General features: G+C 37.8%; 1 long non-coding RNA gene across 1 annotated transcript; it reads right to left on the bottom strand.

Annotated features, from left to right (window-relative positions):
* Positions 1-36649: 36649 nt before the first annotated feature.
* LOC108494143 lies at positions 36650-67169 on the bottom strand. Its single transcript, XR_001873756.1, has 3 exons — positions 66990-67169; positions 66790-66897; positions 36650-37569 (listed from the first exon to the last, which is right to left on the bottom strand). It is a non-coding gene; the product is annotated as an uncharacterized LOC108494143 (long non-coding RNA).
* Between the last annotated feature and the right edge of the window lie 4920 nt (positions 67170-72089).

The raw sequence follows: 72089 nt of genomic DNA, 5'->3' as shown, positions 1-72089 counted from the left end.
CATTTTAGGGTTTTTGGTTTCAGTTATCAAAGCATTTCATTGTACATTAAGAAATGTAGAGCCTAGTCAGCTTGATGGTTTTCGCAACCCTGGCTCCATTTCCTGGTGCTCTAAGGCAACACAGCTTTTCACTCTCCAGCCCCCTTATACACTCTGCATCTGCTATTCTAATGCCTGCATTCATCAGTAGACAGGCAATAATAAATTTTCTTCTTTCCTTTCTCTTTTCTTTCCAAAGGATTTGTGACCTCTGTAGCCATCTTATCTAGTCTACTATATTGTACACACGTTTGTCATTTCTTCACTATTGACTGCTGACTGGCCAAACCTCCATGAACAATAATTCCATTATAATGTAAGCCAGGGGCATGGCTGGCTTTATGGTTTGACTGGAGGCAGGTGAAAGGGTGGAAAGGAGATTATTTTAAACTCTTAATCATCACTCATTTTTTTTTCAATATTCATTGACAGCCTGTAGTGGAAACTATATTTTTTCTTATGAACCCAGGCACTCTTCCAGACTGTTATTCCTTGGTATTAGCCCAATGCTTTCCTTCTGAGGGTATTATGGCAGTCTTCTGAAATCAAATCTTTCCCACAGTGTTACTGACTATGTCCATAAAATCTGGAAAGGCCCAGCTCTCAAACTGGTGGGCTAATGTGCTTTATATCAAAATTTCATTTACATCACCAAGACCTAAGAGGCATGAAGAACAACAGCCGAGGGTCTGAACCACAAGCCTAGTTCCTGCACAGTGCAGATGAGTTTGTACTATGTGGATTGAAAGTCTCATACTTCAGCTATTCCTTGAGAAATGCTGCTGAGAAATGTTGAGTGATTCCATTTGATTCAGAAGGTAGATAGGTTACTTAAAAATAGAGATGGTGGTGTAAGGTAACGTCTGCCGTTCTCCCATTGTAGATGCACCTGTAATGAAGTAGAGGCAGTTGATGAAACTGTGGAGTGGTAAGGACCAGCTCAGATCTTAACATCTCCAATGCAGCATTGATGGGCATAATAGAGCTATCACAGAAGAACTGCATCACAAAATAATTTCACTGCAGGGATATGGTGCCAATCATGAATGAGTCTGGAGTCAAACTGTACAACTATATAAATATACCAGTGTTCACTTTAATGATATGTCCAGTTTATGGTATCTATACGAAATGCACACACTGTTTCAGCTTTCCTGGAAATGTGCAGTAGTCAGGATTTAGTCCATGAAGGGAATTGCTGTAGTCACTGCTATCTTTTGTAGTGGACTAAAGTGGCAGGCAGTGAATTAAGCTACATTTAGGAGACATTCTATTAGCATTGACTGATTTATATCATATATATGAAAAAAGGAAGTAATTAGAAATCCTAAATGTAGAGAAGACTTAAAGTGGGAGAAGAAAACACAAAAAATATATTGCCATTTTTGAGGTCAGATGATTAAAAGACTTCTCCTCTTGTCCTCTTCAGTCTGATTTTACTGATCTGCAACACTGTTTACAAGTATTTTGCTCATGGGTTTAGATTTTCAGGAGGGTTGGTCTTTAAATTATCCTCAAATCATTACATATTTTTCAAAGCAACAGAATGAGTTACTTGGAAGATGTAGGCAGAAATGGTGATTATCTAAGATAAAAAATACTGTGTAATATAAACATTTTTTGCTAAAGCTTCCTCCTCTCCAAAACATAATCGAGTTCTCATTGATTTCAAAAGCAGTTGGGTTTCATCTGATCACTAGTTATTAAACAGCTTCTAAAGCTATAAAAAACCCCAAAGTTTTGCTAGAAATAATCTTTGTTTCCTTGCCAGACTGTAACAATAATAACAATTATATATAAACATTCATATACACATATTTCCTTTCCATTTTTATATCTTCAATCATCTGGAGTTCTTCAAGCATTTTATGCAGGTGAGTAAAAAATAATTATCTTTGTTTTGCAGGTACAAAGGGGAGGTATGGTTGAAACTGGCAGAAAAAGGAATAATAATGTGAATTTTCCACCAAAATTAAAAAAGACCCCATTTATATGAAAACTGCTCTGGGTTTCTTTGACCAACCAGGCTGTGTTCAGCATTTTTTACCCTTTTCTTTACTTTCTCAGCCTCCCACATCTCCTCGAGACAAGGTTTGAACTCTCACAGCAGCCTCAGCAACACTCTTAATGTTAAATTGGACAGTTGGTAGAGCATATCTACCAAGTTTGTGTTCCTTCTGTTCAGATAGGATCATTGTTAGGTCTGCCATTTCTAGCAGTCTAATTCTCGTTCCCTTGCTCTCATTTGGTGTGCTCTTTCATACCGCATCAGGGGCGGGCTGGCACTGCTAGCAGGGGCCAATCCCTGGCTGCCTACGCCTATGCCAGTGCCCAGACTGTGTGAACAGGCAGCATTCCTAAGCAAGGGTAAGAACACTGGCACATGCCATGTCCAGGAGCTCTTTTTTTTTTGGCTCCAAGCAGTTCCCTATCTTTTGCCCACAGGGCACGTGTCCTTCTCCCCATGCTGCTGAGCAGAGACCACTCTTCAACTGCAAGGTGACCACAGTCCTTCTCTTCCCAAAGTCTGTCCTTACCCATGCGTAGGGGTATCTGCAAGGTTAATGGTAGATACCTAGTGGTATCTGTAGGGATAATGGTAGATGAAGAAACAAACAAGACTGAAGGCATTAGCTGTTTTACTAATGTGGCAGGATGCTAGTTAGTATGCATCAGATAGCACTGGAAACACCTGATTTTTCAATATGTATTAATGTTTTTCCTTGCTGAAGTGGTGGATCTTGCTATGTGCCATGTCCTCCTGACTGGTTTTAGAACATGTTCTTTCCCATAGGATGGTTCCCAAGTTTGTGGATGTTTGCACAGTAGGGAAACATGTTCAAAGCTGCTGTACTCTCATTTGAACTACGTAAAAACATATGGATATGATCTTGTGATTAAAAATAAAATTTCCTGTAAACAGGTTCCTGGGGAAGTATTCGACTGCTCTGCAAAGGGATGGCAGCTAATTCTAACTAAGGAGCACTTTAAAACTATTAGGAGAGAGTAATTCTAGCAGTTCTACAGATGATTAAAAAGTCATTTTCTCAAATATTCTCACTGGAGGTTTTTTTTCTTTTCTTAAGGAAAACATTTAATTGCTCCAATCAACCATAGCTACTTTCTGTTCATGATGTAATATGTATACTCCGAACACAAGGTATATGGTAATTTTTCATATTTGATTATGAATGCATTTCCCGTAGTTCCTATCAGACACCTTTAATTGACTGTAAGTCACTCCTCATTAAAGAAAGAAGGACTAAAGTAAGATGAGAGGGGGAGCACTCTGGTTTTGCAGTACCACTCCTGACACACTTGTTAATGTCTCTCTGATAGACAGAGATTCTATTATTTTTCTGCTCCTACAGCAAAAGCAGCAGAAGTCCCATGTGACAGGTAGGGGAGGACAACTTTGATTTTAGTTCTAGAATTTGCACTGGCATCACCCACCTATGTACTACAAAACCAGTCTCTCTAACAAGCAAAAGAAAATCTTGTTAGCAAATGTCATCAACACTTGTCAACACTTGTAATATTAAATAATTCAAGTGACCAAAGAGTGGGACTCCTCTTGCTGTCCCGGATGCTGAAGTTAATCTCCTCTAGCACGCAGCAAAAGCTGTTCCACACACACCGCTACTTGAAGATGTGGCGTGGTAAGTAACAAAAGTCCATGTATTGCTAACATCCTAAGTCCTCAGTTTTCCCTGGTAACTTATCTTCAGGTCTTGGATGAATAGTGACACAGGACAATCAGGTATCCAGTCAATGTGCAGCATGTTGGCAGTTTTACTTGTCTTTAGATTCTGCCTATGTAATAAATCCAGCACAATTTATGATTTTTTTTTAAAATTCCAGCATTGCACGGATAAATAGTATTCGTATTGCCATGTCATTTGAGATGCTATTGCAATCTTTTTACTCTGTAGCACTCAGAAGCAGGCAAACTGAACAATTTCACCTGGCAACTCAGATTTGGCAAATGATTTGACAGTAGCATTTGATGAGCAATGTACACAGAAGGGCAGCTAGGCTCCCACCTCACTGTACTCTTGGGACAAACAACTTCATTTCATTATGAAAAACAATCACAGCAAGCAAGTGTCACTATAGAGCTCTGAAGTTCATTCAGTATCAGGGGTCTGCATTACCTCATGTCTCATCCATGGGAGCCACCATTCAGCAGTGTCATCCATTACTTTTTCTTATAGATTTGTTTCTTCACTAGAATAGACCCAAACATATTTTCTGTGATATAACTCTGAATCATCTTCTTTTTTGGAGGGAATTTTTTCATCTTTAAGGACCACAGTAGCAACACTGAGCTGCTCATGGTGGAGCAGTTCCATAAATGAGCTTTTGGCATGGTGCCTGGCACTTCCATTGCTGTGAGATATAATATCTGTCAGTAATTTAATCACTAGGACCAATCCAAAGTAACTTGCTTTCGGGGACTCAGAACCTAACTTTCTCGCATCATTTTGAATTTTCAGACCTTGCACGAGAGCCCACTGAATCCCAAAACTTCTGTATGATTTCCCCAAGAGTTTTCATGGACGTTTTGAAAGATCTAACATTTTTATTTGGTTTAAAAGGGTTCCCAGGAGCACACCTCAAGGACTGAGTACTCTGGTGTCATAAAAACTTGAAACAACAGCACCTGTAAGCAAAAAGCAGCCACAGCTCAGAGCAGTAGAGTGCCGGTAGCGACTTGTTGGGCTCTCCCTGTTCACACTGGTGGTGCCCAAAATGCCTTGGTTAGGCCTTTGAAGTAGGAAAAAAAAGACCTGATGCTGCCCAGTTTATTCCACAACATGCCTGGCCTTGCCAAATGCGGACTGCAGCTTCCCCTTCACTTGTAACCTTGGGCTGGAAGCAGTCACAGTGTTCGTGCTGATGCTCCAAACTCCATCCACCTTCCCATATTCCTTGAACTCTTTCCCTACATGCAGCAACCTGTCTAGTCTCCGGGTGGTTTGCTAAGAGAAACAGTGTCTACACCTGTGGCTGTGACCATAGGTAAGCTTCTGCTGACACAAGCAACATCATCCTTTCGAGTCACCACAAAAATCTGACCTCACCCAGGATGACTTGTACATTTAACAGCTAGAGAACTCATTGCTAATGTGAGTTTTGGTCTTTATTTCACCTTCTGGCTTAGCACAACACAGTCTGATGGTCTACAGGAGAGAGCAGGGAGGGCTAATCAGGACATCCTACCAATTAGTCCTTTGCCCACTCTGTATGTTTCTATGCCCCTGAGCCACCCATGTCCAATGACACAGTAGCATTCAGCATGTTATAACAGAGAATACTACACTCTAATCTCTGCGTTAGGCTTGAACTTGAACGGCTGAATCTACACCATTCCCCAAACTTTCATCAAGTCATACTCCTTTGCTATAGTCCCTTCCTTCTGATCACACCAAACAATCATGCCTTGCCTTTGCCCCTAGACAACTGTCTTTTCTCACATCAGTTAATTTTGTCCTCACACCAGTTATGGACACATACCTGACTAACAGGATAAGATACATTTATGGAAAAGAAAGAGCAGAATTTGACAGGGTGATAGATAGTTGCCTCTAACACAGGTAGCTCTATGCTATCTGTGACCAAGGCTCTGCAAAGGTATCCTGAGATGGTAACTTTTCTGCCTCCATTTTCTCATCTCTGAAACCTCCTTTGCAGAGATACCTTGAGTCCTTTACCTGTTCCTGAAAGCTCAACACCGTAGTAATTAAAAACATCATCTCTGTATACCTTTAAGGTATGGAAGGCTGCCTGGTCCATGTGAAGTGAGTCCTGAGGAAGCATTGCAGAGGGGTGAGGAGAAAGGAAAGATGCCTCAGAGACCTGTGTTGTGTTGAAACCCACATAACAGATGGCCTTTGGTAGATGCAGCATAGAACCTCTGCTGACAACTGCATGATAAGTAAAAAAGCAAGGTCATATAAATGGATATTGGTAATTACTGTGTTCCCTTTTTGCCCTTCACACACGTAGTTGCTCTTGTAATTACTACCAAAAGATGGTTAAGGGTGAGAGTGAGAAAAACTATACAAATTATACCCATATAAAAGGGAGAACAGAAGTCAGTGTATAAGTATAATTCATATAGCCATTTATGAACAGGCCTCCAAATACTGTCATAAATGCACCAATTACTTTGTTATGCAGGATTTTACAATTGCTGAAACATTTAGAGTAACTCTTGCAATTAGGACACGCAGATTTTGCTTTATCAGAGATGTTAATAAATGCTTCAGGTACATTTACAGCTATCTGTTTTCTACACTCAAATCCAAACCACTCGTAAACTAATCTTGTAAAATCCATCCTACGGAAATGTGCTAAACCAAGCTTGCATTTAAAAAAAAGAAAAAAAAGCATTTGATCTTAAAATATTACATGTTATTTATATGCATTAACTCATTCTGTCCCGAGCTGGAGACAGGTGTTTGTTTGTTTAGTTACCTGAAAATCCATATTTGGCAGAGTTGTGCCAAGCCATCAACTTTTCATTTCTCTAATTCTAACACTCAGCAGCATGTCCAACAAAACACTGTGTGTAGTCAGAGACTGCTTTGACTTCGCAGGTGTTGGCTTTGGTTGTCTTTACAGTGGTTTAGGTGACTGCAGGCCTGGGGGCAATGACATTATGCCATCCGGACGCTCTACCTTTCCTAGAATGGCTGAGGGTTGATACAGGTTCTGGTATTAAACTATCTCAGATGATGACATCACTGAGAGATCCCAAAAAGCAGCTGTGTCCTGGCAATGACCCCCTGCCATGCCCTAAACCACTGCTGGAGTTCTATCTTGATTGAGGAAATGGAGTAGAAAGCTTTTGGCTATTTATCTGGGGATGCCTTTTCATACTAAGTCTCCCTGGGAATAGAGGTGCAACCCTCTGTGAATTATTACTATACTTTACAGAAAACATCAGGTTCAACCAAAAAACAAATTGTGTTATAACAAGGTGGAAAAAAGAGAATCAGGTAATGAAACAGTAATAAAATCGAAAACAATTTCAGTTTAAAAAGTTTAAGTGCTTCCACACTCAGCCTCACTGCATAAAGTTGACAGTCAAATGTTAAACAGTACTCCATCTCACTGAATTTTATGTCATTACAATAACAACATTATTAAACTTGATATGGTTTTCTTTTTAATTTCAATGAAACATATTTCCTGATCTTTTCATAAATATGACCTTTGGGAACCACAGTGATCTAGACATTTCTTTATTTATCCTGCTGCATCAGCTAATACTGCCAGTCAGAAACTATATTGGAAATTATATAAAAGCCCTCACAGGGTACAGTAATGTTGCAAGCTAAATGTTGTATTAGAACATTTTAAACTAACAAGCTGAAAGCTTTCTTCTATGAAATTACTTGATGTGTTTCTGTGGCCAACACAGTATCTGCAATCTCCTTCTGCAAATATTTCTCTACACTCTTTTCCTTCTTTTCTGGAATTTTATACCTACTTTTTCTGTCTTGTAAATTTTCTCTTTATAACACATCCTTTTCACAAAGTAAAAAAAAGGGCAAATAAGTATATGTATTATCTAAGCAAGGCATTATTCATCTTTAAGAAGAAGCAAACAAACAAAATATTTTAAATGGTTTTCCGTTATCTGGATGTCAATATTGCTAATGATTTCCACCGTTGGTTGAATTTTACAGATAGCCATCGTTTCTGAGAACTCTCCAATAGACAAGAAGTTCTGCATGAACCAGGAAAATTTGAAGTCTGAGCTTAATCTCATATTCCCATTGACTTTCTTCACAGGAATTCTGTGGAATTCATGGAAGGCAAGAGCTTTAAAAAAATAAGAGTTTTCCAAAATACATACGTTTGGAGTTAATGAAGAGAATAAGCCTAAAGGACCTAAAGAACATCAAAATTCTTGTTCATGCTTCAAAACACAGTGAATAATCTGGATACTTAAAAATCAAATAGTATTTGGAAATCCACACTGGACTCATAAAATGCCAAGTCTCCAAAAATCACAGGCAACTTTTGAGAATATGGACTTTTAAATGCAGGTCCTTAAATCCTTTTCAAATCACATTTCAAAAGAAACTCACCCTAGTATTCAGAAAGTTGGGAAAATAGAAAATTAGAAAAAAAATGTCTTTCTTTTGAACATTTGTAAAGTGAGAAGAAAAACTTTAGAAAACAGAAAATAAATTATCCCATTCATACAGCTTTCAAACAGGTCGGGAGTAAATAGGGGATTGCATTATGTATGAAGCATTCCAGTATGGATTGGAAATAAGAGTAAATAAATAATCCCAAAAATACATAAAAATTAATTTTTTTCAGAATTGATCTATTAATTTGGAATAAATATGCACTACTGAAGTTGTTTTCTAATTTACAAGTGACAAAACAACTAGGGACAGTACTGACTAAAATTAATGTATGACTCTTCTATTTCTTTACTGCATTTTAGAATTTAGTAGATTTCAGTATCAAGTCGAATCTAACACACATTTCTGATAGGATCAATGAAATAATTGACTTGTTGCTAGAATTTTTCTCTAGAGTTGCCTTGAATTGTATGGGTGACCAAAAATGGAATTTACTCTCTTGGAGTTCTGACTATAAAACTGAAATTTTTGGAAGAAGATAGAAAACGACTTTTTTTTCCTTCACTTATATTCTAACATTTCCTAGAAACCTGTTTCTGCATTTACAATCTCAGTGATGTCAGTGTAATAAAAGGAAGAGTTAGATATATAGTATTTTCCACAATATATTTTGACATCATTATATAATTTTTGGCCCGGATCTTTGTTAGCAAAAAAAAAGTTAATTCATTTCACTGATCACAGCATTCATGTTTTGATTATATCCCATTGAACAGCAAGTCATTATCTTGTTACTGATGTAAGATCACTGTGACAGTCAGGTCAAATGAGGATTTTGGAGATCTGAGGTACATAAACTATTGTAAATACTATTTTTCAGAGATACATATGAACATGTAAACCAAAATTCAATTTTCAAATAACACTAAACATGTATCACTGTATGTCACGTCTATCCAAAAGTGAGTCCATGGTTTAAATAGATTTGCACCTGCTTACCTTGGAATAAAGTTTAGCTCAGGACATCAATTACAGTAGACAGAGCTGATGTTCAGCTATCTTAATGATGAAATGAAATGCTGAGAATCACTCCATTTTTTAGCAGAATGAGCCAAGTACTGCTCTTGGTTACATTCCCAGGCCTCGGATAACACGAGTATAATTGAAAGCAGTTTTGGTTCAATATTTCTTGTATTTTAGAAGCTGTGGAGCAATCAAGCAATATGACCTTTTAGTGGTCCACCAAAGAATCAAGTTCTGCTCTGTATGGCATCCAGACTAATCAATATCCTATTACGATCACAGCCTGGTTTTTTTTCTTACAACTGAGACACAATGGGAATGGCTTGGACAAAACATTTCTCCCTGCAACAGCTGAGATTTGGCAGATTCACAAACTATTAGATTGTTAAATCTATGCTTTTCAATAAAATGGCATGGATATTTAGGCTCTATTGTACAATATGGTGCAAACATACCCAAGCTTAACTCATTCAAGAGTTCCTCATTAAGCCAAATCTCCAAATAACATCCACAAAGACTTTCCAAGAGTTTAGAATGCTACGTCAGTCAGTATATAAAAATAACAAGCTCAGATTAACTTGTTAGGTATAGTAGGGGTTTAGCAATCAGATGCATGGGATAAAGTTAATATTGGTACAAGGTCTAATTTTTCTCTTGGACGACAGAAGACAGAATTGACTAAAGGAAATTTGAACCCTGCAGGGAGCCAATGACTTTTCGGGATCCAGGATATCATCTGTTAGTTTCAAGCACAGGGATGACTGATAGCATCATTGACTTGCAGAAATATGTGGTAAAATCCTGCCATTGAAGTCAATGGCATCTCTCCAGCTCTCTTCAGCATGGTCAGACTTCCACTGGTGAGATTAGTGCAAAATATGGACATGAGCATACATGCTGACAAGCAGAAAGGACTAGGCCTGTTGCTATTTTTACAGGACATTGTTGGAGGAAGCAAAGCCAGTCTGTCTCCATGTTCCCTAAGTTATATTTTAAATTAGAAACAAGGAGGAAAAAGCACAAACCCTACTCAAGGTACATTTTCTCTTCATAATAGGGTTAGCCACAGCCCTGTATATTAAAATCATAAATGAGGTAAAGTCAGGTCATAGCTGTCCTTTTAAAATGAACATTTCTGAAGAATAAATTTAGTGAACTTGTAGGTCAGAATAACATAGCAGTTTGACTTGTTTGCATTTGTCTCCCAGTAAGGCTTGTGTTTATGCATATTACCACCTAAAAATATTACACTGGCCATCGTGTCAACAATGGAAAGAAGGATAAAAACATTGTACCCCTCAAGTGCAGATGTTTTTTTGCAGTGTGATGGGGATGTGAGTGGGAGTCCTTCACTGATGCATTCCTGTTGCATCATGGTGCCAGAGGGGGTTGGCCAGAAGGAGGCTCCAGCCTGTGGCAGCTACAACAAAGCCATTGCTGTCATGGGTAAACTGCATCTTCTCTTGGCAAGCGTGTTTCGTGTTTCCCTTGTTATCTATGCTCAGGGTAAGGAAAGAGACGGAAAAATCTGCTGCTCTGTCTGTGTAGATTTCAACTCTCTCCAGAGGCCAGGTTTTGGGAAGGGAATTCGGCATAACTAGAATAATTTAGGATGATACAGCTCTTCAGTGAGTCCATCCCTCTTGGACTTCAGTTTCTCTGCAGTGGCTATAGCAGGCCATGAAGAAAAAAGTGCTGGATGCAAAGACTTTTTATTTAAACTTCATACTGAACCATATTTAATGTGTCTTTCCCTGGATACTTGTTTGGAAGAAAGAAAGAACCCCTGGAGTCTCTCAAACTCCAATTTGAATTTGGTAATGTGCTGAAGCATCTGTATGAAACCGTATTTTTCTTGTTTATTTATTTTTATACATACACACAAGCAGGCTAGGAAATCTGTAGTATATCACTTTGTATTCTGCATCTACTTGATCACTCTTTGCTACGGTGATGAAAAACTAATGATATTTGACTTTCTTTTTTGAGGGAGGCAAGAGTACTTTTATAAGAGTGACCAGAATTTTTCAAGAATGTTTTAACCCCTCTTGCAGTCAAAACCATGTGTCCCTGAGGCCGTGCCTTGAGACCTTTTAAGCCATGAGTTAATACTGTATGCATCCTTAAAACTGAAATAATAGGAGGTCTATAACTGTTGTGGCATGGACACATTGTTTCTGAGTATCTAAATGAAGCTGACCTTTTCCATACTAATGTTCCACTGCTGTTAATAAAAAAAGAGCATTTTTTTCAGAGATGGGAGTAGAAAGAAATATTACTATTACTTTAGTAAGATCTATGTATTCTAGCTGCAATGAAATGAGAAAGGTCAAATTTTCTCTCTCATCTTTTTTTTCTTTGTATTCTCTTACTTCTCACCCATCTTTGTTGTACTAATGAAATTAAGATATCCTTCATGATATAACTGTGAGCTAGGGGGATCTAAATTACCTTCATCTGGCATCATTCCAGTATACTATAAATGAAGTAATTGTCCTTGACTATAAAATTTGCATTTTCAAGACTTAATTGCTATCATTACATCTTTTTGTAATTCTATTAATTTAACTGAATGGAGCATTTGGTTTTATGGTAAAAATTTGCATTAAAGCATTGTACATCTAAATAGAATTTTAATATTTGCGTCAAAACCTCAGTACAGTTGTCCCACAGGACCTAAATAATTTTGCAAGAAGAGAATAGGAAGCAGTTGCACTTTAGGTCAACAAACAGGTTTTCTTTTGGTGAATATTAATAGAACTTGCTGTAACAGGCTTCGTGTGCTGAAAATCACTCCTGCCTGAGCTCCGCGAAAGTGTTATTAATCTATGAATTCCATACCATAATTCTTAGCAGAAAATGTATTTGCCCAAATACAGTGTAGGTAGGATGTATGTTTGTTCTGTCAGGGAAGGATGTGTGCCAGTGAGCTCTGTTTTACTAAGGAATCACTCCTCCCCCCTTTGAGCCCTTCTACCAGTGTTAGGTTATATGTTTTACTACGGGCTGAGGAAGTACTGAATCTGCAAGCAGCACTTTCTCTACAGTCTTATATGTGCACGTAGTCATCTAGCCAGAACCCACTCTGCCATGAAATTAATTAAGTGGTCAGGATATGAGTATCTGTTGGGAAAATGTTTGTCTTTGCAGTGGACCTTCTTCAGCCATTACATAGTTAATACTGCATAACCATTTAGACCTTCTTTTTTATTTTTCTTCCTTTCTTCATTCTTTTCTGACAACACAAGGTACTTTGCTCATACAAAGACAGTGGAAAAATGTTTAAAGCGCTGTGAGGAATCTGAACTGGCTGAGCATGTTGCAATTGTGATGATGCCATGTGCACATGGGGCCCAGTGGTAAGGTAAGACTGTTACTGAGTGTACATAATTTGAAACCGAGTCCGTTTTTTTGCAGTGGACTTATGCGGTAGTCAGTGGACTGTGACCTCACATTAGGTCTTTGGAGGTATTTAGGCCACTAGATCCCTTGGGAATTAGATATCTTGTGTGTCCCTCTCTGGAAACATACAGGCAGTCCCACTCAGGCACGTCAGGTGACCACTGACACATGTATGAGTAAAGAGTGTTTCATGTTGGTCAGAAAAGTCTATGCTATTTTCCATTTTGTGTTAATAGATATCATCAAGTTGTATAACATATTATTTATGGAAGTAATCAATCCGGCTTTGATTTATATTGAATATGCATGTTTTTCTTTCAAAACCAATTTTTTTTTTTGCAACATCTAAGTAATATTTCACAAGAGATAGAGTCTGCTAGTGACAGAAATCTCATTAACTACTCTTAATATATGTTGTGTTTACTGGACTTCATAATCATTGTGTAATTAAGCTTCACAACTGGCTTGTGAAGCAGAAAAGATGAAAGATGTCTCCATTAAAGAGATTTATGGGATGGTGAAATTAAAGACAAATTTCTGAAAGTATATAGGTACCCCTTTTTATTGGTTTCAGTGCCTAAATACCTCGGAGGGCCCTATGCTCTTGCAAAACTGTGTAGTAAGGCTCTGGTGCCAGGTCAGGCCCAAATCTAGGAGCACAGGGTGAAGGCTCTATATGAGATCATGACTTTTGGCCAAGTGCCACAGCCCTTGCCTTCTGCCCTTGTCTCTTGAATGGGAATCACACTTACTCACTGTGGGGACTGTGTGATGATTCAGGGTAGGCTGGAAATGCAATATAAAAGTGATAAGAGCAGGTAACCTGTTTCTTCTATAACCATCTACATATGCAATATTTCTGTAGGGGTCTTGGTCTTTATTAGAAAAACTTCAACATCACAGATAGGGGGCAAAGGCTTGATAAGAGTTATAGCTCAGCCTTAAAAACATCAGCTCTACTATGCCACTGGAGTCTGCTGTGTTGTTCTAGGCATGTGCACAGAGTAAGAAGACTCACAGTGGATCTGCTCTACACAAAGACTGCATTTTTTCCACTTCAGGGAGGACCCTGTGTATGTTCTTTCTTAACGGGTAAATTTCATTTGATGTGAACATTATGCTAAGGCTGAATTTCTAGGCAGATTATATGATAGTGCATTAGAAGAAAGAAAAAAACCCACCCTACCACCAACAAAAAAAGCCCAAATCCAAACCAAAACACATATTCTTTTGAAAAATCCAGGTCTAGCTGTTAGTGTCAATTATTTCAAACACCTACTGACTTTTCTGGCACATCTATCTCATTGAATCTTGGAAGTGATTTTATGTATTTTAAGCATTTGATCACATAATCAGCTTCTGCATAGCTTCAGCAAAGGATCCTGAGCATTGTCCTGGCAGATAGTCAAGTCAAACCTGATACAGAAACAAACATAAGGGAACAATTGTTGTCAAAACACATTGCATCACTTTGCATGCTAAAGCATTTGCTCTGGTAATCCACCATGCTGACGTGTCCCTCTGCTGATGCCATCTGAGCAGGGACTGCATCCTTAAAGTTGACATGTGCATCACATTATAGCAGTGATTTTGTTATATATCATTGGCATAATGGATATTCAGAAGAGATTCATAATCTTGAAAGGTGGCTTGAATCCACAGATCTCATCCATGTTCTGGTGACTCAGAGCATTTTGGAAACTCATTTTATAATATCTCACGCTGGCTTGGGCAAAGGCAAAGTAAATAGTCGCCTAGGGCAGCAGACTTGGGAGAGATGCAGTCCAGGTCTCGTTTCCTACCCACTCTCTGCTAACCATGACAGGAGTACAATCCTTTAACCTGCTTCTCCACTGTCCCTCCCACTCCCTTTTCCAGTTTAATTCTTATGGAAATCTGAAGACATCTTTTTGCCTCCTCCCCGTCTCTTTTTCTTATTCACTCTCCCTCTAAAACTCTTGCTGATTTCTCCTAGCTTTTCTCCTCCAGGGAGATTCCACTGCTTGCTACTTGTGCTGTTCCAGGATTGTGCGAGTATTCCCTGTCTCCTCCCATCATTGCATTCCTTTCTGCAAACATCTATTTATTACTCATTATTTGCAGCCTTTGCTGAATAGCCTCAGCCATCCTTGGGTTTTTGGTAGCATGAGTTATGTGAGGAATACAATCCTGTGATAAAGTATACCAGATAATCTGCCTGCTGATAGGCATTGTTTCAAAAGAGTTTTTTCATACTGGGGAAAAATCCAGACAGATGTAGAAAACTTTGTTATATTGCTTATGACTCATGAGATTAAATGAGACAAAACTAAGATGGTGTCAGCATGTCACTGAATCCCTGGAAAGGTGTGGCTTGATCTGTTGGTAATGCTATTCATGGAACATAAAATTAGATTGCAGAATTCATTGTCATGGGATGTTATAGAAGCCAAAAGGCATAATCGGCTTCAAAAGGGAATTAGGCAAATTGTTCTATCAACGACCATCAAATGCATTTATCTAGATGTAGCATCATGCTCAGAAAACTCCTAAAACACTAGTTGCTGGAAGATATTTGGCTATAGTAGTGCTAGGATCACCCTCTTCATGGACGGAGAGTTCCTGTTCTGTGTTAAGGCTAAACTTTCAGTCTCTCTCAGTAGCACATGCCTTGCGGTTAAGGTGAACTGCTGTGGACTTAGTCATCTGAAAGTTAATGTCATTTGAAAGTGAAGTTAAAGGAAGCCTATTCCAAGTGGCAGTTACTCCTTTCTGTGTTGAAAACACTTTAGGATGAGATGAATTACCCAGATTAGGTGTCCTGTACTTATGACTTGTACTTTTTTCCATTGAGCTTGATGGCTTTTTCTGTAAAAATGAGCGGAGTTCAGAAAGGAGTTTGTTTTTCCAAGTGAGAAAGCAAGACCTCAGATAGTCTGTGTGGGTGTTGTTTGTATCTGAACTGTGTCCTTCCACACAGATATGTTTTTCCCCCATGCCAAAGGTTTGGATTGCCTTAACTTGCTCAACCTGGCCAATTCCATCTCCTTCTGGCACACATAACGTACACTCATTCCCTCAGACTACACTGAAAGAACCTGCGGGGTTGTACCAGTTTTCTACAATGACAAAACAGCACCCTTTCTTGGAGAGTAGTGCAAGTTTCTGAAATTGGTAGACTGGCAATTTGACAAGCTATGACAGAAGTCTCTAGAAGGCTTCTTGCACATTGGTGCATGCACAAATACCATACATAAGATAGCAGCAGATCCTTCACTCATTTGATTTGTTATTTTTTCCTAAGGAAGTGGAGCTTACACATGTAGGCATATATTTGTTTGGGGTTTTGCTGGACTCATTGTCTCATATCCCTACTGGCAGTGGTTGTTATCAAGACAATTTAGTGAAGGGAAGCAAGGAACTGTGAGTAATTTGCTAAATGTGAGGCCAAAGATGATGTCTTAGCCTACTGCTCTCAAAATCTTAATTAGTGCAATACTTCCACTAAGTGTTGGGATCTCTTCAGGAGTCAAAATGGTTGTGGTGGTGGCACCTTGGGAGAAGTTTGAGAAAAGATGGGGGAAAGTTTCCAAGGTGACAAATAATACACTAACAGTTGGCAATGACCAATGGCTCTATGTTCTTTTAATGCTCTTCAGGTAGATTTCAAGGAGGCTAAGCAAGCAAAACTGAGGATAAAATTGTGGCCTGGTGTTACTGGAGCTAATAGCAGCTTCACAGTGCCTTCTGAGTACAAGGAGGATTTGGGACCAAACATGCCATTGGGGTTCTAGCAGGACCTTTGCTTGTGGTTCAGGCAGATTCAACTGGGGTTCAGTAGACAGGGCTGCAGGGAACAAAAGTGGTAAAAGGAAGCATTACCTATTTTTGATATCCAGAAACTATGCTTGCCATTTTGGAATTAGGTGAGCAGCAGGACCTTAAGGCTCAGGCAGCATCATTTAACTTTTTTCTGTTCAACCTGAGGCTTCAGTGGGATTGGTATCTCAGATTCTTCTTTCTTATCCTTGTTCTCTATTCAATCAACTAGAAATTGGACTCCATATCTTTTCTTCCTTTAAGAAATAAGTATCTGTAGATACAGATCTTCAAAATAAACCTCCAAATATTTGGAGGCTTATCTTTTATTTATTGTATATATATGTCTATCTTTTCTCTGTTACTTTCTAATCTCTTAAAAATTTTTCTTTTAGTGATAGGATTCATAATTCTGCAGGTAATGAATTGGACTTTGACAGACACTCAGCAAAGAGCCTCTGGATGTAAAAATGATACTGCTGGTGTGAAAAAATTATCTGCACTAACCACTGGAAGCACACTGCAAAAATCCAGGTTGCTGAGCAATGTCAATGTCATAAAGTAAGGACACAGTCAAGTACAACAAACCCTGTGGTCCACTTGCCTTCACTCCCTACTGGAGCCTGTCAACTGCTGTAGCTGAGACTTAGATCAATTACACTACATATTGCTGAGATTGTGTGTTCTGATGACAGACAGGCTTGTATCCTACTCATTCTCATCCATCAGCCATGTTAGCAGCTTCAAAGGTATTAAAGAGTGAGCAAGCCTGACATTCTCAGCCCCAAATGACCTTGAGGAAATTTTATTTTTTTTTTTTTAATCTGTGTTTGTGTGTGGCAGGTGAGTCTATACGGGCACTATTCGTAAAGCTGGGTTGTTTTGAGTGCTATGCAAGAGTTGATATGTAGTCAACACTACAGTTGGCTCCACAAAAAGACATTCTGAATGAGGAAGTAGAATTTTTGAGAAGGTATTTTTAGATGCAGACTTTTCAGTCCTTGATATTGATCTGTAGAGTTTGGCTTCTCATGAGTAAATTTAAGATTTGTGGAAATGGTTAGGCTCAAACAGCATGAATGCATCCGTTAGTTATTTTCTTTTTAGCTGCTTGATCTGAAATTGTTTCTCAACAAAAAAATTTATATTAAATGTATTTTTCTTATTATTCTCTTCTCATACCATTCTGGTTTAACAGCCAAGGCAGAAAATTTACACCCTTTTTGAAGTATTTAATGTTGTTACTTTAGAAAAAAAATTACTTGACTTCTGGAAAGGTCTGTAAGTTTTCATATTGCAGAATCACCAAACAATTATTTGTCTATCCATTTATTACTTAGCCCCATTTCCTGAAGTTTTCCTCCTATGTATGTTGGGGTTTATTTCCATCTCTCACAGTGCTTTGTTTATTATTCTTACAGCTTAAATCTTTCCTCTTTCTTAGCCATTGGTTTGTCAGTTATGATCAAGTGTCAACATGAAAGCAAACACAAGCATCAATTATAAAAAAAATTACATAGTCTGTTTACATATTCATTTGCAGAAAGGATTTTTCTCTCAATGCATACCGGATGTGAACTGTAACTAGACATGTGAGTTGTCTTCATACTTATTCTCACATCTGAAATCTATCAGGTAGGTTTGGTAATCCTGCCAAGCATGGATTTCTTCCAGTATATGAGCAATACTTTTAAGTCTTTTAATAGTGGAGGTTATTCAAATATATTTTGAGTACCATCTTTTCCATAGGAAAAATTTTTTAGTTTCCTCCATAGGAAGACTGTTACATGATCTTCTACTTTAAATTAATTTGCTTTTTTTTCCCTTCCCCTCCATCACTTTATTTTTTCCTGAACAAAATTATAGGCATTATGCAAAATTAAGGTTAAAAAAAAAATAAAGGCTGGAGCATCACACTGAAGAAGGTCACTTTTAATTTTGCTACCATGAAACAAAATCTTTATTATGGGGAAAAAGTAATCAAGCCTTTGACATTTTAGAATTTCTTTTTAACTTAACAGTTAAGGGAATTTTTTTTTTTTTTTGCAATTCATCATTTTTTCTGTGTAAAATCAGATTTTATTTTTCAGTATAATTGAAATGAATTATAGACAAGTGTATTCTCTCTAATAGAAGAAGAAACAGTAAGTGGGGTAAACTGGCAGTTCTTCAGTTTTTTTAAGTCACTATAAATTTCAATTTGTCTGCCCCAGTAATTTGTCAGGCATATGCTGTAGACGCCTTTGTCACAAAGCATTCTTAACCCTCTCTAGAAAAGCAAAGTTTCCTTCATGTTAAAATGTGCCAGCCCCTTTGACGCCCACTGGGTCTGCCCAACATAGGTTGGTCTGCCCAGATGAGAGAAAAATCAAACAAAAGCGCATTTACAGGTACCCATGGGTTGTCCGTCTTCTCCTTGGCCTCTGAGACACTGAGACAATCTTAGCTGCTTAAGTAGGTCCCTGAGTTCACAAGATTACTTTGGAAAGTTCTTTGTGGCTGTTTCAGCATAAAAACGTGGATCTGATGGCAGGAATGTGACCTTAAAGTGGTTTGGGCAATGATGCTGTTATTCTTTCACTCAACAAATTGTGGTTGAAATCATAAATGAATGCTTTCCACATAGATGGTAGAGAGAACAGCCGCTGCCTTGAGAAAAAAATCAAAATATTTCACTTCCAAAATATATTTATAAATCCATATAAATGTTTTTTTCATTTTGTGTCCCTGGGAATAGTTCAGCCCAAGCAGAGTTAGGAGTAGAGTTGCTGAAATATTGCAGTGAGAGCTGTCATCAACCCCTTCTTAGTGTTTGGGTCACTTTGACACCTGCAGTCTTGAGATTCTGAAGCTTGCAAATTCAGCTCAGTCCAAATGCAGTCTGAGCTACTCCTTCAGAGATTTGCACCTCTGACAAGGAGTTCTGTTGAGACTGGCAGCAAGCCTGCTAATTTTTACCAGTTGTGGCAGATTGTTTCAATGTTTTTACCTTTAATATAAAGATGGTATGTTCGAATGCCTGGATTTTCATGTTCAAAGCCACTGAAACTTTCCTCACTAGTAAAATCATGTATTTGCTCTTTTGCTTAAATGCTTCCAGGTTGCCTGAACCCACAATTGCACTGCAGTTCTGTTTAGATTCCTAATTTCCTTCTGTCTGAAAGCTGTTGAGATATCCAGCCATGCTTTTCCCTGGCCCTGAAATATCTAGAACACTTGCTGTCATCAGTGGGCTGCACATGGAGCTGGGCTCCATTTCTTATTTTGTTGTTGGTGTAAAAGGCTTGCAGAAACTCCCAGGTGTGGACAAACATGACACCAGAATGATGGCAATCCCTGGCTGGCCAGTGGCCCCTCAGGATACTGTTACTATCCAGAAAAATACAAAGCAGCCTGTAAGAACTCCTATCTCTTTTGGGTATGAAGGCAGAAGAAAGGGAACATATGACTTTCTTCTACAACTTACTGCCCTGTAAAAGGATTTTAAAGAATATTTAGGGAAAAAATTTAGGCCTCAGATGCACACATGTGGATCTCATTGATTTCATAGGAGGCTATACGAGTGTGTACATTAACAGACAAAATATTCCTTTTGATCTTTAAAAGCAATTAATATAACACATGGAATTGCACTACTGTGTAATAAGATATTTTTTACTATTTCATTAAAAGTACTCCTCAAGCTCAAATACAAAACAATGTAGCATCCCAGGACATGGTCTTTTAATGGTATATCTTCACCAATGCTTATCACCTTTGGTGCTGTTTGTAAATGTGTTTGGTTGTTATGCTTTGAACTTCAGTAAAACATTTGTACTTAATAAATAACAAGACCAAGCACTTTCCTATCCTCACATGTGTCCATGCTTGAGAACGGCACTGTAATTGGAAGAGATGGAGAAATAATTGTCCTGACCATCTGCAGGGACTTCCCTGTGACCAGGTCTTTTCTGCTGCCGTACAAGACACAACTGTGATGGCTAAGCACTTATTCCATAAGCCTGCAAGCATAGAGCATTTCAGCACATGCTTACACTTATGAGTATGTGGGTTACCAAGTACCCCTTGTAGTTAATACCTTGAAGAGTGTGATGGTTTAAAAACCTCTACTGACATAGACTTTGCAGGGTTGTGCAAGACTGACAGCTTGAAGGTGGCTCCCCAGGGTCTATCTACACCTTGAAACTCCTGTAGCTTCATCTACCTACCTGTGAGTGGCTGGTAATGAAACACAATGAACCTGAATTGAGGGTGTCTTTGCTTTCTTTTTGCCTACCTGAAACTCCCAGTGTGTTAAACTGACAGATGTATTCACTGTGAAATTGGAAGCAGCTTCTGACTAGAAAGGTTCCCACAAATAGATTAACGAGTCCAGGAGTGAGCAAGTGGAATTGAACAGTCTGTCTGCAACAGGTTCTTGGGTGGAACAGCAAGTGCTTCTTCACCAGAGAAACAACACAATGTGCCTTTTGAAGAAGAAACTAACATAATGTCTTTTCAGGTCTCTATTGATCTGTCAAATTGCAAATAAAAGGGAAATAAACTGTAGGAGTCACTTTGTCAAGGAAACAGTCTTGTGTGAATAGAAGGATCGTTGTTTCATCTCAGAACAAGAATTTACATGTTTCCTTTTGAAGTGAGCTGTGGTCTTGTTCCCTGCTCCCCAGTCTGTCGGTTACACAAGAGACTTTTCTCCTGAAAGGTTTCCATAAGTCTTCCCAGCCATAAGACTGGTTTTGTTCCTGCTTTTGTACTTGAGCATCTCTATCTTTTTGACTGAAGCGCTCTGTATGTATTCACCTTCAGGCAGAAACTGAATCTAGAACCTTTCCATCTGGTGCTCTAGCTAAGATTTTATGAAGTTGTGAACAATGGAGAGGAGGATAATAACAGGCCTGTTATGATAATGCATGCAGCCCTGTATTGCATTTTAGCAATAATAAATAAGTGTCTTTGGCAGTATTTGTATGGTGCTGATTCTCTAAATCCAGTGGACTGAATATTTTTTGCTATTAAGCTTCATAGATTACAGCTGTAGTCATAGTATTCTATGAAAAGCCATTTTGCTCAATCAGTTTTGATTGTAGTTTTATTGCTTAGTTGATTGTATCAGATGCTATTTATTCTATCCAGATCCACTTCTATAAACATTTAATATTATTTTTGGTGACTCTAATTTGATGGGGAAAATGACTTTTTTGTCCCCCTCCCCATCTCTTCAAACAGTACTGCCTGTAAAATTTTGCTGAAAAACTGAAGCTGTAAAGAGCTTGGGAAAAAAACCCACAACAACAAACAAACCAGAAAACCCACAAAAAAACAGAAGTCCAAACCAAACAAAAAACCACACCCCAAAAAACCACCACAAACACCAAAACTCTGTTTTTTCATGCTATCTTAGACTATTAGAAAATATTTATTTTGCAGAAGATTGCTACTGATGTTGAAGTGAGGAACAGAATACTATTGCTAATAGAAAAGTATTGACATAGCTGGAGATCAGGTACTCCCGAGCACCCATCCACTGTCCTCTTTGTAGTAGGGAGATATGCCTACAGTGCTTTGGAGAGGAGAGCAGCTGAAGCTAAAACACTCTCCATATAATGCTGTATTACAATGAACCTTTTCAGTGTGTTAATGCAGTAAAATCCCTGTTATCTGAATTCTATATTCTTCAATTACAGTAACTTGTGATTCAGATAAATGGGAATCACCAAGATATAAACTTGCAGAGTTTATTAACTCACTGGATATTAATATCTTCCTAGTATTATTTATATAATCTGCAGCATGATCTGGCACATAAGCACAGCAGGTTTAGTTTAGTTTATTTTACAAATTCAGTGCAAATTACCTCTTGCACCAAAAAATGCATTCAAGTTAGACCTCAGGGTATAAATCTGAATTTATGTTAACCAGGCTTCCTATGTTCAAGTTTGTAAGTATATCCTAACAGATTCATCAGAAAGAAGGATAGTCAGTACAGAAATGCAAAAAAAAAAATATTATCTGTATTGCAGCACCCATAGAAGTGCAGATAGGATCTACTTTCATTCTTTTCCAGCTGCAGGAAGATTCTAGGTAGTATTTTGGATTGCTTCTTTCTTCTGTTTATATTAGCAGAACGGAGTAGAGAAAGTCTTGGGGTAACTGATGCCCTATGGTGAATTAAGTAGGTGCAGATAGATTAGTTGTGAATTTTGTTCCTGGCACTACAAGCAAGAGAGGATGCTGAAGGTAGCTTTTCTAAGCATCAAAAGTGAAGATAAAGTTTATTGTTCTGTGGGATTGCTTAGTTGGATGTAGAGCTGCTCCTTAAAGATTAGGTCAGCCTAATTAAATATGGGTGTACATTAAACACTTCAATCTACAGCTTCTACCCGTCTTTATGTGAGGCATTTGGTTGGTGCTGAATGTTTGTTTAATTTTTGGGTTTAACTTGTGCACGCAGCTGAAGTTTATCTAAGCTTATTTCCTTCTTAAGGAAAAAGTGCATACTGGAGTCCAGAATGCCTCACCCTCTTTTTGGTGCTGTGCTACCTCCTTGCTGACTGCCAGGGGTGGGAAGGGCTATAGGTATTGCCCCCCTTTAGAATAGGTGAATCAAGTATGTCTGGTTTTAGGTGGGAAAAAAAGTGTCATCCAATCCTGGTATTTATTTTGATGCTCAAAGATGACATAAAAGCAGCATGCCAGGGAGGAATGTCCATTGAGAAGGAAGAAAACAGCCCTGCACTCCTCTGTGATTGGGACTGACTGTGTTGTTGCTGGGTGGATGCTGTGTGATGCTGTTGCTGCTCCTGCTCCAGCACTGTGATGTTTCTGTTCCAGATTGTGCTGACTCACATTCAAGAAAAAACGATACATAGGCACAATGCACTGTAACTTTTTTCCTTTCCCCCAGTAACCTCGGTAAGTGTTTGATTTCTTTTTCCTCTCTTTGGCTAGTGTGGTGCTAATGTATCTTTACAGTTAGAATTAATAGGAGGGGGAAAGGCAACCTTGTAAACAAACTGGTAGCAGACAGATTAATCAAGGAGAGGGCATTTAAATGCAACCTGCTGTTTGTGGTACATCCACCTCTCTCTAAAGCTGATCAATCCTGATAACTCGTCCGTCTCTACAAACTACACTTCTTAAATGGGAGAAGTGCTTGCAATGCCCATTTACAACTGTATTCTGTTTAATTAGTCAGCACAGTCAGTGCTGCAGGGATAGATCACTTGCCTTTAAAGATTTGAGAATGTTAATAGTACAGTATATCATTTTAATTATTATTGGATTAATGTTGTGTCTCGAAGAACATCTAATGCAAATCACAAGAAATGGCCTGAAGTGACCCAAGGGTTGTGCTTTATTAGAAAAGTAATAGGTCCATTGCTTAAATATAAAGAGAGGTTCTTTCTTCAAATGTCACTGCACTGGGCTTCTTCATGTATGTATGTAGAAATGAAATCCTTTTGCTTCCACCTTTGTCCACAGAAAGTTTCTGTAGCTCATGCACTAAATGGCTGAGACAGTAGCTGTAATACCAACAGATGAAGAGGAGATCCAAAATAATAGTGATGATGAAGATCGATTTCCGAATCACGATGCTGTTACAGTGTCCCTTGGTTGCTCTGCCAGCCCTTCGCTAGCCAGCCTTAATGAAGACAGGGGAAGCTCAACGGTGCCAGAAAGATTGTCTGTCCTCTCCAGCAAGGCCATGGCCCAGGTAAAAGCCCTGACTGGCCCAGAGGTGGTTAGTGGTGGCCAGGCCCAGAGGACAGCCTCTGGGTTGGCTGAGCATCATCTGACAGCTGTAGATGTATCATTAGGTGGCTTGTTGTACCCTGTGGTAGTCGGTAACCTGCAGCCTGTGGACATTGCCTCCCTGTGCTCCAAAAGCTCGAGTTCAGAAGTGCTGCAGGTCCCAGGGGTGCTCTGTGAGGCTGGGGAACCCCCACAGGCTGGGACTGACCAAAAGGACTGCTACACACAGCAGGCAGGGAGTGGCACCAATGGCAATACTAGCTCTTGTAGTCTGGGCCATGTGATTTGGATGAACACCACAACAGTAATGGAGACCTTAGAAAATAAGAAACAAGAGGAAAAGGAGAAGTACCGCCTCCAGCTAGCTATGTACCGACGGCTTCTGTTGTTGCGCTCCATCAGGAGCTTGCATAGGAAGCTGGAGCAACAGCAGGCCAGGTTGCAGGAATGCTATGGCATGGTAATAAATACCAAGAAAGAAGTGTTGAAACACATTTGCTCAGCCTCGCCCTCACCTTCGCCGTAATCATGTTGCTGCACGCAAAAATGAGCTTTGCGATGCCACCGGAGCTGCCAGCAAGCTTGCATGCTACAGGGGCGGTGTCCTCATACCCAAGGGTATGTGCCCATGTGCGCTCAGAGTAGAGAGGAAACAGCAATAGCAGCAGAGCAAGAAGAGATGAGAGAAGGTAAAGTGTGGGCCCCTGAATTTATCTGGAGGAAACCAGAGCAAGATTGAACTTGTGCAAGAAGTTGACTCCTGATGCACACTCAAAGCCTCAAGCTGAAATAGAAGTTTTTTGGCATATAGGTTTGTAAAAAGAAAAAGTCATCACAAAACTGGGAACCTAGTCTGACACCTGATCCATAAAGGTGGTCAGATGCAGGGTTGCTGCGTGCTGAATATGTGGTATGATGCATCTCCCTTCTATTTTCAGTGTTAACAAAATTTGAACAGAATGAGGGTTTGTTTTCCTGCAAGAATACCTGAATCTAGAAAGCCAGGATATTTGGCTTTCTAGATTCAGATATCCTTGCAGGAAACTCAGACTTGATCTATCTACCTAGCTGCCTGTTTTTCACAAAACTGCTAAGGTCATTGTACATTTTCAACCTCTACTTTCCTTTACAATTTATTCAAACTGATCAGAAATTATCGTGGGAGGGTAGGACAGTCATACGCACAGGGAAACAGTACAACTGTCTAAGCCAGATTTCCTCAGGAGAGCAAGGTAAAAACAAAGGCCTTGTAATCTGACGTGGCATTGGAAACCCAGGCTGGCAGCACCAGGGGAATGTTTGAGGTCTGCACAATTATTAGTCTACTGCTAACTCCCAGTAGCACTAGCATCTGCAAATCAAGCATATTTTGTGCCTTACTGCTGTCATTTAATGGAAGTTGGTGACAATTAGCACTTTCTATCCAGGTGTATTAGACATGTGGAAAACCCTGTAGCACTGTTTCTCCAATTGCAAAGTTAGGATGCCTGCAGGGAATTTGATGTCAATATGCAACAAACACACAGGGAAAATGAAAGCAAAAATATGCAACTTTTTTTTATGCATTTAAAAGGCAATATGAGTCCCTATTATTGAACAGCAAATTGAATAGTTTTAAGATCTGAAGCAAAATATGATTCAAGAAGAAAAGGTACAAAAAAATTTCTTTTTCTAGGATTTAAAGTGGTATAGAAAAATCTCATTCTTCAGATGTTTATTTCTGATCATGCCACCTTTTCTTTTGCGGGTGTTTTTCTCTTTTAAGAACTGTTTAAGTAGATGAACAATCAAAGAGTTTTTTGGTGTTTTTTTTTTCTGCATTAAAAGACAAGTCTATTATTAATACTCCTATCTTTCTAGAATTTCACATATATTCTAGAATATATATGTTATATATAGGAAACTTTTTATTCTCACCTTTTTTTTTTGGTGCATATGGGAAAGGGGTGTTGGTCTGTGCATGCACACACACCTCCCTGTATTCAAGAGGTTATGAAAGGCTGGTGCTTCTTTTTTTTCTGTAGTAGAAGAAGGAATAATGTCTCAAAATAATCTCTGCTGTCTATGAGGAGTTTGGTTGATTAGATTCACATACACACATCTGTGAGCAAGGTATTGAAGTAATTCAACAAATGAAGTGCAGCACAACATTGTCATTATTCCGTCTTTGTATTTCTGCGCACCCAAAATTATGGAAGCCCCCTGGGTATGCACAACCTTAGATAGGTTCATTCATCTCCTTGGGCCCTTATGTAGCTTCTCACGCAGCATGAACTAGTAACTTTGAATGCAGAATTACCATAGAAACATCCTTGGCATCAAGGAGATATTTGAAGGAGCATCCTCTCTGCCTCATTTGGGGAATTCAGGTTGCCAGAGGCCTTTAGTGGGCTACAGAAGAGAGCTGGGTGTTGCATGTGACTGAGAAACATTACTCCTGAGCTCTGACCCCATCTAGCTCTCTGCTCAGCCTTGGGAAAGCTGTTCTCTCTCAGCAGTGCAGGTTTCCCAAAGGGTGCTTAAATACCAAACTCATCTCAGAGGTAACCTGTTCTTTCTCAACATGCCTCTCAAAAAAGAACGTTGATCATGGCCAACAGAGCTATGTAAAAATTCTTTTATTTCCACACTTATCCCACCCCCCCCGCTATTTTGTGAGCTGCAAAAGCCTGTCTGCCATTGGTTAAGAGTGAGTGTTATGTGAACCAAACGCAAGCAAACCACTATTATGTCATCTCTCCTGGGGAAAGAAGTGTTGGAGAAAGAACATAACTCAAAAATATTACTGCATGTTGAAACAAAATATCAAATTGTTTGCATTAGGAAGACAGTCAAAATGAATATTGTTGTTAATATTGTTGTTAAGTTGGTCAACTTCTTTTGGACTGAAAAAAATTATCTTCTAAATTACATTCAGGTTGACTAATACTATCATGTAACTTTCCACTAAAATAAAATAGATGAACAAAAATATATTAAAAAAACCCAACAAACAAAACTACAAAAACCTCTGATAAGACAAAGTAACTGCTTTGCCTCAGTAGCTTCTGAAGTACAGTATTGTCCTGCATTTGTTTCAAGAATGCCCTACATTACTGCTTAGAGCTACCTAGAGTGTCATTTGCATTTAAGAGTAGCTAGAATAACATTAAAGAATACTTCTCACTGCAGCAACAGTTAGTCTGTCAACCTGTCCAATTGTAAATTCTTTGTGGCAGAACTGTGACAATCTTTGTTTTGTACATTTCATAAAATTTCTTGATCCTAACTAGGATCAGTAGATGCTTCAGCATTATGAATATTAAATACTGAAAGATTTGTGCATGAGCAATGCTGTCTGATAGCTGGCAGGAAAATGAAGCCAAGACTTATTCTGTGCGTGCTCATTCTTTCCATCTAGTACATTTATGGATACATGCAAAACAAATGTTAACCAAGGAAATAACATCAGTCTTTGCAACAATTTGCTGTTTAGCTTGTGCTTCTGGTGTGGCTACTAATAAGTGAAATTGGACAAACAAATTAAACACTATATGATTTTTAAAATGAGTTTATTTTAGAAACTTGGAAAATGTGGCTTTACAGCTATGTTTTTTTTTTCCTTAGATATTTTTGTATGTTTTGGAAGTTGAAGGCCAGTGAGAAAGTGACAGAATGCCATGGGTAACTCATGGAGGTGGTTTCAGGCACACCAGGCAGAGCAACAGTCTTAGATTTAATGAAAGTCTGTCCTTCCAAATTGTTCAACCTCCTTATGTGTTTAAGAGGTTTGGTAGTTTGGATGAGGTTCAACTAAATTTCTCAAAATTTGTATATTTATCTAAACTCAACTCACATGTATCTCACAGGTCTTGGGTACTGATGACAAAATAAGTAGTTTTGGGAGTGCCTTTCTCCCCGTTATCTTTCCTGTCTTCCAGAGCCTGTCAAAACAACGATGTCCATGAGAAATCTTTTCTACAATTTGACAGTTATGCTACCTACTTTTACAGCAAGCTTGAAGTTAAATGATGCTGCCTGAGCCTTAAAGTCTTGCTGCTCACCTAATTCTCAAATGGAAGAAAATAATAATGGGTTTACTATGAAAGAGTGGGATATTTAAAACTGTTGCACTGGAGACTCTTCAGAACTGTGGTTTTGCTGTTTTTGTTGTTGACAGTTACGAGTCAGACAAGATCAATGGCCCACCTTAAAATGTTCAATTATTACCTCTTGTGATGGAGCTGTGCAAGGGGTTAGTTCAGTTCCTCCTTCCCGAGATTTTCTTGTGTGTCTATCACATTCCCTTATCAGAACAGTGAAGATTTTACCAATTTATAGTAAATTTATGATATTGTGGTAAACTTATGAGCCATGCAATATTAAATGCGGATCACCGTGCATTGTTCTTTAAACATTGAAAATTATGGACTCTGGGCATAAGCATACAAAAGATAGATTTAAAGATGAGGTTGTTTAAATCACCCCTGGATCAAGTAGGCTTGGAAAACCCTTTAGAGTCCTTGTTACAATTTATTTCTATAAATGTTGTAAATCTAGAATATAAATGCATTGGAGAGCACCTTTTGTTTATGACTGTTGAAAGAAGTGCAGTAATGCAAAGGTGGGCTTGGGATATGCTTGAATGGGAGCCTGCTCCAAATGTAATGAGTAAGGAGTAAATGTTCCTTATTCTTAAAGCTCACAGATTTGGATGAGCATGATTGCCAAAAACCTGGAGGATGATTGGATAATGGGAGTGACTGGAACTACAGGAAAAGATGTCTCAGAGTTTGATTTTTAGTGCAACATGGAGAATTACACACTGCACAGGTTTTTTCTTCAGTTAAATATGACCTTTTTCTCGCTTCTGAAAAAAGTCTTTTGGATCATTAGGTTAGATAGTGCTAAAAGTTGTTTGTGTAGCTGCAGTACATAGGAGTTGACACCTATCTCTGAAGTTGAGTGACATTAGTTATTGTTGCCAAAATTTACACATACAACTTACTCCTAGACCTGGTTTCTATCTAAATTGTAACATACTGAAGTTGAGTGTCCTGCTGACTTTCAGTGACACTTGAATCCAGGCCAAGAGTTTGAGGTGGTATGCCTCGTTCAAGTCCCTTCTCAATTTTGATAAATTTCTATCTCCTGGTGTCTTCAAACAATGCCTTGTGTGGTACTAATCTTTGTCTTTCTGGCAAAATGTTTGGAAGACTTGAGAGAAGAGGAAAAAGGCCTTCCTATCAGTCTCTCGTGCAATTGAAGAAAGGGGAGGTAGGTTTGTTTTTTTTAATTTAGTGAAAACTTAAAGCAGGGGAGGCTGTCCTGTGAAAACACTTTTGGAGGTTTCACTTCAATGTCTTGAAAATAACATTTCCTACAGCTGCAAGTAAGTTTCCTTAATTGTATTGTTCATCTTTTCACACAATTTTAGCCAAGTCTACAAAACAAACAAAAAAGTTGCCTCCATCTCTGACAAATCAAGTCTCTGAGTCCCCAGCCCAAACTGACTTCTGTGTGCATAACTGGCAAGGCATTCTTGAGAATCTCAATAAAAGTTACATTTTCCCTTTGATGGGTGGGGGTTGGAAAGGAAAGGGAATGTGTGACCATTCATCACAGCTCCAGGCTCGTTAGTACCCAGGAACTTTCTGCTCTAAATGACAAAGAGTTTCACTGTCACCAAAGAGAAATTGCTGCTGACCTTAGACCTCTTTTTGGAAAGTAAAATAATGGAGCACAGGAGCAGAGTTTGATATTTGACCGAATTCTACACAATTATCATGCATGTGTATATAATAAAATTAATTCTGTGTCTCTGCATTGTAGCCTCCGGCAAGCAGCGTACAATCAGTTTTGTATGTATAATAGATCACAGAGTTGTTCATGAATAATACAAATGCATTGAGCAGATACTAGTGAGTGAGGATGTTTGTCTTTGCATGGAATCGAAGTGAACATGTAATATTGTGATAATATATATTTGATGAATTCAGGTCTGACTTGCCTTTGCCATAGCCTGCTAATTCCCCGACAAGGGTTGCCACAATAATTGAGTTTCCAATAACATTATGATTATTTCCACATGATAATTTAATTGTAGGTATTTTTTAATATTGTAATAATGTAGATTTGTGATTATTATGCATTTGCATGCAGATTTTCATGGTGTCTGGGAGCACATCCCTACATTTATAACTTAATTTCCTATATTATTGCATATATATTTTGGGATGAACTCATTAATGCAAACAAAAAAAAGCAGGTCTTTTTGGTCATTTTGCCTTTATTATAAATGGCTGAAAGCTTTGCTCATTTTTTTAGACCAGTCTAAACAAGTGAATAAACAAAAGACAACTCTAATTCATGGATGGATTAATTTAAAATAATAACGTAATTACAAATCATGGCAGATTTGTCTGAGGCAATTGGGATGTAGACTGGTACAAATTTTGCTTTACTGAAAAAAAGTTTGTTTAAATGAATCACCAAGTTTAGTAGAAGCTGTTTTCCATTCTTCCAAATTCTCTATATTAGGTGATGGCAAAGTAACACTGGCTCAAAATTCATGAGTGCCTGTTCAAATAGGTATAACAACATGGAAGCTGGAACATCTGTACCTAGCTAGGTATTATTTTGGCAAACAAAGTAAGAATAGAATTGTGTATACAGTCATGACACTGGGAGGGATTTTAATGAGTTAAATTGTCCACTCTGGAAAGAAGTTGGTTGCTTGCCTGATAACCACCTTCAGACTACATTAGAAAACCTGAAATTTGGTGGGACAAAGGGAGATAGAAATGAACTCTGTTGCCATTAATTGGAACATACATTCGTATGATCCTGTGAGAATTCTGCTTCAAATCAGAGAGCTCTCTTCCGGGCATGTGGAAAATTCAAAGAGGAGAAAATGTCTTTACCTAAATACTTCTGTTTTGAAGAGAAAATTTTCAGAGAAAGTGACACGGGCTTTGTGTATTGTTCATTTTTCTGGTACCTGTAGTTGGAGGAATGTTCACCTTTATCTGTAAAATCTCAGCTCTGCAAATTGAACTTGGGTCACAACAGATTTCTTCATCTATCTGTAGCTGTCAGGTTGGTTTTCCATTGCCTGCATGACAGGAACATGCAACAGGAACTAGGCGAACAGGCCTGGTCCAAATCTTCAGACATGGAAGTTTAAAATCGGAGGCTGGAATATATAACTCTCTGCTATCCTTTCAGATTGCTCTTCAGTGAACATTGGTGCTATTGCTTCCAGAGTAGTTTGGTGCCTGGTTTCTACTTTCAAACATATTCCTCTAAATTAACAACAGAAAAGACACAATGAGATTAAGTCCTTTCTCTTTCATCTGTACTTGTTCTGTGGACTGAAGCAGAAAAGTGGAAGCCTGATTTAGGCAGTGAAGAGAGCAGTTATGATTCTGCAGTATAAGATGGTCTCTCTAGGTTTTGAAGCAGAAAGACTTCTTGTATAGGTAAATTAGATTCTGTCCTGAAACCCATTTGATCCAAGTCTTTTGTAAACTCCATATCTTACTAAGAAGCACCTTGGCAACTGACTTCACTAGAAGCTGTAAAAGTATCAAAACATGAAGGTAGTCCCACTGGCAGAAGTTCACTAATCTGTACCCATGCCTTGCTGAGATCAGGTGATAGTTCAACACAGGGGATCTGGAAGGTCAGTCTGTTATTTTTTTTTGTAAGGAGCCACCAGCATAAAATTAAGGATATGTTTTACCCTGTGGCAATAGATCTTAGATGATCTCAGGTGTTATTTGTCACAGGTAAAGTACCATAGACTATAAATGTATCATTCTCTCTGTAAGTCCTTGATGCAATTTATAATCCTTCTTGCCGTGGAGAAACTTAAGGTTGTTTCAGATACGAGGTTATTTATACTTGGATGATTGTCTTCATTACTATATGTTCCTGATGTTACTCATACAGTTATGATAGGCGGGTACATAGAATTAGAAACAAGCCCATTGAAAAGCACTGATTCATGTCATATTCATGAGTAATTTTCCCTGATGAAAGAAATTGAGACTAAAATTTTATAATACAGACAATGTAGCTGCCCTGGCCTCTCAACCATTCCAACATCACAGAGGTTAGGCCTTGGAAGAGCTTAGTTCCCTTTCTACCTTTACCTGATGGGTTTTGAACTTGAGTCAGAATTGCTCTAACATTTTAAATTGGGGAAAGTGGTGTGGAGTTTCTCAGCCTTTCCTATTAGTGCTGCTTCTCATTATGTAAAAAACCTGAATGATAGATAAGGTCTCTTCCAACCCAAACCATTCTATGATTCCATGTCTTTTGCTTTTCTCATAATATGTGACAAGGAAATGTTTAATTTCAGGTCACTTGGAAGGAAGGTTTCTTTTGACACAAAATCATTTGTTATTGCTGCTTTGTTCTTCAGCTGAAGGGGAAAAAAACCCCACCTTCAGTTTTCTTGCAATTGTTTTTTTCCATTTGTAGGTATCTGTGAAGCAGTGAGACTATGGAATTTCTGCATGAGGCAGGGGATATGTTCTCTCGTGCACAGACCAACATTTCCCAGCTTATTCTTAAGGAAAGCATTCTTCAAAAATAATTTAAGTAAGGAGGTATTTATGTATTGCCCATCTTCTCTAGTGCTTGAAAAATGCATGGTTCATGGCCACTAGTGGTTCTTCTCATAGTGGGGAAGGTTTATTGGCCATAATCCTGGAAGTCTGGCAGTCCCCTGTGTGTCAAATGATCACTGATTGTATTGGAAAAGGATGCTTCAGTGACAGCAGGCAGCCCCTGGGCAGAAAGAGGTGTCCCTTGTCCCTGAGCAATAACCTGTATGGATGATTGAGACTTGTTGATAGACCTCCATGGAAGTCTTACCTAGTAGTAAGAGCTTAGCAGTGTCTGACTTAGTGAAGGATCTCTCAGTACAGGATGCTTGAACTTGATTTGTTACTCTCATCAAGAGGGTATAAAGGTAGGCAAAAACTGAACATGCCTTGAGGCCCAGGCAGATGCAGTTTTTCCACAGACTCTGTCTTATGGGAGGGAAAGAAAGAAAAGGCTGCTAGAATTTACAAAATATAGTTATTGACTAATTTCTTCATCAGCAAGAGCTATAAGAAATCAGTGAGGTCTCTCCTGAGAGACCAGTGGTGTCACCTCACGTGTCCTCAGGGTGCCAAATGGTATAAAACACTCACTTTGAAAGTACTGCACCGTGATAAGCTTTAACACCCAAGGGATGCATTGTGTGTACATTTTGTTATATGTAATGACACACTGAAAGGGCAGTGAAGCTGTTAAGGGAACACTGCATGTCTAAAAAGAACTTATTTTTCTTTCAACCAATAAAAGAAGGAAAGACTCTTTCAGAAAAGCAGTTAAAATAATATCATTTAAATGTAAGAAGTGATAAAATACCAGAGAGAATTCACCTGTCAGATGAAGAAATTCCGAACATGAAGTCTTCTGTGTAACATACACATTTCAAATTGGACCATTTTCCTGATAAAGCAATAGAACTCTGCCAAAAGCTTTTAAAATAGTTGATATATATACAAAATTTTAAGGCTGACACAACCAGCAGAACAGCAAAAATTATTTAAAACAGATTTGAAGAATAAGGAAAAAGAATGTAATTTCATGTAGTCATTCTAGACAATGTGTAAGAGGCTGTGATATTCAACAAGACCAAAGTTGGATGTGAGACTCTGGGAGTTTTTTAGCAAAGATGATTTTGTGGAAATACAGTTCAGTGCATATAAAAAATACCCCTAGAGGTGACTACAATGCTAACAACAATATTTTGAAACAAAGCTAAAAAAGACTCATATTCCCTTCAGTGTAATTCCATGTGGACATATTCAAAAATTCTGTACAGCCTCAGTGTGCTGGGGCCCATTTTCCAGTAGAAATACTTTTATCTACAAAACTTATGGAAATGTATGTGAATGTTTTCATGTATTTCCAGTACAAAAGTACTTGCCTTCCTTAAACTTGACACAGAATGATATCTGACTATAAGAAATCCCAGTCAGCAAGGTGACAAAACAATTGGGCAAATGCATTTCTGATGAACTTTAAATGTGAAATTTAAATTGGACAAATAATACATTTTATATTATTTACAAATAAACCAAAGCTCATAAAAAATAGAAAAATGAATTGGGTAGGATGGTGCAGTTGCATCTACTCTTACCTCAGTTCCATCAATCACTGTCAGTTAATTATCATTAAGATTGCATAAAAAAAGGCCCCTGTGGGAGTTGGATAGGTTGTGAGTGTCATTCTTTCATTAAAAACAAGATAAACAATATAAGCCTTGTTTTAATTTTTCGTTTTGTTTGTTTTGTTTTTTTCATTTGGGTTTTTTTGTATTCAAAGAAATTATGTGAAAAGATGAATCTTGAATAATTGTGCTGAGAGTTACCATATGGATTGCAGAGACAAGGCAATAGAACAAGGGATTCAAAATAAAGTTGGTTCTTGTCAGGAAAATTTTAAAGATTTTAAATTTCTTTCTTTTTTTCTTTTTTCTTTCCTTCCAAAATTCAATAGAATTTCCCTTTCTAAGGTGCAAAACTTGCAGGATTTTTAAAAGAAATGCTTGCTTTTTAATGAGCTGTGCTGTTTTTACATCACCAGGGTTTATACATGTAGTTTAGAAACCTTCTTTTTCAAAAAAAGTGTCTAAAATTTAAAGTCACATGACTCCAAAAGGTGATTCTTCAACAGAGCACAAGCCAGCATGAAACTCACTGAGTTGAGAATACAAAAATTTTTGGAGCTTGTGAGCTGATCTGTGGGGCTCAGCTCATGAGCACTTAACTAATGACAGAAATAGGAATGCAGTAGTGGGCAGGAGAAGATACTGTTATTTCCAGGGTGCACCCCTGCACTGCTGAATAGCAGTTCACATTGTTAAAAGTGTCGAGGTTTATTGATAGCGCTCACCAGTATCCCAAACACGGGCTGGTACCTGAGCTCTGTGAAACTTCTACCTTTGATATAAAATTGTTTCTGTCAGCTTGTGCTTGCTCAGCCTGAGGATCACAAGACTCTCCTGGTCAAACATCTTCTCTGCAAAAGGTGGCTGCAGAGATTCAACTAAGCTAAACTAGCTATAATTTTATATACTTAACATAAATTTATATAACTAGAACATATATATATCTTATAAATTATAATTTGTTTATTGGTATTATTTTGATCAATTTATAGAGATATATAAATTTATACAAATTTATATAAATAAAATAACATGCATTTTTTGCATCTTTGAATAGTTATTTGTCATGGGAAAACATTTTTGTTATAGGCAATATCTTTTTTTTGTTTGTTGGGGTTTGGATTTAGTTTTTTTAAGTCAGGCTTCATTGTTAACTCTTTTTTTCCTCCTAAATGACAGAAGTGCCTTAAGAACAAGAACAATTTAAAGTTTGAAGTCTTCAGGGCCAAAGGCTTCTCTGTTAATCAAAACAATAATTAAAATATCCCAAAACCTTGCACTTGGAATTAGCCACATTTTGGGCAATTGCTCAAATGAACCTCAGAGCTGGAGTCACCTAAATGCAAGTTTTCCCACACAGATGTCAAAGAAACAAAAGGCCTGTAAATGTCACCACCTCAAACCAAAATGAAGTCTTTAACACTGCTGAGCAATGGTTTCTAATGAGGACAAATGACTGACTTAAACTAGAGCAAAGCTGCCCTATTTAGGGCTCTTCAGGCTGAAGGCAGCCCATCAGGACAATTCATCTGCTCCTTGTCGACCTCCTCGTCCTCCTGGGAAAGCCTCTTTGCCCAGACCCAGGCTGTAGACTGCACTTAGGGTGTGATGGGCAGCCAGATGGTCACAAGTTAGAGAGACCTGTGTGCAGATCAGGTCAGGCAACTCACGTTGTCCATGCACCCTATTTTATTTTATTGGGTATGTTCTGACATGTCAGGAAAGATTATGCTTTGGATAAAACCTTATCAAGTAAGCTCATTTTTACTCCCATATCATTGCTCCATCCTGAGTGGAGTTTCTTCATTATTTAGTTATTGGAGAAGGAAGGTCCTCCAGTGCCAATTTCATTTTGCAAGGTTGGGCCAATGTTAGCATGTCTGTAAACTAGAAGAAAAGGGAATTAGGCCATAGCAGAAAGGGACAGTGCATCTTGAAAGAAAACTAAGACTGAAACCCTAACCTCTCCTAATTTACATATGGTGACATTTTGCAGAAATATTGTAACATTAGCAGTGGCATAATGAAATTCTGCCTATCAGCCGTGGAAGGAATAATGTTACTGTAAAGGTAACCTGTCCACAGTTTGTTATCAAGGAAATATTCATGGCGAGAAACATACATATACCAATGAGTGTTAAGAACAGTAGTTTTTCCTTATATTTTTTCCTCGTGGGCTATCCATCTTCCCCTCCAGATTTACTGCATGATCACTCCCTTTACATGCTAATTATGTGCAGCTCTGGTGAATTTGTTAGTAGTGACACTTTGGGCACCCAGTGGGACTGCAACTCATTATGTGGCAATGTCCAGATATATCAGATATTATTAGCTGTCATTAATCTGCTGTGGAAACATTGAGTGCACAGCCAAGAGAGAGACCAGGAAATAGAGTAAAAATGAAGTCTGCAGCCACCCTGGCCCCCAGAAGGTCAGAGGGCAAATCAGCAGGGGAGAAGAATACACCTTAAAATGGCCAGTGCTTAGCAGTAGATTTTTAACCCATTGTAAACCAGCATTTCTAAGAAGAGGAAAGACAAAAAGAAACTATACTGTTTGTAGTGTCTGTTTGGCTATGCTTTACTGATGGAAAAAGGAATACAACATCTCAAACTGTCTTTTTTATAAGCTATTTTCTACAACTGAATCACAGCAATAAAAGTGTGTGAATAGGAAGAAGACTGAGCAACATGCAGTATCTCTCTCAGTGTGGATAGCCCTCAGGCATAAAGCTTTGAAATTAGGCACATGTAACTTTGAATAGGATTAGGTTCCCCCTCCATTTGAAGGTCATATTTTATAGAACTGGATCTGGTAGTAGAGAAAATCCCACAGAAATGAAGAGGTTGCTCTCACTGTTCATCCAGTCCTGGAATTTGCCTGTATAAGTGCAGGAGTTTGCCTCTAGACTGCAAATGCAGAGCTGATCGGCCTCTGTTACGCAGCTTAAAAACACAAATCACAGTAGGTTGCATTTTTGACACCACTCCTGAAAAACAGTCACTGGTAAAAGTTACATATATTTGTGCTTGTACAGCATTTATTACATCTGCTTGGAGTGCAGAAATAAAAACGAAAGATTCTTCCCAGAAAACTCCATAGTCTTTGCGATCTCCAAGATGAATTGCAGAGTACTATCCAGGACTATAAGAAGCAGCATTTTCTTTCTTTACATCAACTAAAGAGGCTGGAAGAATCCAGTCAGGTTTCAAGACAAGAAGAGTCTTCTCTGGTCTGAAATTAAACAGAAAACAGCAAAGTAGAGATTAGGAATCTCTGAGTTTAATGGTGATATATTTATTACCTAGACAATTTTCAGAGCAGGGGAAAGGTAATAGGTTGGTTAGTCTGTGTGTGTCCATAACTTACATGTGCCTTTTGCTACTGTCAAAGGGCACTCTGAAAACTCAGTGACCTTAAAATAAAAATAAATAATAAGATAGGGGGATTTGAGATAGAAAAAACTACATTTTATCAAAGGAAGTAAAAGTAATCTTTTGTTTCCAAGGTTACAAGGACCTACGCTCCCTTATCTAGAAGCTGCAGTGCTTTTGTTAGAAGGTTTATACAAAAATTAAAGAAAAGAAATCACCCTAAAATTCTTCAAAAAATGACAGCTTATACTTGTTCGGGGAAGCTGGAGTGAAGTTCTTCATCCAGTTGCTTGGAAATTTCTCAGTGAGCCACCCATCCGAATTTCCTGAAGGAATTTGAGAAGTACCGGTTTTATTCCCATTAAAGTGGTCTAATCTTATGCTTCACAATTTTTCACACAATTCACAATGAGGGTAATAACAGGAAAAAAAAGGCCTGATGTTTTATTTATGGACCTATCTTCAATTTGACAGACTCTGATAAACCCATGCAAAACCAACTACCATGATTAAGCTTTAGGTTGTCTTAAATTCTGCACAATCCCATGAAATAGAAGGTAGTATTAGTATTTGGTGAAATGGTTCCCATTAATACTTCCCAAACTAACAGCCATTCATGAACTCAAGTTCTAGGAAAAGATTCAAAAGTCATTTTGGTGTAATTGTGGGATTTGCAGAAATACCCTGAAGTGCTCGGAAGAGCAGTGTTAGCAATGGGGCAGGTGGCGAGTACCTAGGGAAATAAAGAAGAAGCACTTTTATCCTTGGTCTTGAACCTTTGCAATTTTGGTGTTCAGGAGGATAGGTTTATTTTTATGTGAGAACAATGTAATATCAAAGAAGAGTTACAATTCAATGGCACTAATGTGGACAAAAAAAAGGCATGAGACATTCCAAGTTCTGTATGAATACATTCAATAAGTTGGTGATGGATTCTTTTTTAGTCTTTTTCTAGTGTTTATAAAATTCTACAAATACAGCATACCTTGCCCTTTTTCCAGTGGAGGGGAATAAAAATTTATTCCAGCTTCTTTTTCCTTTGAGTTCTTTGGATAACTGAACATGAGGCGAATACTGTTTTAGCAGTAGGTTAACGAGTTACAGGTCAGGCTTACAGTGGAAAAATTGCAGTCAGCCTCTGTGGTTCTGTGTTTGCCAAATTTACACTGATGAAGTTGTTATGGTAGGCTCACCTTCCCCCCCCCCTTCCCCCGTAGAGGAACATATTTGTCATTTGCCCATCAAGATTATGCTGTCTTTTCAGTGCCTATGTTGCTCCTTAAGATCCTGCAGGCACTTATTTTCACATTTAACATGATACGCACGAGTAAGCCTCACTCAACTGGTAGAACTAGTCAGGTGTAAAACTCTGATGTGTGTACTCTGTAGGGCTGGGACCTAAGCAAATTCCACACAACACAAAAGTGTGTTACATTTTACAAAACTCCATCATTTCATATTCCATTGTTCGTAACAAGATGAAGATGAAGAATTAGGTCTTATCTAGACCTAAGTATCAGCAATGCTAACAAAGATATCTGCACAGCTGTCTTTGATATTTATTGTACTGAAATGGTGCACTAAATGTTAAGTTCAGTCTTTTAAGAGATGATATATATATATATATACATACTCTTCAATATATATATACAGAATTGTTTTCAAAGTAAAATCCTAGGGATAGGTTTAAAAAGATTGTAAGTTGTAACATAATGGCAGGTCATCACCTTGAATTTGGAGTGTGGAGAGTACTGGAACTCTCTTTTCCTCGAGACTCAGAAAATTCAGAAGTAGAGTGTAAAAAACCCTAGCAGCAATTTTATCTTCCCGGATGAGTATGAATACCTCTAGGAATATCCCACTGATTTGGATTTTTTTTCCTTATCTGCTTTGTAAAAGCTAGTCATAGTTATAGATTCATAGTGTATAAAGTGGGCAAAGTTAGTTGTAATTAAGACTATATTCATCTTTCTGAAAGTTAAAAGCGACGTCAGCTCTGAACTGATATATCTGCCCAGGAGCTGCGTGTGAGCTGTTAGATCATTTGCTAATACTGTCAGATACTGTGAGAGAGCTGTGCCTCGCGAATTTTAGGGTCTACATTTCCTCTGCAAATGCCTGCAAGTGGCAGGGCTCTGTCACAGCTCTGTTCTTCTTACCTCATGCAGCACTTGCCATAAATTACCCCACTTCATGTAAACGGCAATCACTGCTTAGGATGATTCACTGTTTTTGTGATGTTTGTTAGGTGAAAATGTAAGGAGAGATGAGTTTAAGCTCAGATTCATTGCAGTTTTCCAGATGTTTCCTGGACATTTATTCATTATCATCGTCACTCATTTAGGTGACTTAGACTCCTGCAGAATAAGGTACTAGTTAGCATGAGTGAAGAGGGGAGAATCTGATCTGAAATTATGGAGCTGTGAGTTGTCATTAACATTTTATTTAAAAGGATTCTGGTGCAGCTGAGACAGGAACAAGGAAATGCAACCAGAGCAATAAGACCACCAAAGCTCAGGACAATATTTCAAGGCCACTTCTTGAAAAATCTAAAGATTTTTACTATATTTTCCGAAGTCACAGATGTTTTTTATTATTGCTAGTATTTTTATTTCATTAGCACTAAAAGAATGGAAATCAGAGCCCTTTTGCTGTTTTTCTATCTAGAAAAAAAGGTAGGAGTAAAAAACCAACTTAAATGGATAAAACATTATCCAAGATTAAAGGGAAAATGTTTCAAGTGTGTGGAATGATGAACATTTGAGAATTCACGTTTCATCACCACAAATCATTGCAGAAATTGTGTTGCACATGTCTATGCATGTGTCTGCCTGTTTACATGTGCAGAAAATACATATCATTGGATCAAGAGTGAATAACAATTCGACAAGCCTCCACCAGAGAGTTGTAACTGTTCATTTCAGATAGAAACAAATTATTTCACAACAAAATACAGATAAACAGACCTTTAAATTCACTTGAATTTCTTTTAGAGAGAAGTCATATTATGCAGTACCAAAACATAATAATTTCCTGGATTTATTGTAATATGTTTCTAAACACATCAGGTGTTTACTGAGGTTTAGTTTCCTTAAAAGCATTGTGGTTATGCATTCAAATTTTGACCCTTGTTTCCAGTGTTGTAGAATCAACTGCCTCTGGAAAAAAAAAAAAAAAGAAAGAAACAAACAAGCAAAACCCCCTGAAGCAACAAAAAACAAACAAACACAACTAGAAACTCCAAAACAAACAAACAAAAACACTGCTGAAGTTTTTTCAGGAGAAAAAGATTTAGAGGTTTTGGGGGACTTTTTCTATTCCCATTAACAAAGCCAAGGTTCTGCCCTGGTGGCCTGAACCTGGATCAATCTAGCATAACGCTGCATTAGGCGGATGCCTCTTCTGGATGTGTTAAAGATCCTAGTGATCTCTCTCACTTTCTTCCTCCACTGTGTACCCAAATCTACCCTTGTTTTGACAGCGTCCCCTTTTGAACAGCTTTATATGATTGCTTCCATCCACAGGTTACTTTATTCAAGTGGATTTGCCACAAGAGCACTTGCCCATTAGCAATCTCTTCTGCAGCCTGCTTTAAAATCTGCTTATAGTTATGGCCAGATAAAAGCATGTGAGGTCAGTTTGGTAGAGCAGAGACAAATACTTTAACATAAGGTTTTCTATTCTGTGCGAGCAGCTAATAAAAGTGCCTGCAGGTGTTGAGAATTATCCTTCTCTTGGAGATTTCTTTGCAATCTGAACCTAATCTTGGCAAAAGCTTTGGCAAGGATATCTGGCACATTAATTAAATTACTTTCCCACCCCCACAGGTCTTATGCTGTAGCTTTGATTAACCACCTCTGTGCCCAGGATACAAACTGCAGGATAGACATTATCAGTTTTGCAGGTGTATGGATGCTAGAGATAATATGGGATTCCTTCTTTATCTGGATGGATGCTCCTTACTGTTTCAACACTACACAGCTTTTCCTTTAGCTCCCGCTACAGGGATCCTGCAGGCGTATTACGAGATTTTAGTATGAAGACCTTTTTATTCAGTATGTATCTCTGGATGGCCTTTGCTGAGAAGTTTCAGATCCTTAGGGGAAAATGTCTTACTCCTCCAAAGCTCCCCCTCTATTTAAATGGCTTTTCCTTGCTGCAGTATTACAGCTGTGACACATCAAAGCTAGTAGCTGGTGTGGCAGGACATGCATTCCCAAATCAGCCTCAGTGACGAAAGGTGATTTGCAGTGACAGGTTTCATATCTTACGGTGTCATTTTCATGAATGACTTGGTTAATTAAATTTAATGTGGAACAAGAGCTTGCTTACATTCTGCCAGGCTTAAGATGTTCTTACTCACACCTTACTTAAGGAACAATCCCTACTGTTGAATAAGGGCTCCAGGATTTAGCCCTCTGTTAGCAGTCTTCCATAAACCCTTTGTTTTCCTAACATGTTAAAAACCAAGGCTTAATGGGTTCACGATGACATCAGTTATCAAGATTTGTGTGGTGTTGGCAGATGTTGAATTTTCAGTGGAAAACCATTAAACAGATTTGAGTCAGGGCAAGTTTCATAACATGCACGTATTATACCGGTGGTTACATGTGTTGACTTCAGCTTTATTTATTACAAAAGAAAACAGGCCTGTACTTATACAACAACAGCAATGAGAAATTAATCTTCTGAATAGGAAAATCAGTCTTGTCTTGTTAAAGGTACTCAAAGTTACTTATTGAGCATGCTGAGTTTGCAAAAACTATGTCTGCAACTTTCAGATTTAATAAATCTAAAATTAAATATTAAAAAAAAATAAGAAAAAATATTATTGGAGACCCGGGGTTGTTTTTTTTAACAGTTAGTATAAAGAAGGCCCTATTTCAGAAAGTATTGAATGTTTCGTTCTTTGAAAAACTTTCTTTCCAAAATGTCTCAAGTTAAGTGTATGTTTATTTTCATATCTGATTAGATTTTTACTTTTGAATGGTCATTACCTATCAGCTCAGAACATATCAGTTCTGTACTAGTTCTAATATTCTTCAACATTAAAAAGTGTCTTTTTGTCATATGACAACAAAGTTTTCCCAGTGGTATTGTCTAGACCAGTGATGGTGTCCAGGCCTACATGTGGTGTGAAATGCACATAAGAAATATATTCCAAACGTTGAAACAAAAGACATGGGGAGAAATTATTTTTTAAATAAAAGCAAGATCCTATGTAGAAAAAAAAAAAAAGAAACCCCATAACAAACCAAAGTGATAACAACAACAAAAATCAAAGGAGAGCACTTCCATTTTGTGTATATAATAACTTGAAAGGAGATGGTTTTAGTTGCTGCAATGTTTGGTTCACACATTAATTAGGACTTCAGTTTAGAGACTTACTGGTGCAGTGTACTGAAACAAAAACGTATTGTGTCTCACTTTCTATTCCACTGTAAACAAGTTGGAGATAGATTGTATTTTTTTTGAAACTAAACTTCATTCAGTTGTTATGAATTACTTCAGATTCTGCTTATGCATTAGAGGCATCTAATCTGTCCTTTTTGTTTTACCGTTAAAGTTGTTCTTATAGCGCACCTTTTTCACACTTGAATTTGGTCCTGAGCCTCTGATTGTTAATGCTGCTGCTAAGGAGTGAAGTTTTCTGAATGCCAAAATTCATGCTGGTAGTAACTAGACGGTTACAAGGGGTACATCAATTTTTTTTCAGTCTTATGGTGCACTACATAGAGAAACATTAGAACATCAAGGGGCAATATTGCACTTCTGTGTGTTTAAAAGTAAATAATTAAAAAAGAAAGGGAAAATCTAACATTCTGTCCTTTTAATGAAGAACTTAATTTTCTATATTTTTTTAAATGCTTTGAAGAAATTTTGCTTTTGGATATGCTGATTTATAAGAATTGAAACACTTTCCAATATGACTTTTATTCAGAAAATCTTAAAAATAATTTCACATTGAAACATTGCTTTGATATTGTGGGATTCAAACAGATTTTTAATTGTTGTCAGCTTTTCAGTTTATTTTCTTCCTATTTGTCTTATTCAACATTATAGCTGCACAAAATAAGATCAATGTGTTTTGAACAAGCAATGAAATTTTCATTCAGGGGCAACTTCACCATTTTAGGTTTTACTCCAGTTTGGAACAGGGCCATTTTCTTCTATTTTGAAGTCCTGAATAAAATAAAACTTTGACTTCAGTGGAGGGCTGTTTCTCATCAGGCAAACAAACAAACAAAAAAAAAATCCCTGACTGGGTGCACACAAGGCTGTAGTTTCTTCATCAGCACAACTTTTCCAGTTTTTACATGAAACCAATCACCCGATAAAAAGCTTAGGGCAGATGATGCGCTTTGAATTAGGACCTCAGTTTTCACCAGCTAAAGAAAAAAATGATCATCCTCAGATGCGAGTGTGCAAAAGAAAAACATTCCTTCCCAAACTTTTCAAGTAAAAAACAAATGATGAAATGTTGGATAATTATGATTTCATGAGTTACATGATCTCCTATTTATTACAAATGGGTAAATAGAAAGACTGATTATTTACATTGCTGCCCTTCCTCAGGTTTATGCCATTTATTATAGTCAGTAATGTTTATAGCAACTTTTTTCTTAACAATAATATTTATAATATTTTAATATGTGTGTATGGAGGGAAACAGTACATGAAAGAGTTGCAGTGCAAATAAACCTAGAACATTTTGCATTTGGAACTCCTCTGTATTGTTTTAGGGCCTCAGTCCTCAAAACAGTTATGGTTAACTTTATTCACACAATTCCAATGGAATACTCATATGTATAAAGCTAAATATTTTCTTAAGTGTTTTCTTGTACGCTTTCCCATCCCACCCTTCACTTCCTGAGATGCATGTGTATGGGGGGGGTAGGTAGTCTAAACAGATTCCTGAACACACTGAACTGTCTCTTCATTCTCTGGAGCATGTAATTTTCATGAAATAAATATGTAGGGTTTTGTGTATGGATGAATGTATAGATATTTGCACAAGTATTAATTAATTTATTCCTTGGGCACCACGGAATTATCTCTTTTGCTGCAAGGGCAATTTGCTGTCACACTAAGCAGAAGGCAGTCCTTTCCCAAACAAAACAAACATAGCATCATTTTCAGCTATGTGCTGAAATGTGTTATCAGTATTAAAATGTGTTAAGCGTGGCATCATTACTCTAAAACCAGCCACAGAGACATAAAATGCACTGTGAGATTGCAAACTGAGCACAGTTTGACTGTAGGACACCCGGGTAGAGGGGTTTTTGTATTAGAATATACATTGCATTTATAATGCCTTCTTCTCTATAATGTAATTAGGATTTTTTTATGAACTGGTAAAATATAGTAAATAAAGGACTCAGGGGATTTCCATATAGCCACATTTATTCCCACACATCCTTCCAAATCATAAGTGGTTGTCTTCCTTAGAAATGGATTAGGACAAATTGCATTAGGACACGATTGTGAATCTGATTAAGGTGGAACCATGATCAGGTTTTTTCTTTTGGGCAACCATGTTTTCTTATAACAACCAGAAGACAAAAAAGCCTTTGGCAAGATGTTTCAAAGGCCTTTCTCATATACACATAAAAGCAGTTTTCATGCTAATTCAAAAATTGGTCCACACCTATAATTTCTTTATATAGCCAAGACAAAGCTTTGGGCAAAATTTTTCAGTAGTATATATTTCAGATACAGATTTGTGGTTTCAGCAAAAGCTTGTAAAAAGGAATTTCCATGCATAATTTTCTTAAGGAGAAGACTCTGAAGGCAAACTGCAAGAGAAGCGGAAGATCAGGCATTGATTCCAAATTGGTTAACGGAGAGGAACACTGAGAACAAAACAATCCTCAGTGGAAAACTGATGTAATATACAGAATAAACACCTTTTCAAATGAACACACTCTTAGAAAGGCCTCAGCCTCTCCTTGTCCTCTGTTAGCAACTGGCCCAAACAGTGCATATTATGTGCACAGAAGGAAATTTGCATGGATGTGTTCTGTTGATGCACAGAACTGGAAATGTTTGGAAAAATCTCAACTTGGCAACAAGGGCTTTTAGTTTCTTCTCCACTTCTCCTTATTTTTTTTTTTTAACAGTATTCTCAACCCCATATAGCTAAAGAGAACTGAATTGCAGTGTTATTGTCTTTGTGCTGTAGTCAAATCTGTTGAAGATCTGTTCCCACTCAATAGAAAATCAGGCAAAGGAGTCCGGGAAAACACGTTCGTTTGCCTCTTTGCATCTCTGTGGCATATGAATGTATTGGTCTCTTGAACTGACACATAGGATTCAGCCAAGAAGTAGGACTCCACCAGAAGTCTATATAAGTCTATATGAAGGAAGAAATTCCCTGTCTCCAAGGTCTAGTGTTTAGTATATGAAAATAAGGAGAATAGTTGGGTCTAATGAATAAATTCTGGAAGCTAAAGGAGCTCCACAACCTTCATGCTTACAGTAGTATCAGTAATTTTACACTGCCCAAGTAACTTTAGCCATCTTCTTTAGGGCTAGGCTTACTGATTTTTACTTGTTTGTTTGTTGGTTTGGGATTTTTTTTTCCAGTTTAGACCAGCATCCAGTGATTTGTATTTTAAATTGTTCATATTCGACTTGATATTAGCATTGTTTTGGCAAATATAAGTAAGAATCTGAATTCTTCAGGTGTATAAAGCAGGCAGAGACCAGACAAAATAAGAACAGATCTGAACCATGGTCCAAATTTCAGAGTGTATCTATCTGAACTAGATTTTTCCTGAGGATGGAAAACATCTAACTGTCTCTTGTCTGTTGTTGGCAACTTGCTCTGGTTTCATCCAGAAGCTGAGGGCCTGACATGAATGTGTGTGGAAGCTGGAGCTAGTGACCCAGCAAGTGAATCCTCACCATTTTTCCAGGCTGACAGTCCTTGGGTACCCTTCCAGACTTTGCAGTGTTTGTACAAACTGAGTGTCTGAAGCATTTGGAATTAGTTACATTAGTTCATAGTCTAGTGTAATAATGACCAGACAAATGTAAAAACTTTTTATTGTCTTTTTCTTCCCCTGGTACTTTCAAATGGATTTGCTCACACCTGGAACTCTGAGCACAGCTAGAGGAAGATCCTATTCAGAGCGACTGAAAGCCAGCAGTGGTGGGGCACACTTCTGGATTTCTTGTCTAAGCTGGGACTGAGTTCTGAAATACAAGTATGCATGTTCTCCCTTGGACTCTTCAAAGTAGAGGTTCAGCTACATTTCACAACAGTAATTCTCAGCTGAAACAGGGAAGGTACAAAAAGCCTACCCTCATATTCTCAATCCTTCTCTTTTACAATACCCTTCACAAGAGAACATGCTGGCCCATGCTTATAGAGTCATGGCTTGTTGTAGAGTTCAGCCTTACCACTAAGGAATTCTTACACTCTCAGCATCTCAAGCTCTAAATTTATTCTGTAGCAATGTCTAATGCAAGTGTCTGTACAATAGTGGTCCTAGTACATCCACTGAAATTGGGAACAGATCAAGAGAAAACATATTGGAAAGAAAACGAAGGTCATGGAAGAAGAGCTTCAGATAGTTGATCTACAGACTTTAAGGTGACTGGGAAGAAGGCTGCTAAATGACTGAGTGAAGACACATCACAAGTATGTATTAAATAGTGTGTGTGTGTGTATACATGTAGATGCACATCTGTGCATGCACAAGTAAAATGTGATTTTTTCTTCCTTATTTCAGCAGTTTGTTTTAAAAACCAGAAATTTAGATCATCAAGTACACTTTATTTAATCAACTTACAATTACAATATTATGTATATTAAAGTGTAAAAGATAAGTCAGGCTGATAACATGAATAAGTACAAGAATTTAACTGAAGGTTCACACAATGTCTTACAGCTATACATTGTTAGAAACAGTGGAGTTTTCTGACAATACAGTTGTGGAATAATTATGGGATTAAAAAGCTGGAATAAGGTTATTTAAAGAAATGGTGTAAGGTAATGTGAGCCAGAAGTCTCAAAGTCCCTTAATAGGTGCTCTTTACTCAGTGTTAATACTTTATTTAACATAATGCACTGTGCACTCTTTAAATTGTTAGCTTGGAACAGATGATTTATATTGCTCTTGCATCCAAACAAGAATTAATGCCCTGATCCTATTTGACTGGAATTGTTAAGTACTTTTGTTCTCAGGCTTGTATCAGAATGATAACAAAAACATGAAATCAGCAAGCTTTTTAATGAACACGGGGTTAATTTGCAGTGCCCTGATTTACAGATATTAGAGTAATGCTCTCTCTGAAGTGTTTACTGAGGTGTTAGAAAGTTTGTGTTCACATTCAGCTCAAACAGTTAGTGTACTTCAGTCTGCAGCGTCTTTGTTTCCAACATATTAGAAAGTTGTAGTTAAGAGGGTTGTTGGCTTTTTTTGCAAACAATATCTTTCATAATTTTCTGAGGTTATCTGAAGTGAATGCCACAGGTAATTCTTCTGATCCTACTCAGATCTTGTTTTTATAGGTTTCTGTTGTTTTCTAGGTGTTGCCTTTTCCCCTCCTTCCAATATTTTAGCTTAATTTATGTATTTCATACCTGCATCATGGTTTACTCATTTACTTTTATTAGTTTTACTGGCTAATCTTGGTACAACAGGATTTTGCTAGCATAAAAGACAGTCAGTGCAAGCACATGACTGAGAAAGTTACTTGTAAGTATTTCACTAACAGGTGTGCAATATTATAGTCAATTGTACAGAGGACTTTCACTCCAGCTTATTTGGTTTAACTACAGGAACAAACGCATGCACTTTCCTTTCTTTGCTGATTATTGTCCCTGTGAAGTTTGGCTGGTAAGAGCAGCAAACAGTCCACTGTTCTGCTGCTGGTGGTTAGAGCTGTTTAAAGGAACTAAAGAACAGGTTCATCGTAAGTTTGGTAGCTTTGTCAACATTTATGAGAAAACCTTATGTCCAAAACGTTAAGAAAAGGTGAGCTGTTTTTATGATCTGGAATGTAAAGCAAGGGATATTTTCAACTTGGTATATTTTTGACTTAATAAAACATCTAATAAGAACTACGTAGAGCCCTTAAGTGATTACATGCTTACATACATTATTAAAAAAAAAAAAAGAAGGAGAAGAAATGTCAGCTAGTGAATGCTTAATGTGCACACAACTAAAAGGAAGAAGGTGGCAATAAAAGTTCAAGCAATGGTGATGAGAAATGACATTTCCTATAGGCGCAGTAAAATGGAGAGGTTGTACATGGAGAAGTTCAGTGAGAACCCAAAGTGGCGTCGCTGAAATTGTTCTGAGATAAAAATTACAGAATATCTAAAGCTGGTGGGATGAACACCAACAGAGAGTCTGATGTTTTTCCAAGGCCTATTAGAGCACTTCAGCTTTCCATGCTCTGTCAGACGTGCCTGAATATTCACCAAAATGTGATTTCAGATGATTGTGAAGGTTGATAGACCACCTCAGCTTGAATATGAGCAGGAGAAAGATTGGTGACAATAAAGAGGAAGTATACATTGTGTTGAAATATCCTACAATAGCTAATATAGCAGATTAACGAACTTTGTTCTGTTTGTATTTATAGTCTGGTATAGTCCTTCCTTTCCGGATTGATTCTTTCAGTCCTAAAATATGTATTATTTATTTAACACTGCAGTAGAGTGAGATTGCAGTTACCTTTAACCTTAATATCTGGGTTTGAGAGGATGTTTCTTATAAATCAGTGCAAGTTTCTAGCAAATGTACAAATCATTTAATATATAAAGCATATGTATAAAGCATATGTATAAAGCATATTGCTTCCCCTAAGTATGAAGATTTTCAACTTGTTCAGCAGTTTCGTTACTTCTTCTGCCTCAACCATTCCAAAATAATTAAACCCCCAATTTGAAAGCTGAGAAGTAAGGGAGAGATGAAACACCCTTTTTTCAGTTTTGTGTCCTTCAGTTGTTAAATGCTTCATGTCATTTGATGGGAAGAAATTAGATGGAAAAAATCTGATATTTCAGACATACTATGTCTCTCACTGACTTCTTCTGAATGACTTAGCTGTCTCAAACTGGTCTTCCAAAACTCTGGCAGTCCATAAAGACTTCTTGTAAAATTCAAAGTTTTGTGGAGGAAATCCTGGAACAGCTAGCAAATCATGCTGTATGTATGTTACATCAAATAGCTCTAAAGCCCTGAAAACACCAAGATCCAGAGATTCCATAAAGTCCCTTGAGAATTTTAATTTTGCTATTGGTTGTACATGCAAAGCAGTCATATACTCTGGAGATGAGAAGTAGAATGAAAGCCTGAGGAAATAGCATCCATTTCTGAAAATGTTACAATAAGTGACTTTGCCAAGGTCGTGCAGGAACTGGGAGTCAGACTGCATAAATCTAAAGTTTTTAGTCAAGCTAGCTCTCCAAAAGCAGACTTTTTTTTTTTCTCTTCCCTTTCATCTAGAGCTGCCACAGCCACATTTACATTCTAGATGATTTTCAAAAGAAAGGATAAATAAATTTTCAAATTTTCTTTCTGTTACATCATCTGTTTTTCATGCACAGTGTCATTGCACGTAATGCCAAGATGTAAAATGATTCAGGGACTAATGTCTTCAGTCATAACGTGGGAAAACAGAGAAGCAGTTGGACAGTAATTTCTCACACTATTCTGCTATGGCAGTTCTTTCTGCTGTGATTTAAGAAAGTACAGGCAGTATAAAAGGTTCCCTTTGAAAGTGTTTTAAATGTCAAATATAAGATTCATTTCTAGACTTCTTTAATCCAAATGCCAGAGTTCTGAGTTCATCTATCAATCCGACCTGGACTTCAACTGCTTTGTCTATCTAGAACTCCTACTAACACCAACGAAGAGTATCATCATATTATTTAGGAAAAGACAATCTTCATTTCTTTGTGAATATCTATCGTGACATCTTTACGCTTGTTTAGTAGGGCTGTTAGTGCTGTTAGTGACAGGGCTGTGGATATGTTGTAGCTGCATTGGATTGGGCCTTGTTGTTATACAGAAGAACAGTGAGGCCAAGACTGTGGGAGGAAAGAACCTCTGGAGAGAGAGAAATTGATAGTGTCAGAGATATTTCCTATACAGATGCTAAGTCTAGATCTAATCACTGCTAATCACTGCTGTCATCACATATGGCCTATGCCACAGGGACCCTGAAGCTGACTCTGGTGTATTATCATCTGTTGATGGTCTGCAAGTGTCTCAGAACATCATTCAGCTCTGCCTGTGAGAGTGGGTCAACTGTTACTCAACAGTCTCTGTTCAGTCATTGCAAAGGAATATGTACCCTTCTGAAAAATATATACCCTACTCTAGCTCTAAGTATAACTCCTCCCTGCTTTTAGCCAGGAGGTGCTACTTTCCCTTAGGATACTAGATCTTTTCCTCCAGAAGAAATTTACACTCTTCTCCCATTTTTGTCATATTCATCTCCTAGAATTTTCCAATTATTTGGCCCATTATTTATGTATGGACAGTAAAGTATATTTCAGTATTAGTCTTTTTATTACCAGATATGGGATATGGGATCTAAAATATATTTATTTATGATTACCAAAATCATAAGGAGTACATTATGGTTATTTAGCCAGTCTCCTTCCAGGAAGGACTGCTCACTAGTTTTCTGTTGCAGGAACGTAATTACATTCTGTGGGAACCATCACCAGTGTGGTGATGGTAAGGAAACATCTCAACAACATCTTACTGCACCAGTTTGTCTCACTTTACAGTGTCTTCTGTTTCTTAGTACCCATCTTTTAGCATGAATATCCAGTTATGATTGTTTCCAGAAATGCTGCCAGGTAACAGTTATGTCCTAAGGCTATGTTTGTTAGAGCAGGCTGTGTAAAGCAATCATTGGTTTCAGAAGTGACCTCAACAGTGCTCACCTTCTTCCATTTACTTCACAGATATGTTCTGTCTCCCAAACATCTTACTCATCAATCCCATACCTGTTGCACTTGGTATCGGTATTATCTCCACGTAGGCCAATTTGTTTCAGGTAAGTCAAGCTGTCATGGTACTGGTTAATGAAAACTGAGGTGAGTCACTCAGACTGAAATTACATTGACAATTTATGGGCCATGTCTTAGTTAAATAAAAATATTTTAGATCCCAAACTAGTGAAGTTAAAGTAGCTACAGTTTAGAATAGAGTCTACAGAGGCCTCCATCCAAATACAGTTCAGGATCTCTTTTTGAAGAAGATGATGGGATCAGAAGACCAAACAACACTCTAGTCAGGAGCAGTTGTGTTTTGTATTGACATGTGGAGGTAAAATGAAAGAACTTTTGTTTTTGTTGAGCAGGACTGTGCATGTAAAACTATCTATAAAATGCAGTCATACTCTTGCAAAAATAATACCATAAGTATTTGCTATTTTTCTCTAGTGAAATCAAATAAAAAATTAATTAAAGGTTTCAATCATCTTCAAGCTTTTTTTAATAAGCAAAGTGCCTTTGCAGAAGTTCTACGTAGGCATGGTTAAAAGAGGAAGGGAGGGATCAGCTTATTGCACAAACTGTTTAAAGTTTTCTTTTGACCACAGTAAAATTCAAAGAGCCAATCTGAATTTTATGTAGCAGCTTTTTTTCATGGGAAATGTGTCATCCTTGGAAATTAGAATGTGAAATACTGATCCTATAAAATAACCTTGAACAATTCAAATGACTTAGGAAGGTCAAATATTCATCCTGAGCAGCTAGATTCATATTTGAATGTCTCTATTACAAAATTCAAGATTAGACATTTGTTAAAGTTCTTAATTTTTTCCGATTTAGGTTTAGCACTTGGTTTTGGAAGGGAGTGTTATACAGAGATTGACTTTTATGTGGGTTTTAGAATAGGAATAGGAGATCTGGGAGTTGTTTTCTTTTTGTCGCCAGTGTTATTTTTTTAATCAATGTTAATAAAAAAGAACAGAGAGCTTAAGAGTTCTGTATTAATATTCCCTTGCTGCTAAGTGTGATCCCTTATAGATATATTTACCCTGATATGAAACAAAACAACCAGTAATGCAAAGATTGCCACTTTCAAGGAAGTACAATAGTACATTTATGCTGCCCTAAGATTTTTCTACTCTCCTAGCTCTCTAGTTTGAAAAGCTCTTTTTCTTTTTCCTTTTATTTTTTTTTACCCTTATTTAAGCAGGGAGTTTTGTAAAACTAAATAGTAAGTGTAAATCTTGTGGTTAACAGCAATTAAGGCTTGAAGCATGTGAAATCTGGCAAGACGCAGAAGTTTAATTTTTTTTTTGCTAGTTTGGGTTAATGTGTAGTTAAAATGCAATATGATGATGTTTGGAAAGCCAGCTCTTCCTCTGGGAAATCCATTCAAATAGTAAGCATAGCCATACCCAAAACGGGACTTTTGGAAAAAAAAAAAAGATGATCCTATTCATGCCATTGCAAAGGAAAAGAAGTAATCAGAAATATTTGGGTTTTTAACAGAGAAATTCTCTCAATCAAAAGCCAAACACAATGAAATAGGAGGGTTAAAGGGCCTTATCTTGTTGATTTTACTCACACAAGTAGTTCCATTGAATTGGGCAAATATACTATGTCTAAATGGACTCCTTTCTGGGGGTGGAGGGGTGAGGAAGTGGAAGGGATGGGGGACAGTGATTAGATGGTTCTATTAGAAAGCAGTGCAATCTTTGGCAATGGTAGGAGTCCAAATTTCCTTTCTAAAAGACAGGATAATCAGTAGCAATTAAGAGGCAAAGTAGCAGACTAATAAAGTATACTTGTCACCAGTTGTCATCTTAGTGATCAATTCACACCTCCACGACAATAACATCGACCCTTCAAGTGCTCTAATGACCCTGAATCCCTAAAGTGACAGGAGGATTAGGGCAAAGATAATGTGCTGGAAAGGTGCTAATGAAGTGATGGGATTACAAAATGAGTTTCATCCTTAATAGACAGTAAAAGGGAGTGTTCAGTTCCACTCCAGCTATGAGGTTCACATGGATAAACTCTCATTGGCTTCCACATCCAGTGAGGATCAGGACCTTAATTTAATTAATTAAGGCTTTTCATTTCTTAGTTAAATATGAAACATGTGACTGTGGCAGCTCTGCATTTCCTGCAAGTGGCAGATATTTCTTAGGTAATTAAGTTTACTTTCTTATGTTATCTTTTATCTTATCTCTGCTAGTTGTATGTTGCAGACATGCCTTGCTTGTATCTTTTTAATTCTGTACAATTAGTTTTAGAGAGATTTAATTTTTTGGAGTAGAAGTATGCAACTGTTTTTCCATGAACTGTTTTAAGAAATGAGAAATTGAGCATATAATTAGAATATAATGTAATGTGTTCAGTAACAAAATAGTGTCATTTTCTTGCTCAGCGTTACAAGTGCTTAGATAGATGATAGATGATGGATAGATGGATGGATAGATAGATACTGCATGGCAGTAGCATTTCGAGGTGCTAAAACAGAAATGGTGCTCTTGTAGATGTTGTTGAAAATGCATATTTTAAAATGTCCACTATGTTTACCATGTAATTAAAACAATCCTGTTCATTAAATGCCATCTGTCTCTTGTTAAATTACACTTGAACTATATCTGCAACCCGTTTCAAAAGAACATTAAAGTTGGGGGAAAGGGTACAACAGGCTACTTCTGGTATTTTAAGTCCTGGTCTTCATTAGGCGTTACTTTGCTGCTTCGCTATAGCTAATTAACTTGTATATTGAAAACCCTTTGGAATGATTTGATACAGGGAGATGTGGGAATACATTGTGCAGGGATTAGCACATTTATATTGCTGTAGCTCTGTCCCTGCTGTTTGGGTGATATGGAAGGTAACCATTTACAAATTTAGCTGTATTGGGATCATTTTCAGGTGGTATAAATTCTACTGATAGCAATTTGAACAAAATCTGCTTTTCTTCAGTGACAGATGTACAGATAGATAATTTGCTGCTGCACATTCTAGTGCTTGAGTCTGCCCTGAAAGAATAGTCTTGAGAATCTTTCTTTGTTATAGTTATTTTGTGATTTGGGGGGGGCAGGGGGTGTGCAGAAAGAAAGAGGTTTCCAAATTCTGCCATTGAAGAGTTGGATTTGGAAACAAGATATTGTAACTTCTTTGATAATCAAAATGAAATTTTAAATACATCTGTGTTGTGCCCTCTGTTCCCCTAAAGATTTTGAAATTCCTGGTTTCAGGCTTACAGTTAAGCATTCAAAAACTAGGTGAGCGTGCTGTACAAATTTTTCCTTTTATGTACTTTATACAATACACTGCTATTTATAAGTCTGTAAAATATTGTGTGTGTGCTAATTAATTAACTTTTCATAGAAAGCTTAGCTTTCTGTTGAAAACTGGCTCTCAAGACTGAGGCTCAAATTTTTTTTTCCAGTTTTAGTAGTAAAAAATGAAAATTGATTGTAATACAGAACACAGGTGTGAACTTCTATATGCTCAATTCAAGCCAAGGAACATGGCTCAGGTATTTACATGAAAAGTCATGAGTGACGTGTTTCAGCACCAGTTGTACATCCATGGAGTAGTATAAACTTGAACCAGGAAGGAATGACATCTTTTGTCATGTCAATAAATACTTCTTTTTAAGTACCTGAATTATATTATAATGCATTTAGGGTTATTCTTAAAAATAAAAAGGCATTTCTGTTGCAGACTTTGACCTAAGCTGGCAGTATTAATTTTGAGGGAGTTGCTGTGATGTCATTTCTTTACACCTTGGAAGAGAAATGGAGCCACAAGACCTGTTCTGTATAAGCTATAAAAGAGTTTTTGGAGAAAACTGACTTTTTGTCATTGCCAGTCAGAGAGAGAAGAGACCTGATAGTCTAGCCTATGAAGGCAATTTCTCCTTGCCAGTTCTGATCCACAAATCAACACACCCTATGAGAGGTAAATCCTGAACTGGAGGTGTTTACTGTGGGCTTTTTGTATTTGGGTTGTACAAAGATGAGATCAGATTCCATAATTTGTAAGGCTGTTGAGTTCACTACATGCTGAATGTGAGATAGGCAGCAAGTAAAGGTGAATATGCAATAGTAATCCTTATTGCAGGAATGTGGTCTGAATTTAATATTCTATATCCATTCATGTGAACCTTGTAATTTTCTGTTACAGACTAGATTTGTTCTTTCTTTATGGTTGCAGTACATTGGGGTAGAGGTACTTTTATTTCACTTTGATATAGCATGGTGAGCCATTTTTGAAACAATATGTTCAGTCAGTCTTTTATTTACTATTTCCTTTTGTGCTTAACAGATTGCCCATTCAAAATGGAAGAGCATGAGCACTGTTGCCTCATCGGTCACCTTGCTGTGAAATCGTAATGTAGCAAATGGCTAATGTATGCATACATGTGGGGACTGTTTTAACCCACATTTCACACTGCCATAATCAATTCATTGGTTTTGAAGAACAAAACAAAAACAACAGCCCTTGTCCAGCTGCAGCAGGCAAGAGTTAGGACATATGCTGGTGTGAAAGAGGGAGTAGGGCAGGAGACCCCTGCCGAAAACATCAGAACAAAGGGGGAGCAATCGCCTTGGCAAGGCATGGGATGACTTAAATACTCTATTGTATGAAATATGAATGGGTTGGCATTGTGAATTGCGGTGTGGGGGGCTCCTCCGTGTCACCGATTAGCCACACGATTACCCAGATTACACGGGGAAATGGCTAAGGTAAATAAGGCCAGCCTTCTGCCACCTCCTCCCTGGGGCCAGGAGCGGGCTGGCCCAACCTCTTCCCTGCTACTGGGAGCTGGAAGAGAAGGGGGTGGAGGAGAAGGGGAGTGTAGTCATAAGTCCTGTCGTTAACAAAAATAAGGATTTCAAGGGCAACAGTGCTAAAAGGCCTTTCTGCTCAAGCGATATATGGACATTGTTCCCTGTTACCACACAATGGGCAAGTAAATTACTTGGTCAAAAGGAGATCTTGTATCCTCTCCTTTGTCTCTTTGTCCTCCCAGGATAAGGGACAGCCATTGAGTGATGATCACAAAGAGTGTGGTAAGTGCAATCTGTGTCCTGCAATCTTCTCTCCCTTCCATAATCTTGTGCACAGATTAGTTCTCCCCTCTCTCCCCACCATGCAGCTCTTATGGCCGTAGGGTAACATTGTGAAAACTGTGTTTATCTACCCCAGGGCAGCTCAAAGAGAGATTATTTTCCTGTGTTGGAGTTGTAAGGCACATATAATCAACTGTGATCCAACATAAAATCATGTCTATATTATGGAAAGTGAACGAAGTCGCATCAGAAGTGCTCTGCAATGCTGTGTACATGTTCACAGTATGAACTGTATAGTGTGAAATTTGTATATGTTATACATGTAGACTGAAGCTGTCTCAAAAGTTATGACATTTTTGTCTCAAAGAAGCTGTATCTTATTCTAGCTTTTCAGTTGAAAAGGCTTCTAATGTTTGTATGTTTTGTAGCATCTTTTACAGCAGTGATCTCTAGCTCTTTTTTAGAATCATAGAATCGCTGAAGTTGGAAGAGATTATTAAATCCAACTGTCAACCTAGCACTGTGTGTTCACTACTAAACCATATACCCAAGGGCCGCATTCACACGTCTTTTGAATTCTACCAAGGATGGTGATACCACCACTTCCCTGGGCAGCCTGTTTCACTGTTTGACCACCCTATCAGTGAAAAAAACTTTTGCTAATATGCCGTCTAAACCTCCCCTGGTGCAAATTGAGGCCATTTCCTCTCATCCTGTCACTTTTACTTGGGAGAAGAGACGGACCACCACTTAGCTACAACCTCCTTTTTGTTAGCTGTAGAAAGCAGCAAGGTTCCCCCTGAGAGTTGTAGAGCAACAAGGTACACCCCTATCCTGCAGAGAGTTTAACTGAAGATGCTGCGTGATGTCCCATCTCATTGCAAAGGTACTGTCGGTGCATAAATGAAGACACAGCATCCTTGCAGGGAGGAGTCTTTACACCAGGAGCTCTTTGATGCAAATGATGTTCCCAGCTGCAAGGCACTCAAAACCAGTTGGGCTCCCAAAGGAGACTTCAGCTCCCTGAGTGTTTTTAGGGAGATTTTGGTGTCTATAAGTTGCAGTTGCTTAGAAAGTATTTAATTGGGTTACATGGAGACCTGGTTTTCCTTAGAATGGAAAAGAATCAGTTTGAGGCAATAACTGGGAACGTTGTTTAAAATGAAGGGAAAGGGGCGGTTTGACTTTTCTGATTTTCTTTCTTTTTATTTTCAGGTGACCTACTAACAAAATTCAGCACAAGTTTATGAATAGTTTGGCTTGTCCCAAATTTGTGTTCTTTCCTAAATAAAATATTCAGCTGGAAATTTATGCCAAAGACTAACCTGGGCTACTACATTGAGGTTATGAGTTAATGGCAAAACAGATTAAGAAAGAGGCTAGTGACTGAGAGTGGTAACTCATTAGTATGTAATGGATTTTTATTCATAAATATTCAAATAGTGCTCTGGTATGAAAATATTCACAAGTCTTAATAGATCACAGAGAAAAAAGTATAACTTTCACTTTTGCTTTGATTCACAGCTGGAAGTAAAAAACCTACTCCATACCCTGCCACACTCCTACAGAGAGCAAACAACTGAAGTGGGAAGAAAAATACCAAACCTAAAGTGAAAAAACACTCAGCAGAAATTTAAATAACAACAACAAAAAAATAAAAAGTGAAGACACATTGCTTTTAGCAGTTCGTATTTTAAATCTTCACATTTCTAAATTGTGGAGAAACCCTCCAAAATATAATCTCACAAAATTTATTCTCTGACCATCAAATGGAGTGCTTGTAGTCTGCCTAAGGTTTCACTGAAAGTGAGCTCCTTGCCCTTTCTGTACTGCAAGTACTGATATCAGCGTTCTAACCAACTTGGCTAATTGCATTATTTATATGTAATCTAAACAACTTCTTTTTCACTTCATGCCATAATCTGCTGAGTATTGCAACTTCATCTAGTTATATGGTAACTGTGTTTCATCCAGGATTGGATTCCTGCTCATGCTGAAGGAGTCTCTGGATTTGCACCTGTGTATGTCCTTTGTACAGAAGGTGCAACCTCTCCAATAAGTTGTGCTTTTCTAATGCCATACAACCTTACCTTTTGGATTTGAAAAGACCTCGTGAATGTACTGAGCTTTATTGATGGTTTTCTGGTCAAATGAAATGTGCCTGACTTACAGCCATTCTTTATTTGAAGACAATTTTTTTCTTTTTTCATAGCTATCTCTATTTGCAATCTGTCGCTGTCTAGAGCTTTGGGTATGGGCACTTCTTGTTACTTTTATCAAACTCAATCAGAATAGTTCAGTGGCATAGAATGGTTTGTAAAAGCTCTATATTGTCCAAACATTGAGCTGTTTGTCACTGCATATTCAATTTTCCATTTGTTTTTTTAATATTGTGAAATTTTGCATGCACTTTTGGTGTGACATATAATTCCACCAGTTATCAAAATGGGTGTAATGTTATTGGAAATAAAAGCTCAGTTCTGATCTGTCTTTTACCTTCAAATCCAGTTCCCTACAGTATTGTTTCGAATGTTTCCATGCTTGTGCACTCAGAAGTGCCTAGTGAGCCACCTGTATGTAGGTAGCACAAATAAAAGGAGAGAAACTTCCTAGGCAGGTTTCTTTCCACGGACCTGTTTGCTGTGAAGGAGATGCAGAGATTATCGATTGAGCAGTGAGAAGGAAGGGTGAATCGATCTGATAGTGAAATGATGCATTTTTTGCTGAGAGGAGGATTTTTCTAATGGAAAAAGAACAAATTGACTTATTGGTTAATTGAAGGACAGAATTGACTGGGAGAGGCAGTGAGAATTTGATGAACGTCAGCTGCAGGAAAGAAAGGTTCTTCAAATATATGCACAAAAATTTAATTATTTCCTCATTTGTCTGCCTCTTACTTTGTGTGTAATGAAGATGAGTGGCTTTGCTTTGACTCTTTTTGGCCTTCTGCTCATTCCTCAGACTTCTGCAAGATGGGTAGGCCTGGTTTTGTCTGAAACTTTTTCTCCTTTTAAATATGACTAGAAATGTTCTTGCATTGAAGTCCACAAAAATTTATTGCCGCTGTTTTTTCCTAAAGCTGTTCCTACTGTTTCAGTTTATTTAGTTTGCCAGTTTTATTGAGTTTGTCATAGCTGCAATTGCCTAATCCAGGCCTGGGTTTTAAGGCATGCTAGGCACCTAACTCCCACTGACAACAGTATGAATTAATAATTTTTTCCTTTAAATAATCTTCCAGATTTCACTAGGTAAGTCTCTGCATTGGTAGGACCAGAACTGCTTCCATAAGTACAGTCATTGCTCCTTAACCCTTTGGAGAAGGGACAGTGACTTGTTCTGTCAGGCTGGTGCAACAGTGGTTGCACTACTGCCCTCTGCAGTGAGGGCTTCTAAGCGGTACGGTAATAAAAAAAAGTATTAAAATAGTATAAGTGATACCAACAACACTCAGTAGTAATAAATAGGTACATATTGGTGCCACATGAATATTAATTACTCAAATATTTAATTTAATTCTAATTAATTTAGATTAATTTCCTAATTTCTGTCTGGATGAGGTTGCCATAATCTTCATATGGTGCCTTTAGGAGACCAGAAGTGTTTTCATTCCCATTTTATATGAACTGTCTTCTAAGGACTCAGTGTCCTCAAGGAAGTTTCTGTTCTCTCCTTGAGAAGACTGTGTGTTTAATAGTGTTAGGGAAGGAGCCTATTCAGGAAGATTTCTGTGTTGTGGGGTGGCAAATAGCAGAGTCCCCAGGGATCAGTGTGGTTATGGGAGCTCAGTGTTGTAATGTTATAATAATTTCCCTCTTGCAATGGCATTACCATGGGGACTGTGGGGAGACTGAATGCTATGGACTGATTTGACTTGTGAAGAAACTGTATCTGTCCTACTTCCCTTTGTACCCTTCCAGACTGCTCAGATGTGTCATGGCCTTATTTTGTCATCATTAGGTAAGATTCAACTGCATTTACAGCAGGGATACTGTAGGAGTGAGCTCTGTGAAGAAATAATAGTAGAGTATTTAGGCTCCCAAGAGGAGGAGGTAGGACCTAAAATTAGCAAATAATAAGCTTAGTCCATAAACTACACACACAAAAAAAGAAAAAATAAAGTCCCCAGGCATCAGAAAGGAAAGGAACAAGGAAAAAAAATCTTCAAATAATTTGCGCATGATAAAGAATTCTTGTGTAGATTTGGCATGTATTGCATTATTTTGAAATGCATTTAGTATTTTAAAAATATAGGAACAGCTTTGCTTGAAGTCACTCATCCCGGACAGTCACACTTACATCTGTATGCTTTTGAGGCAACACCAGAAGTAGGTGAGTGGAAGAAGGGTATTTGGGGAGGTTCATGAAGCTGGAAAAGATCTTTAAATTTAAATTCTTAATGGGAAACTTATAAACACACCAGAGCTGAACATATATTTCAGTGTGAATAATTTATATGATAATACTTCTAATAATAGCAGACTGCTCCAATTCTACAGTACAACTAGCACAGTTTGACTGACAGAGGAAGAGAGGTGTCACCATCATACGATAGCCCTTTCTTTGTCTTGCACCAGCTGGGATATCACCTTGAACTGAGCCAATCCATCATCCTGCTAAAGAAAAGATAACTGGGTTTCTCCATAAAAGCAAAGGATTTGACTGAAGGATGTTTTTCTCCGTCTTCCTCCCTAATAACTTAACAAGTTTTCCCTTGTAAAAAGTGGAACCTTAGAAAGTTTCCTGCAAAATCAAAAGCTTGCCCACAGATTGACTGTTAAATGTTCAATATACGTTTGTCAGGGATGCTCTAAGTGGTACTGAAGTTGACAGAATACAAGCAGGAGCTGACAGCTTCACTCCAGTTACAGCTGATTAAAGGCTGCAGGGGCCTGAGGGCCCCATCTCGAAGAGGACCTCTGCAAATTCACCAGAGCACTTCCAGTCTGCACATTTTGCGTCTGCTGGCTCAGAGACTACTCTAGGTATTGTGCTTGGTAATCGACTTCTGCCTCCAGTTTTGGAGTGATTAACAACAGATACAGACAAGGAGTTAAAAATGTAAATGAGAATTACCTTACATTATGTACATACATTACAATATGTATGACAAATGACAGTGTAAAATGTAAGCATTGCATATTTGTGTACTTTTAGAGACATTTGTGGCTCTAAAGCGTGGCTCAAATCTTGAAGTTGGGTCTTCTCACAGCCTTCTCCCCATTCCCATACCCATTGTGTAATATTGAGCTCTTGTAGGCTGAGCATGCTGGCTGCTCAGTTTGGGAGCTCTCCCTGAGGCCTCGTAGCCAAGATGTTCAAGTATATCTAGAGATACAGCATGACCTAACCAGAATTATTTAAAAAAAAAAAATAAAAATCTCAGTATCAAAGAGTGCTTGGCACTGTCTGGAAACACATCTTTTCTGAGTGTTCTCCTTTATAATTTCCAACTCCTAGCAAGTGTGCAGTGCTTGTATATGCTGTATATACCTTGCACCTTAGCCTATACTAAGTGAACATCTGATTGGGGACATTTTTTCCTCTCTGTTCTTTCCCAGTCAATTTTATATGGTGTTGTTTAGTTGTTTTTTTTTCCTATCGTTCACTCATGCAAAGAGAACATCCCAAACAAATATCCCCTTCCAAATATAGATAATAAAATACCACTTTTTAAAAAAAAAATTACTAAAATAGTTAAAGATTTTTTCTCCTGCATTATTTCTATCAAGAGCTTTCTGTTAAGCACATTTACCCCTTCTTCCCTAAACTTAAATTTCAGTCTTGGTTTATTTGCACCAGAGGCCAGATTCTCGAAACTACTGATTAAAAAAATCCATGCAATCTTCTAGAACACTTTGGCAAAGTACTTTTTAAAATACTTGATAATCAAGCATAACTTGTGGTTTAATAATCAGAACTGCAGGCACAAAATATAGTAAGTCAAGTAACAGACATCTGTTAGCATTTTTTAGGTTAATCCACTAATATATTTTTAGAATTACTAAATATTTAAAGCTCCAGACTGAGACCTATTCTTAGGGTGATTTCTTCCCTTAAGTTGAGCTCAAGTAATGCTTTTGATCTCCATTTCCATTCACCTAACTGGAAATTAATTTTTCAAAAGTGAATATATGTTGAGATGAAGACCCAGAAGATATGCCTCCAAATAAAAGGACTTAAGAAAATATATTTATCCTGATCCCTTAATTGTTTACAATAATTTAGACGAATGGTTGAACAGTGTACCAGTATATCAACAGAACCTTTTCATAGTCTGAGTCCTCTTGTGCTGATTTTTGAAAGGCAGCCTGTAAGTCCTGAGGGCTTTTAAACTGCAGAACTCAAGAAATTTGCTAATTTCCTCTTACTGAGGATAAGGACCCCATATAGGCATATTTCCATATGTATGTATGTATGTATGTATGTATGTATATATGTATGTAGCTCTATGTATGTATCTGTATGAATTTTTATATGCACACATGCACTTATTATTTAAGTACATATATACATATATATAACACATCATGTGTATATAAAATATATACCATGAGTGCAGACATGTTACACATATGTGCATTTTCTTTGCCTCCTTTTCTCACAGTCTTCTTTGAAACTGTCTTTATTTGTTTTACATTACTTTTTGGCTCAATTTGGCTGGACCCACTAAATTCTGCCTCACTGGAATAGTTTATTTAAAAAAAAAACCCCAAACCAAAACAAAAATAAGAGATATAAATTAGAAGCCACACATTAAAAATGTGCCCACTCCTGAAGGTGTTTGACTAGGATTTTGACTAGGATTTTGACTGCCAAAAAAAGAGTATGAAGTGCATGCAAGAGAGACTGGAAAAGAGAGAGCTTTGGAGAGCAAATGTGCTTTGCAGAAGTAGTTCAGTTTGCATAATTTATTTTAAATATGGATCCTCTCTGGTGTGTGAGCACTCCCTCCCTCACCACCTCCACGCCCCTTTTTTCTTTTAAAAATAGGAATTTCTGTGCTGCTTGTGTTCCAATATTCCAGTTCAAAGAGCGTGCCTGACGGTAGCTCAGCACCTGTGTACTTGACTACTTACTGCTGAGGAGACTTGCTTGCCGGTAATCTAGATTTATGGTAAGTCTACCCTTTCCCTTCATCTACAAGGTCCAGGGACACTCAGGTAGCCAATCTGCCCTTAAATATGTCTCTGAGGAAATGGTGCTAATTAGTATTGGAATTTACAGCCTTCCATTTTATTGACTTGTCCTACTTTCTTCGATAATTAACTAATGAGTAAAGTAATGAGCTATGTTAGTCAGTCATGATGTTCAATTAAACAGCAAATCAATTATTGAAAATAGTTTCGGACAGCTCTTGTGTCGTCATGGTGGGTGCGCGTGCATGTGCGTGTGGGTATGTGTGTCCACATGTGTTTTAAATGCGTGCCCTAGATGTCACAGCATTCCTCCCTGGAGGATACCTGGCTGCAGGAGGGCTGTGTGGTCACAGCCAAACCAGACCAGTGATGCTTCTTGCTTGCCTTTTCCACCCCCCATTCAACTGTGCTACATAGCGCCCTGATGCCGCACCTTATCTGCAGGGGTCCCCAAGGCCTGAGAAAGACAAGATTGCTGTAACATAGGGAGTGGTTTTCCTGATGGAGAGGTCGGCAGAGGGATGCTATGAAGCAGTGTGTCTGTTCACTGACATGACCCCTCTGCCTCTTTCTTGGCATATGCAATCTTTCCTGGTGGGCAGGGTCACCTGTCCCAGAGCTCAGCATTACAGCAGCAGGAACTAATACAGCAGTATTAGTCCTCAAACCCTTAACCTCTCTTCTGGCCACAGCAATATGCAGGAACAACAGAGAGGGTGGCAGGGAGTTAAGGATTTTTCCCCTGAGGGCTTTGCATACCAGTCCGAGCAGCAATTGTCCATGGGAAGAGGCTCCCAGGACCATAATATCGCAAGTACCCTGCACTAAACCTGAGGGAGCACTTCAAACACACTCCTGTGTGGCCACTGGCAGGTCAGGTCACAATTTGCTGGGGCAAGGGAGTGACACTGACACCTGGACTCTGTACAGCACAGACAACTTCATTTGGCATGGGCTGGGCAAAGATCTTTTTTGGCAGGATGAGAAACAGACATTCATTATCTCACTAATGTTTTGAGTAGAGATTTGCCTAGGAAATGTAAAGGGCAATTCCAGCAAAGAAAGGTGTAGCTGACATCATCATTCATTAACTTAATAGCTTTCTAGGTTTAATTATTCTTTCATTTGACCTTTTTACCCTTCCTGTTTCCTTCACATCTTTTGCCTTCTGTTTTCTGCTTCAGGAGATGGTAGCACACCTGCACCTGGTGCCCACGACTGCAGGCTTTCACAATCACCCTCCTGGTGACATCCAGCTTGTTGCTTTTGCTGTTAGTCTTAGTTCTGTTTTTGGTGATAGAGTGTATCGCAGCAGCATTCCCACATCCAGGAAGCCAACCTGTCCTGAAACTTCAGAAGTTTGGGAACAATTTTTACTGTCCTATACTCTACTCATACAAATAATTATTGACTTGCCTGTCAAAAGACCACTTCACTATGGGCAGCAACAGCTTTCAGAGAAGATAGTAATATGGCATTAAGTAAAAAAAAGAAAAAAAGTTAATGTTATTAAGTGGAAAGTCGGGTTTGGGATTAAAATTTTAACGTAATATTATCAGTTATGCTACCAGAAATAACACTCTTGCGTGATTCCATTTGAATAGCAAAGTCTCACAAATAATGGCATGCCATGCTCTTAGGCTCTGTAATCATACAAATATTATTCATTATTAGTAATAGTCATCTTATGATGACTTTTTTCCAAAGGTAGCAAGCATGCAGAAAGCTCCCCCCCTGCCTTCCAAATTCAGAAGGAAAAGCAGGCCAGTGAGCAAGCTGCGTAAATACAGAGAGAAGAGACTAAACGCATCGGCCTTAGCCATCCAATTGAATCATGATTCATTAGAGAAACAACAAGCCAAAAGAAATCAAAGACAGTTCAAAAAAGGCAACATAAAGTTTTCATTTCCAAACAGTTTTAATTCGCTGTTTGTGCTCTTTACTGAGAATATGCAAGGAACACAAACATTCCCATATGATTTAAATTACAATTTACATATGAATTACATTAGAAATATGAGCTACGCTAAAGAGATAATTAGTGCTGTCCTGGGTTATGTGAGCACAAACAAAATTAAATAAGAACAATTTCAAAGCCAAGTTTTGCTTTGCCTTTTCAACTAAGCTGGTTTAATCAGTGATAATGACCGAAATAAATCCACTACATATAAAACAACGCACAACATATCATACTGTGTGAAATGTCATTACTACATCCCATGCCTTGGTAAATCACGCAGTCAAAAAGGAGTACAATATCACCAATATGATTCTACACAAAAGTTGCCACCTCTGGGTGCCCAGCACTGGAGTTGGTGGTCCCTGAGGCTTGCGAGGAAGCAGGACCCATAGCAGGCCGGTGTTATTGCACTGCTCCAGAGAGAGTGATGGGGAGGGGGAGCTGTGACAGTGTGCACCAGGGATTTTTCTTTTTTTTTTTAACATGGTATATAAATAAGAAAGAGCTGCCACAGGAAAAAAAAATGCCAGTGTTAGCAGAGAGTAATGAGAGGAAGGGAAGCTGGAGAATTGGGGAGGGGGGTAAGGCGGGGGGATGAGGGTAGAAGGAGAGAAATTGAGAAGGATAAAAAATACTAAGCAGAAGCAAACTACCTGTGCATTAGTGCCTCAGCCCCTAAATAGAACTATGGTTTATGACTACTTTGCCTAATGAGCTAAACTCTGGTGACCATAAAACTGAAATATAATTATGACATTAAAGATGCCTATATTTGAACTTAATTATTAATTAATTTAATGAGAGAATAGGAGGTTGTAAAATTGCTAATTAAACGGCTCTGTAAAACTGCAGACGGCAGAGGATTTACCAAATGATGAATCCCACAACAGTATTTGGGCTATATCAATATTCTATTAATATACAGTATGCCAGAGGTACTGGCTAGTACGCTACTCACAGTTAAGCCGATGTGACAGGCATATAGAGTGAAAGAAAATGAAGGACATAAAATTCCAGATGACAGCAACCTTGAAGATGATCTCTGCCCCCACCTCTGTGGCAGTTTCTGAAATCAGTTAAATAAACTCAGAAATGCAGGATAAAAATCAATCTTACCATCGCAAATGTGAATAAATTGGCTTGAAGCAAACGACCCACCTATGGTCTTAGGCACCGTCATGTTGTGTCGCTCTCTGCTTGTGTGCAGGAATGGTCAGAGCAAATCTGGACTTCAGTGCAACAGAACGGGAGGGATGCAGCGTGAGTGAGTGTGTGTGTGCGCGCGCGTGTATGTGTGTGTTAACGTGCTTGCATGTGAAAGAGAAGCTGAGCAAGAGCAAAAAATAACTGTCCCTGTGTGATTAGTGAAATTAAACTCAAGTGAACCTTCAGGGGCTGAATTCAAGCCTACAGGGGACAATTTTAGACATTCCCACACTGCACTATCAGCATGCAAGGAATTTCGCTGTAATATTTGAGTGGCAATGCCATTTGGATGACATTCATTTAAAGATATAGAGGAGGGGTGCAGGAAAATGTTTTCTCTTAGCACTGAACCTAATTCAAGGAACATCAAAAGAAAATGCACTGGGGTACCTCTCCTGCATATCTCTAAAACTCAGTCATGACTAATTACTGGAACAAAACCAAAAAAAAAAATTCAAATATCCCTTTTGTAGGAAACAATGAAACACCTCTGGGCAGTGTAACACAAAACATGAACAACACTAGGGTAAATTCAATATTTTAGTATTTGCATGAATCGTTAGAACTGTTACTTTTTATACCTGCCATGTGGCATAGCTTTTCCTTTATATAATTTGTCTTATAAATGCCCTGTTGACAGCCATAAGAAGGAATTTAGCAAATAACATCAAGAAAATCACTGGAAGGGGACTTGCCTTCCACCCTAAGGGAAACAATATAGTCATTACAATAACATCTCCCATTTTCAAAAAATAGATGGAGGATCTTGAGACCAAGGACAGGAGTTCTATTTCCATGTCCTTTGTGAGTTCTGAAGAAATTGCATAAACTTTCAGTGTCTCAGCTTCTCTTTCTAAGCTGGGCATAACAACAGTTTTATGCCATTCATCATTCATTTTTCAAAACAGTAAATGGAAGCTTACAAGTAATTTCTGAGCAAGTGATCTCTAGAAGTCTAGAAGTTGCTTTTTATTGACTGGTTTGGGATAAGACTTTAGAAAGTGTCACTTCTTCCTTTTGTGGGTTTTGGGGTTTTTTTGTTTTGTTTTTCTTTTTTGGTTGGTTGGTTTGGGTTTTTTTGTTTGGTTGGTTTGGGTTTCTTTGTTTGGTTTGGTTTTTTTTGGGTTTTATGTCCATTTTTGCATATATGAATGAGATAATTTAAAGGAGCTATGTTCTCCATGTGATGTGATGGTCTTGTTTACCTTGTCTCAAATACTAATACAGTTTTCTGTCTCTCGATGCTCAGAAACTTCACAGTGGGTCTTGTATGAAGATCTACAGCTAAAAGAGCTGCTGCTTTAAAAAATCTTGATCCCAGTTTAGAAAACTACTCTGGCTGGTTTCTATCTTCTAATATGTTTAATTAATAAATATGAAAGCTTCTATGCATTTATGATCATTGTATCATGCCCTGCAGTTTTATAGATCCAATTTCTCAAAAAATGACTTCATCTACCAGAAATAAAACCAGACAGATTTCTTCTATGGTATGACCAGTTATCAAACCTGCCCCTTGATTGGAGGCTTTTGTAAAATCCGAATTGTGTTCTCACACAGGTTTCAAGCCCAGCAAGACAGGCAATGAGTTAAAAGTTGCAACTGGTAGGTTTTTAGTAAAAAGGAAGTTCCAAATAGCTCCTCATCACCACAGTGCAGGTTACACATTTAGAGCATCAAAGAAATTGCTCTTTATCTTTTCCAGAACTAGCATATGATAAACTTTATTACAGGTAAGTCTCACTCTTTGCTCAAGAAATTTAACATCCAGCACAGTGGGCAGCTTGAAACAGAAGAAAAATAAGACTATGAAATCTAGGGATGCCTTTATTTCCAAGTTCCCTTGATGCAGCCATTGTAGCAGCTCCCTATGAGAAAAAAATATTTGAGAAAGGGTAAAGATTGGTTAGTTATTGTCCAGCCAAAAGCCTGTTGGTTGTTTTCTGTGATACTTACTGCCATCCAGTTATGAGGAGATCCTGTACAGCGATAGGCAGGGACCTCCTCATTGCAAGGACCTTGAAAGTTCCAGCCAACAGCTCTGAACCTGAAGTTCATGGTCATCTTTGTAAGACTGGTCACTTCAGACTCTGAGAGAAAATTATTTCATCACCTTGCTGTGCTCTGAGGGCTGGAGGCTGGTCACTGTCACCCATCAGTGATTGTAGGGATGAGCAGGGTCAGTCACCTCTCTGAGTACCAGGAGCCATGGCAGTAGTGCTGCTCCCGGACTTGTGTCACCTATCACCCTAAAGTGGTTCACAATCGACTAGCAGCAACTTGGCTAGGGCTTACACATATCACAGTTTGAAAACCTCTGGGATTGCGCATTCTTTAAACACTGGGGGTGAAATCCAGCTGTGACCCAGACCTAAACCATGGAGGTACCTGCCAAGCTTGATTACCAGGAGAGAGCTCCAAAGTAAGAAAAGTTGTGATTAACCATTACTGGTATTGCAGGTATATGTCAGGGTCTCACTGCAATGTGTGAAAAGGGTGTAAAAACCCAAAGCTTTCACTGATCTGATTTAATTCCCAACGATTTAAATTGTTTGTTTTAATTGTGATTTAAAGAAGGTTAACTTGGTTAAAGTTATCTGTTACTTTTGTTTGCATTTGTCCTTTTTTGTGCCCTTTAAAAAGCCTTCCGTCTTCCAGTTGTTTGGCAAGCTGTAAAATATCTGACTAAATACATCCTATTAAGTAAGCTGCTCACTTAGTGTATTTGTTGCTGAACAGAAGGATATTCTATATCTTTGTCCATTCAATTAGAAAGGTTTTTAGTTTAATATAATTTAAGTTCTTCATTTTTCACCTTTAGATAATGGTAGAATATGGTGAGTGCTATAACTTTTTCATTAGGTGAATGCTATTATTTCTTTGGTATTTGTGTTACAAATATTTATATAGACGTCACAACATCTCTAGAATTGGAGAAAAAAGCACTTTAAAATAGTTCTTACTAAGTAAATAAATCAATCTTAATGGATATGTAGAAGGGAAAATTATGTTTACTTAAACAGACTTTCTTTTGCACTTCAAACAAGCATAGTAAATAAATGAAATAGTGTAATGGCATAGCTAAATCAACTATTTCTGTTCGTAATAGCCATTGAGGCCTTCAAATTGGAAGAGCTCAACCTTTCATATCTACTGTATGCATAATAACTTAAAGAAAAAAAACCAAGATTTTTTTTTAAACTTCCAATTGGTTTCTAATGTTGATTGAAGTATTCTTTGATAAAAACTATTGAATACTTTGAAATTAGAAAAAAACTTTTATAATTCCTGAAACAAAATTTCTGCCATCAAAAATTCTAAATCGAGGTAAATAAATGTTGATTTTATTTTTTGTTTCTTTGCTAGTAATTTCACAAGAACAGTGTTTTAACTTTTTTTTTAAAGCCTCAGAGTGAGACTAGCACTGCTTACAACTGTTGTGGTGTTGCAGAGATAAAAACATAGGGAAAACACATACAAAAAAGTAATAAAAAATAAGTTTCTTACTCGAGCCTGAAGTCTGCAGATGTGAAAGTTGTAGTCTGAAAATAGAGGATTACTGTATTTATCAAAAGGCAAAAGAATTTGCATTAGTTCCTGTTACTGCAATCTTTCTTTAAATCAAAAGAAGTGACACAACATGAATAAGATAGGAAATATATGGATTCAACTTTTACCTCTCAGGAAAACAGTCCAATTATTATATTTGGTTTGAAATCTGAAAACTAAAAGGTGCTCTTCCATGTATGTGGATTAGCAGTATGGCAAAAGCTTGAATTGGAATTAAATTAAAAACTCTGTTGTTCCACAAGGTGAATAATCAAGCTAGCTCCACTAAATTAACTTGAAGAGTTTAGCAGCAGTAAAATATATAAGCATTTTTGAAAACACAAGGATCAAATAGATCTGTGTAGCATTGAGATGACAGGTAGCTTATGATTATATGACATTGGGAGAAAGAAAGAGATATGTTTATTTTTTGTTAGTTTTCCACAAGATCACAAGTTCTTCTGGAAGAAATACAAGGACAACTTTGGGATCTGCAATATATAGAAAACTCTTGCCTTTCATTTTGCCACCAGATTACACCTTTGGATTAATCTCTCTACCCAGCTCTCCTCACTATTTATGAACAGTTTGTGAACTTTTCTATAACTCATTTAGATAATTATCATAAACCCTCCTCCAAATATAAGTGTTAAGAGGACAGCAAGTCGGTTTCAGCTGCTGAAGCAAACTGCAGTGAATATTTTTCATCAGGGAATTACATAGACTTTCAGAGGATGATTCACAAATGGTTGCCCCACAAACCCTCGATGCCCAGCAAGCTGCCTCACATCATGCTTCTGCTCTGTTAAAGTGCAGTTTGCCCAACCAAGAGACGAGATCACTCTGCAGACAAGCCAGGACAACTCTTTAGCCTATTTTTATTTGTTTTCCCATTACCTGCGGTTGTTAGTCTTGTTATGCTTGAGTGCAAAACTTGTTACAACCCCAGTTGGTCAGAACACTGCTTAAAAATTGTTCTAAATACAGTTCTCTGCCCTAGATTTCACTGGAACTATTCATTTGGTTAAAACTACTTGTCTGTTTAAGTGATAGACTGAATTTATAGGCAAATTTTAGACTTTAACCCCACCATAATCATTTGGTTTTTTTCCCCTTTTGTTATGTGAAATCAGATAATTCTTATTTGTTTTATATTAAGTTTCCTTTATACATTAAAGGTTTACAGAGGAAGCCAGAGTCATGCATGACAAGTATGTTAAAAAGCTTAATAAAAAGAAACTGCAGTATAAAAACCAACGTGGAAACATGTAAATTCAAACTATATATAAAAAAAAATCTAAATACAGCAAAGATGTTTGTTGGTCCCTTCCAAATCAGCATATTCTGCAAATCCATGATTCTGTGATTCTACCTTACCTATATGTAGATACAGTCTGAAACAATGTTTTCTTCTGAAACAGAAATCTGAATGTAGACTATACGACATAATTTAAGTAAATATTGCCTGAAAAAATAACAGATGTCTGTTTTCAACAGATCCAC

The sequence above is a fragment of the Lepidothrix coronata genome, unplaced genomic scaffold (assembly GCF_001604755.1).
Source record: "Lepidothrix coronata isolate B3197 unplaced genomic scaffold, Lepidothrix_coronata-1.0 Scaffold23, whole genome shotgun sequence".
NCBI classification, from domain to species: Eukaryota; Metazoa; Chordata; class Aves; order Passeriformes; family Pipridae; genus Lepidothrix; species Lepidothrix coronata.
The sequence above is the reverse complement of the archived record's forward strand: the minus strand, read 5'-3'. Positions and strand labels throughout refer to the sequence as shown.